This window comes from Phaethon aethereus, assembly GCF_964289735.1.
Source record: "Phaethon aethereus genome assembly, chromosome: 4".
NCBI classification, from domain to species: domain Eukaryota; kingdom Metazoa; phylum Chordata; class Aves; order Phaethontiformes; family Phaethontidae; genus Phaethon; species Phaethon aethereus.
The window spans coordinates 25,424,688-25,495,459 of NC_138578.1; the positions used below are offsets into that span (position 1 = coordinate 25,424,688).

The 70,772-nt window shown below is 43.3% G+C and overlaps 4 protein-coding genes across 10 annotated transcripts; 3 read left to right on the forward strand and 1 right to left on the reverse strand.

Annotated features, from left to right (window-relative positions):
* Window positions 1-2,444: 2,444 nt before the first annotated feature.
* On the forward strand, window positions 2,445-24,621 carry INTS10 (integrator complex subunit 10; the record flags this gene model as incomplete). Of its 7 annotated transcripts, none has more annotated exons than XM_081998825.1 (18): window positions 2,445-2,573; window positions 3,669-3,736; window positions 3,993-4,096; window positions 5,106-5,245; window positions 6,125-6,206; window positions 6,510-6,650; window positions 7,049-7,220; window positions 7,665-7,834; window positions 11,100-11,233; window positions 12,011-12,167; window positions 12,826-12,908; window positions 14,847-14,999; window positions 16,120-16,228; window positions 16,607-16,686; window positions 17,140-17,302; window positions 18,374-18,467; window positions 22,421-22,498; window positions 24,465-24,621. In XM_081998825.1, the coding sequence occupies 18 exons, from the start codon at window positions 2,445-2,447 to the stop codon at window positions 24,619-24,621; spliced, it is 2,214 nt and encodes a 737-aa protein (XP_081854951.1). The 7 variants fall into 7 exon arrangements, with proteins under 7 accessions (XP_081854951.1, XP_081854952.1, XP_081854953.1 ...); XM_081998826.1 differs by having other exon boundaries at window positions 12,014-12,167; XM_081998827.1 differs by having other exon boundaries at window positions 7,668-7,834.
* Window positions 24,622-26,033: 1,412 nt separating this feature from the next.
* Window positions 26,034-37,674, reverse strand: HGSNAT (heparan-alpha-glucosaminide N-acetyltransferase; the record flags this gene model as incomplete). The annotated part of the gene is made up of 17 exons (XM_081999264.1): window positions 26,034-26,215; window positions 27,246-27,358; window positions 27,498-27,568; window positions 27,685-27,762; window positions 28,966-29,052; window positions 29,233-29,359; window positions 29,951-30,072; window positions 30,770-30,885; window positions 31,262-31,422; window positions 32,323-32,353; window positions 32,855-32,931; window positions 33,402-33,508; window positions 34,593-34,662; window positions 35,320-35,389; window positions 36,361-36,482; window positions 36,990-37,129; window positions 37,429-37,674. The coding sequence occupies 17 exons, from the start codon at window positions 37,672-37,674 to the stop codon at window positions 26,034-26,036; spliced, it is 1,920 nt and encodes a 639-aa protein (XP_081855390.1).
* A 379-nt stretch (window positions 37,675-38,053) lies between these two features.
* POMK (protein O-mannose kinase) lies at window positions 38,054-39,655 on the forward strand (the record flags this gene model as incomplete). Its single annotated transcript, XM_081999536.1, has 2 exons — window positions 38,054-38,341; window positions 38,882-39,655. 2 exons carry the CDS (start codon window positions 38,054-38,056, stop codon window positions 39,653-39,655), a joined length of 1,062 nt encoding a protein of 353 aa, XP_081855662.1.
* An 8,702-nt stretch (window positions 39,656-48,357) lies between these two features.
* SMIM19 (small integral membrane protein 19) lies at window positions 48,358-50,387 on the forward strand. The gene is made up of 3 exons (XM_081999783.1): window positions 48,358-48,554; window positions 48,694-48,818; window positions 49,973-50,387. The coding sequence occupies exons 1-3, from the start codon at window positions 48,391-48,393 to the stop codon at window positions 50,041-50,043; spliced, it is 360 nt and encodes a 119-aa protein (XP_081855909.1). The 5' UTR covers window positions 48,358-48,390; the 3' UTR covers window positions 50,044-50,387.
* The last annotated feature ends 20,385 nt before the right edge of the window (window positions 50,388-70,772 follow it).

Here is a 70,772-nt window from a genome sequence, read left to right on the forward strand (position 1 = left end):
TGTGTTATCTCTGTTACTCAGAGGCCTTCCTCAAGAAATGAGACAATCTTCCCAGGGAAAAATCAACCTTCATAGCATCAGATGACTAAACTGCCTTGAGGTCAACACTGCCTATTTCCTGCTAAAAAGGTTACAAAGCCTCTTCCTGATAAACAAGGCCCTTGTAGGCATTTCAGCTGGGTCCTGAATTACTGCAGGAAGGAGGCTGTGTGCACTTCTAGTTGGCTGGCTAAAACGTTGAGACCTTCAGCATGCCCTGCACTGTGGAAATAAAAACAGCACAATCTGTGCAAGAACTCAGGAAAGCCACTTTAGGTGGAGAGGAAACTTCAGACCCCAACATAACTAGCCCAGCCCTACCACCACCTACAGGCTTGGGTCCTGGGATGGGAGACGAGTATGCAGTGCCATTGGCACACCAGTGGTTCAGGTTTAGTACAGTAACAGCTCTAAACAGAGCACATTGATAACTCTGATAAAACCTATAGTTTATGCTACCAGTGCCTTCAAATACTACTTCTGTCTCATCTGATAGAGACTCAGTACCCATATTCTCAAAAACCACAGTGTTCCCCTTCCTCTCATCCACAAATAAAACACAAGTGGTGTCTCCCACTCTCTCACAGACATGACTTGCCCCAATCTCCTGCAATTCTTCTGATCCTGTTACCTGTCCTGTATCTATGAGATCATCACAGAGCAAACAGTTTTACTTCCTAAGTCCAGGGGTTGGGCACCCTTAATGCAAGTGCCCTGTTAGGTCTATCAGCAGTCTCCCAAGCCTGAGGGGTGGCTCCTACCTTCATCTATGTCCCCTTCAGACTTCTTGCCCGGTGTTAAGTTACACTGTTTGTATGATGAAAAACTTGGACTCTCATCTCCTCCTTGCCTGGAGGGGCTGAGGAGCCTGGCAAACAGGTGTAGCTTTAGGAATAAATGAAGAAGCAAGGATTTGACAAATCTCTGCAAGAGGCAGCAGAGTACTTCATTTGAAAAAAATATTATTCATAGCTTTAAGTGAAATAAAAAAACCCAAAGTGTCCAGCTAACACAGTCATCAAAAAAAAAAAAGTATTCCTAATTCACTGGAAGTATTCCCCTTTCCCCAGTGGATTAAGTACAGCTACATCTTGCTTTCAGGACACCTTGTGAAACTGGTTCAAAAACTGCCATCTCTCTGCATAGCTGGTGTCTTAGGGGTGATTCTGCACCAGAAATTTTGCAGGGGATTCCTCACACATCCATTTCTCTTCAAAAGCAACGTCTGATAACCCACTGCCATCCACTTCACTCTTGTAGCATCCTGATCCTGGCCTCACAAACAGCATATGGGGAGCGACAACCAGCCCATCAGTCCTTGCTGGGTAGTTTCTGAAGAGACTGAATACACAACCTTGCTACCATGTTCAGCCCCACAAGGCAAAATTCTTAACTTTTTTTTATATAACTCAAAATTGGATATATGCATCCGCACAAGGACAAAAGGAAGAGGATAGACCTACACACCACCTAGTGATCAACATTACTGTATTTGCAGGGGATTGCAGGGCTGGGAAGTCATTTCTAAAGATCTGTACCATCCTACAGCAGTTTGTAGATTTGATAGAGGGGCAGGAGAAGGAAAGGCATCTGTTTTACGAGGGACAGCTGACTTTCTGCTGTGGCTTTGTCACCTCTCTGAATAGTAAATTAATCACATACTTTGTGCGCTTTCAAATTACAACTGACCAGTGTATGGCAAGAGCTCAGAGGAAAGGGGCAATGAACAGGATCCTGTTCCAGCCAGCATGCACTGCTGGCTATTGACAGATAGAGTCAACCACTTTCAGTTAGGCACTTGTGCAATAGTTTTTACTACCATCACTTGTCATGGATCCCTAATTAGGATTTGTTAGTACAGCAGCAAGACATCAAAACAGGCTATAGAATTACAGTTCAAAGTTAGTCTGGACTCAAACCCCTCCCTCACAAGGCAGAACCTTTGCAAGAACATCGCTGACAATTTTGGGAGCCTTGGGCTACACGAAATCGCCGTAGTCCTCCCTGCCCATACAAGTCCCCCTAACCTCCAAACTTCCGCCTCCACAGGCCCCGTTCAGCCTACCTCCCCCCTCGCCCCGCCAAGTCCTTGCAACCCCTCAACACTCCGGGCCCCTCACTAGCTCCAGCCCAGCAGCCACCACAGAAAAGACACATCCCGAGACCGAGAAAGCGGCAGAAGGGAGGGAGACGGAGCAACGACGGCACGGCGGAGCCGCCCCGCCAGCACGTGGAGACCGTCTCCGCCGAGGGCCGACAGCTCTCCTGCCCGCTTCCAAAATGGAGACAGGCGCGCACCGCCCCCCGCCGCGCGCCGACAGGGCGGGGCGGAGGAACGGGAGAACCGCCCCGGGGCAAGGGGGCGCATGCGCGCCGCCCGGCGGCCGGGACAGGCAGGGCGCAAGATGTCGGCGCAGGGGGATTGCGAGTTCCTGGTGAAGCGGGCCCGCGAGCTGGTGCCGGGGGACCTGTGGGCGGCCAAGGCCTGGCTCATCACGGCGCGGAGCCTCTACCCCGCCGACTTCAACATACAGGTAAACGCCGCCGCTGCCGCACCGGCGCAATATAAAGGCGCGGCGCGCCGCTCCCCCACACGGCCTTGCGGCCGGCACTGCCTGACTGACTGGCGCTTCGGCCGATGGGGGCGGAGGGGCGGGGCGGCCGGTTGCTGTGGTGACGGGGACCCGGCAGTGCCTGCAACGACGCCGTTTCGTCCGTTACCCACCGTGGCGGCAGCGGCAGGGCTCTGCCCGTCGCTGCGGAGAAGGGAGGCTCTCCTGGCAGGGGCCGGGCCCAGCACCCATGGCAGGGGCCAAACGTAGCGCCCTGATAGGCTTCCGGGCCTAGCACTCAGCTAGAGACCTGGCCCAGCATCCCCAGAGATGTTCGACCCAGCACCCATGACAGGGACCGGACTCGGCACCCCTATTTTGCAGCCGAACACTTCCGCAGACTTTCTTCGTCGCGTTTCACTCCCCCCTGAATGCACAGGGCGTCTGCTGGGAAACGCAGAGCCATGCGGGGGCAGTGCTGCAGGTGCCCAGCCTCTCACTGTGGTGTCTGGTGGTTAAAAATAAAGTGGTGAGCTTGTAACTGCTCGCTGTGTTTACCTGCAATAAAGTCGGCTCCTATGAATGCTTTGTGAAAGAGGTGGAAGTGTTGGGTTTTTAATAACTGAGGGGAAGGTCCCTTTATGCTTCATTCTACAGATGCTGAAACATTTGGGTTTGCTATTGCAAAAAAAATAGTCGTTTCTAATAAAGGTGTAAAGTACCTCTCTTGCCCATGGCTTTTGTAATAGCTTGGCGTTTTGCATTGCATCTGACTGGAAATAAACGCTGGTCAAAGAACTCTTTGAATTCTAACTAAAGATCTTTATTTGTATAAAAATAAAGCCAGCATGTTAGTAATGGAGTACTTACATTATCATACAGATGTTTATGCCTAGTTTAATGTGTGATTCGATAGTCTAAACTCAGCTACAAATTCCTACAGCAATGTTTGAATCCTTTCATTTTCTGTTATTCAGACTGCTGTGGCAAGTTGGGGACAGTTTTTTAGAGTGGAAGGACTAATCTGATTCATAAATGTATTCAGGAAAGCTAATATTCTGTTCTCCCATCTTGCAGTATGAGATGTACACTATTGAGAGGAATGCTGAAAGGACAGCATCTGCAGGCAGGCTGCTCTACGACATGTAAGTAATCAGAGCTGTAACTCTACAGTTATGCCAGATGCTTGTTTCCATAAATGTCAGAGTTTCCAAAAATATAATGTGAGTGTTCTTGGAAATCCATGTGGATAAATGAAGCTGAAAAGATCTTATTAATTAAAAATAAACTGTAAAAAGGAAGGTTTTATTTTCCATTTGCCCATGCACATTCTTTCATAGGAAGGTTTTGTATTGGAAGCGGATTCTGAGATCACTGTATATTCCTCAAACTTTATTACAGGTTTGTGAATTTTCCAGACCAACCTGCTGTATGGAGGGAGATTAGCGTTATTACATCAGCGCTAAGGAATGACTCGCAGGACAAGCAGACACAATTTTTAAGAGGTAAGGATTCTATTCAACGAATAGGGAGAGTCCTGAAGGAATTTCTGGTTATATATCTAGCATGGCAAGTAAATGTCAGTCTTTTAACTTTGCTTGTGGGCTGCAGATTTTTTTGCTCAGTTCAGCCTTAGAGACTTCATTCAGTGTGTTAGGCTTAGGAAACACAAAGGGACATGAGAAGCTGATTCCAATTGCTTTGTCTCTGATATGGGTAGACTAAGTCTGCCAGAAAAACAAGAACTTAGAAAAGAGATTGCATAGGAAATAAGTGGAATGGGACTTAGGAATCATTGTCCCACTGATTGCAGAGAACAATGAATGATCATAAAAATGGGGTGAATTTTCGTACATATGAAGTGAGGGTTATGAAAATGAACAGTAATCAGAAGGGCTTGGCATTCACTGCTGGCAACCACAGGCAGCTTTGAAAGCAGGATTTACACCTGACAAATTATAATCTGCTGTTTGAATATGTGCTTCAGAAGTTCTAAGGATAAGCAGTGTGTAACTCTGCATACAGGCTATTCCAGTTAAGGAAACATTTGCTTTTTCATGGGGTGTGTTTTATTTTTCAGAGAGGATACATAAAACTTACAGAGAGAATATGTTGGTTTCTTCTTAGTATCTCATTGGAAGTTTAAATTGAAAAAAAAACTTTTAAATGAAACAATTATAGAAGTGGAATGCAAGTAAAAAAATAAATTAACATTCTTGAAAAAGCATCTTAAAATGTCAAGTATTTAAGTATTGGGATTTTCAGTATTCCACTCATTAGCAGTCTTACTTGTTAATTCAAGTTCTGTGCACCTGAATAAACACAGATAAATATTCATACGGTCTTCTCTGAAAGAAACAGCCTTTTTTTTCCCAGACATAAATATTAAAAGTAGAAAAAAGTGAAAGGAGATTTCTTTCATTCTTCATGGCAAGGTGATGTTGACTAGTCTTTTACCCTTTGTCAGTCACAATTCAGACATAGCAAGTTAAACATTTTAATTTTTTTTTTAAGGATTATTTGAAACCCTTCCTGGTCGGGTCCAGTGTGAAATGTTACTGAAGGCCACAGAGCAGTGTTTTAACACATTAGAAAGGGCAGAAATGCTACTACTACTTCTGCGACGTTTCCCAGAGACTGTGGTGCAACATGGGGTAAGAGAAGAGAAGCTCATAGTAACTATTCAGGATATCGGCATTCTGTTTCTTGAGATTTTGATGAAATGTATTTTCCTTTGCCTAGTGGGAGGGTGAGTCTTTAATTCATGTTTACTTGTGGCTAATAGTTCAGATTGCTGTATCTTGAGGTTACCACCAGGAAAGAATTGGGCAGAAAAGAAATGGAAGCAAATAAAATAATTTTTTGTTTTGTAAATGCAAAGAATATTACATGCTTTTTGAAAAAGCAGAATAGCACAAAAAAGAGTGTCAAGGAATTTTATAGTCTAAGAAACAATATTGCATCAGCTTTTTGTCAGTAAACTCTCATTGAGTGCAGAGTGCTTTGAGGTTATGACTAGACTAACAAGCAGTGTGTTTGCTTTGACTTAGGAAACTACAGCAGGAGTGCTTTAAATGATGACCTACTTTATTTAAAGACAGTTTAAGTATAGTGTAAAAATAGTTCAAAGACTATAAAACCTGGTCGTTCTGAGACTGACTTACACTAACATTTTCTAGCTTGTACTAGCATCAGGCAGAATGCACAGTCAGTTACTACAGCTCAGGTGACAAGCTGCAGCTTCAAGGCCTGGTACCTCCATCGCTTTCACCTGTCTGTGCATATCTTTACTCATACAGTCGCATGCACAATTTTTCTCTTGGTCTTGTTTTGCTATCTTCTGGCATTGCTTTTCACCTGTTGTTAGGTAGGGATAGTTTAACTATATATTTTGAGATGAGCACGTGCAGTTGCCATATAGTGAACTGCTACTCATGCATCCACTGCATTATTGTTCAACTCCATTGAATTGTGGTTCAAAAAGTTTCTTGAACCACTAGTCCAGTGTTTGATTTTCACCTCTGCTTACACAGGTAGGCCTTGGAGAAACATTATTAGATGCTGAAAGTATTGAAGACCAAGAATCCCCAGTGAATTGTTTTAGAAAATTATTTGGTAAGAAAATATTATTGTTCTTGTTTTATTATACAACTTTTTAGTATGGCAAGATTCTGAGTTCAATAAACTATTTTCAAGATATTAAGATTAGAAAACTGCTTAAGTGAGAAGAGGCTGAGGCCATATTAGACCAGGCTGACCATATGGTAGAAATTGGTATTACAGTCATTCGTGTGGTATGTCGTATATGGTCAGTTGGAGATGGAGGCTTACATTGCTGATTGAGAAACCTTACTTAGGATAAATAGAACAAAAAAACCCACAAACCCAAGGCATTTTTTGGTTTGTTTTCTATTTTAGTGTGTGATGTTCTTCCTCTAATAATTAACAACCCTGATGTTCGACTTCCTGCCAGCTTGTTATATAAATATCTGAATAAAGCAGCAGAATTTTATATTAACTATGTAACTAGATCTACACAGACAGAAAGCCAATATCAAGGTAAGAATATTTTTACAAAATTAACCTTTCTTAGAATGTATTTCAGTATTACTGAAGTGACGTCTATAAATGAAGAATGCATTACTTTTCTGTGATGTATCCCATAGACAAGGTTTAATAGTAGTATTTGATGTTTCTTAGTTCTTTGATAACAAAATACCTCATGATGCTTCAACATATGTACTAAGAGGTAGGACAAAATGTCCAAGATCTCCTTATCCAGCCTATAATCTCTCTTGTATGTGGAGGCAGAAGTGCCTACTGCTCCCTGTTAGCCTTCTCAGTAAAGAATGGTTACCCTGAAAGCTCTGATGTACATTTTTACATTACCTCCTTATTGAAAATAAATCAGTTGGTTTGATTTCTTTACAAAGAGAAAAATGTGCTGGTTTTCCTAGGTTCACAAGATTCCTCTGATATTATGTCTCCAAGCAAGCGTAGCTCTCAGAAATACGTAATAGATGGCCTCACAGAGAAATCATCCCAGATTACAGATCCTTGGGAGAGGCTATTTAAAATATTGTCTGTGGTGGGAATGAGGTGTGAATGGCAAATGGATAAGGGAAGAAGGTGAGAAATGTGTACTTTTTTGGGTATTTCTTCTTAAAGAGAGTTTGGCTTTTTAATTCTTAAGGAGAGGGGTTGAAGAAGGATTTTAACATGAGGACATTCTGTGTAAATCGGTACAGTTTTTCTTTCAAGACTGTACAATATAAAGCAAAAATGTGGATCCAGGGAACACTTTCAAATTAGTCTCTAAAGTAAATTTTTTCTGATGAAAGTCGTGCATAAGAGCTATAGTACTGGGGGATATCCTTCCCTTGGTGCCTCAGCAAAGACAAACGTGGCAGATGTTTAGTGAAGTTTCACTGGCGTGCATTCCCAGCCTTCAGCGACTTGCAGCTGGGGGATTTCCTCAGTCAAAACATTAAGTTTTTCATATTCACCATGCATTCTTTCCTTTAGTTTTGGAGTCTGTGTAACTTCATGAATCTTTTTGTCTCTCTTCCTCAGAAGTTTTGGTGACATGTTGCATCGAATGAAAGACCTCTGCAGATACATCAGTAACTTTGATAGTGAAGCACACGCTAAATATAAGAATCAAGTAGTGTATTCCACAATGTTGGTCTTCTTTAAAAATGCATTCCAGTATGTCAGCAACATCCAGCCATCGCTCTTTCAAGGTTAGTTTCTAGTGTTTCAACTTTTGTAAAGAGTTCTTTGTGATTTCATTGCTAATGTCTGAAAGATCTTCTCTCATTAGTCTTTGAAACTATCATATTACAGTGTGACATGGGTCTTTTTAAAAATTCTCCCAAGCCATTAGTCTTACCAGCAGAAGTAGCTCATGACAACTGCTGTAGTGGATCAGACCAAAGATCAGTCTAACTTAGCATCGTGGTTTCAGCCTTGGTCGGCAGCAGTTAGTTGTCTAGAAAAGAGAACAGTAACAGACCAGATGTTATGAGAAACATTGCTAGGGTTAATTCCGGCTCTTCCATCAGCATTGTGTTTGTTTCATTTTCTCCTCTGATTCTGTTTCTTTGAAGCTGACATTTTCCTGGCTTCCTTCAATCAAAAGATTGTACAAAAAGCTTCCACAAAATAAGTGAAGATATTTTTACATTGGGAACACACAACAAATTTATAATTAAATAAAAACTGAATAGGAAAAGATTTCCTGAAATTGACAAGCTTCCAACTTGGCTTTCTTTCTATAGTTTAAGCATAATCTTTAAGGTGTGCTTTGGACATTAATCCTTATTTGTAATTAGTTTGTAAATTGAACATTTAAGAATTTTAATTTTGTGTGTAGTTCATCACAGTTTTCTGCGTGGAGCAAATGATTGTTTGAGCAATGAAACATTCAATACAAATGATGGGTTTTAAACAACTTTACAGAAAGTTGGGTAATCAGTTGAACAATATCAGTAGACAGCTACGCTCAGAAGAAAAATGACATGACAGCTTGAATGCAAAGAACATTTTAACCAATACAGGGACTAATTTATTTGATTTTTTTGTTCTATCCAGAGGAAAGAAGAGTTATGGTGGGGTGGTGAGATACTTTAGCTATGCATATAGTTTTAGCTGCTTGATTCTGCATTGAGGAAGAAAGGAAGAAAAGCACTGGTGAAAATGTTCCGTTCTAAGTTGCACAACTGAGTATGTTAAAGCTCACAGTTTCAGACTGAACCACGAAAAAAAGAAAGTATACTGAGATAGCAGAGCGCATTCCCTTCAGTGCAGCATTTCTGGTACCCTCTGTCATTTCCTGACATCAGGAAAATATTTCCAAGACATCTTTTACTCATTTCTGCTTTGGCATTAAAGTGCAGTGGTATTCAATGCCTTTCATATTCTTTCTATCATTACGATTTTTCCTCCTTCTCTTTAGAGGGCTCATTGTAGAAATGTAGAATCCTATGTATTTTGGAAACTTAGTGGTGGGGAAAAAAGGTGTCTCCTCCTTAACTGAGTAGCTCTGAGCTTTGATCTGTGACTTTCTTCTCATGTGCATGGACTTGAAAGAAACGTCTTGAGACAAAACTCTTCAATGCATTTCTCTTACATAATTCCTATCTGTCTTGCTGGGGACTTGAGAAATGAATGAGGCAATTCACACCTTTCATAACTTTCAGGCTGCCTGCAGGCTTGGCAGGAGTTTCTATTTGGGCTGATGCTTTTAGGGGTTTATTTATAACACCCTGTGCTAGAAATCAATTAAAAACTCTGTAAGCTTAGATTCTAGAGCTCAGTGAGACAGAAGAACACGACATTGCTCTTTGGATGGCTGTGTAACTTTCAGTAATGTAAGAGAAAGTTTGCAGCCCAAGTCAAGGGTGAGGTTAGGTTTTCGGGTTTTTTTAGGACCGGAGGTTTTGGCATAAAGGGTACAGTGCACTTGCCTGCTACTGAGAAGAGAACATTTCTTTGGAAAGCAAAGCACTTAACTGGTACTCATTCAAATCAGTATGAGTAAAAGAAAACCCCACTCTTTTCTTCTCAGGTTTTAGAAGTAGGCAGCTCTTGAAATTCTAGTGATAAAACTCTTCCAGCATCCCAGTTGTGGTACTTTCGTATCTGTTTCTCATGGATGCTATTTTCTATATTATGACTTGGCTCTATTTTCAGTTTACACAGGTTAGATTCCAACACGTTGGAATACATGATGGTACAGGAGAGATGGTGGTTTCAGTGTGTTGTAGCCTTTGTGTGTGGGACATTTCAGTGGTGGTATTTAGTTTGAACCTAGTCAAAGGAGGTAACATCATTTGTTAACCCTGCCACATTGGTTGTTTCCTGTAACATTAACTTATGTCATAGTGGACTCCTTACACATCACTTTTGAGTAGATGGGAAAAGATTAATATAGGTTCATTTATGTCAGGAGATGAAATGGATTGTCCTTACACTATGCTCTCAAATTAGTTCTTTGCAATTGTGAATGAGGCCTTAGCCTCATAACTTTCTGCACATAGAAACGGAAGAAATGCACGTACTGAAAATACTTGTCTGCGCTACTGTCTTGTCTGGTGGAGATTTCAAAAAGGAAAAACGGATCAATGGATTTCCCCTTTCCTTTATATTTTTCTTTGCCTGAGCTTTGCACGTCTATATACAACTTGATTGTGCAAAAGGAGAAATGTTTTCAGAAGGAAAGCTTTCTCAGTAGCGGCCATGTACCAATGTTTTTTGAGATTAAGAAGTGTTGTTCTTATTTTATATCTAGTGAAACTTAAGCACTGAGGTCTGAAATAACAGGTACCAGATCCCACCGTTCTGTGATAACAGTGGAAGTAGAAATTATGTCTTCTGTGCTTCAAAATGAGGCTTCTCTAGAGGCTTTGGGGAGTGATGATGGGCTCTGGCAGTCAGTTAAAGGTTTAATTCTGTACACTGAAATCAGTGGGGGCAAAGCTGAGACTGAGTGATCCTACTAGGGAAATCTTGTGACAAAATACACTCACTCCTTTGAGGCATCAGTGCCTGTCAGCAAATTGCTCTGGTTTCTTATGAGAATGTTTTGAGAATATTGCTGTGCTTTGCTGTGTTTGTGGCTGTTCACTTCAGAGCCATTTGTTCTGTTCACCCTTTAAATAGATGTACTTCTGTAAAAGCAAATATGCTTGATGAGAGAGCACCTGCTGACGGAGTATATCTTGTGACTGTTCTATGAGAAAAGGATTCAAACATATTCTGAAGCTCTCGAGCAAACTGTTGTGATGTCTGGTAAATGCATTCTGACCTTTACTGTAAGGCTGCTTTGAGAAAACCATAGTTTACCAGCATAGTTTAAGCTTATCCAACTTAAGTGAATTAATTTCAGATTGTTTTCTCTAGCATTATAATCATTACTTGTGAAGGAAACAAAACCAGCTTGATGTAGGCATGAGACCTTTGAGATCAGTTTAGAGCAACCCTGAATTAATTTATCTTTAAATCCAGGTCCAAATGCTCCAAATCAAGTGCCACTGGTTCTTCTTGAGGATGTGACCAACATCTATGGTGATACAGATATTGATCGTAACAAACACATACACAAAAAGAGGAAACTTGCTGAAGGAAGAGAAAAAACAATGGTAACTTTTCTAGACTTCTTTGTTCATAACAAGAATGGCATTGGTACTGGAATTTAGACAATAGTGGTTTTGACACAGATGTAATAGACATATTTTTAGAGCTACCCTGGAATAACTGTTTATGACCACAATTTGTAAACATATTTTTTTGGCTAAAGCCAGCAAGAATGAAAGAATTTTTATAGCAATTGCTGTAGACATGTATGTGCTGATGGGATACTTTAGCTTGAAGGAGTTCAGCAGAGACTGCAGAAGCTGTTAAAAATGGTAGCTATAGCAGTCAGATGTTCTACAGCTAAACCTCCAATTACTTGACTTTTCATGAGTGGAACTGTGAATGTGTCTATTTCTTTAATAGTAGGAAACCACTATTTTATACAATTTCTATGCTGGTAGAAGTACGCATTTACACAAGAATTACATTTCCTTTGCATTATGCCACTGTAAGCTTAAACTGAGTGATAAAGTGTAAAGTATGTATGTATTTTAACAGATAATCTGGCTGCGGTTCAGTGGTGGTACGCTGCGTTTAACAGAATGAATTCTTTTGGAATACTGTTTATCACACTATACCACTGAGTTTCTTGGTAGCAAAACAGGTTGTTCTAATACTAAAACAAGCTAAGTGAAAAGTCAGTTGAAGGCACCTAAACTAGGACCTTGGCATCTCTAGTACAGAATTGTTTTCTTGTCTTCAGTGAAACTTATGACTTTAGAGTCTTTCGAATTAAGTATAAAGGAAGAAGTGAACCTTTTTGTTTTATACTGACTTCTAAGCAGAGCTCAGATGATGAGGATCCTTCTGGGAAGGCGCGAAGTCGCCATATTACAGTAAACAAGGCAGATCTTGCAAACTCTATTGAAGTATTAGAGAGTTTTAAACTGGCAAGAGAGAGCTGGGAGCTGCTCTATTCTCTGGAGTCACTCGACAAAGGTAAGGCTAACTGGAGGCAGAGTTGCATTTGGGCTTCACTGCTGTGCATAGAAGTCATTTTACTATTGTTAAAACAGAATTCCTGTCATTGTGGATCCTTAAAATTGAATTTACTTTGTGCCCTGAGTATTTTTGATGGAGTTCCAATAAGAAGCTTTATCAGTTGTTGCATTTATGAATATTTTGTTTCTGGATTTCGTTTCATTCTTCAGGCATCATTGCTTATTCACCCCCACTTCTCTTGGAAGCAGCTTTTACTAAAGGAGCAGCTGGCTAGTAGTAGTGCTGATAATACTTGGTGAGGATGTGCTGCTAATCGCTGCTTTCGTTCATGCTTAGGAAGATGTGTCTTTACTGTGTCTCTCCCTTTCTGATAATATCTGGTGTGATAATCTTGAAAACAAATTTCTCATTTAAAAAGCAGACAAATAGTACCACCTGCCTGCTTTTAGATTTGTTGGACACTGTGAAGTATAATCAAAATATGATTGTATAGGAGGAAAGTATCCTATATTTGAAAGACTTCACACTCTTACTGTTTTGTTTTTTTAATCTTTAAATTCAGCTTTTTTTTTTCCTATATAATTGATTTTTAACCCAAAGCTGTGAAATGCTTCATTTTCTCTTTTACTTTTTTCTTCTCTGACCACCTATGAAGAGTTCACCAGAATTTGTTTGTCATGGAAGACAGACACCTGGCTTTGGTTAAGAATCTTTCTTACAGACATGATCATCTACCAGGTAAAAAAATGAAGTAAAAACTAGTAAAAGTGATACCACATTGCTCTTCCTTCTAGTGAATAGCTGTTCCGATTAGCCAGTTTGACTGCTTTAAGTGTCTGCTGGATGCCAGATGCCCACCAAAGCTGCTCTATCACTCCCCCTCCTCAGCTGGACAGGGGAGAGAAAATGTAATGAGAACCTTATGGGTCAACATAAGGACAGGGAGAGATCACTCACCAATTACCGTCACAGGCAAAACAGACTCGACTTGGGCAAATTAATTTCATTTATTGCCAATCAAAATCAGAGTAGGATATGAGAACTAAAACTAAATCTTAAACACACTTTCCCTGCACCCCTCCCTTCTTCCCAGGCTCAACTTTGCTCCCAATTTTTTTACCTTCTTCCCCCTCGAGCAGCACAGGGGGATGGAGAATGGGGGTTGTGGTCAGTTCATCTCACGTTGTTTCTGTCACTTCTTCCTCCTCAGGGCGAGGACTCCTCACACTTTTCCCCTGTTCCAGTGTGGGGTCCCTCCCACAGGAGACAGTCCTCCACGAACTTCAACATGAGTCCTTCCCACAGGCTGCAGTTCTTCATGAACTGCTCTAGCCTGGGACCCTTCCATGGGGTGCAGTCCTTCAGGCACAGACTGCTCCAGTGTGGGACCCCCATGGGGTCACAAGTCCTGCCAGTAAACCTGCTCCAGCATGGGCTCCTCTTTCCACAGGTGCTGCCAGGAGCCTGCTCCAGTGTGGGCTTCCCACAGGGCTACAGCCTCCTTTGGGCATCCCCCTGCTCCAGCGTGGGGTCCTCCCTGGGCTGCAGGTGGATATCTGCTCCACCGTGGAGCTTCATGGGCTGCAGGGGCACAGCTTGCCTCACCATGTTCTTCACCATGGGCCGCAGGGGAATCTCTGCGCTGGCACCTGGAGCACCTCCTCCCCCTCCTTCTGCACTGACCTTTGTGTCTGCAGAGTTGTTTCATATGTTCTTACTCCTCTCTCTGGCTGCAATTGCTGATGCTTTTTTTTCCCCCCTCCTTCTTAAATACATCATCCCAGAGGCGCCACCACCGTTGCTGATGGGCTTGGGCTTGGCCACCAGCAGGTCCATCTTGGAACCGGCTGGCATTGGCTCTGTCAGACACAGGGGAAGCTTCTAGCAGCTTCTCACAGAAGCCACTCCCATAGGCCACCCCCCACCCCAGTACCAAAACCTTGCCACACAAACCCACTACACCTTTAAAGTATGACCCTTTTGTCGATGGATACCGTTCTTGCCATAAGCTAGGTACCCTACTTGGGATATTCCTGTCCCAATAGCTCTTTGTTGAGTCCAGCTAGTTTTGGCATGTGGAGAGACCTTTACATTGGTGTTTTGACCAGTGGATATCAACAGTGGTATGGAAGAAAAGTGCATTTTATTTGTCTGTCAGTGCATTATATTGGAACACAATCAGAGAGAGGAATTTTCAAATAGCAGAAGATCATACTGTCTCAGTTAAAATTTATCATTCTCAGAAATTAGTCTGACTGTACTCATTCCAAATACCATCTGCAGAACAAAGCTTGTTCTTTTATATTTTTCCTTTGGAGGTCTTTTATTTTTGCCTGTACTTGTACCTGAACAAGAGCTATTTCAAACTTTCTTAGTCTAAATAAGGTAATGATTAACCTAAAGAGCATGATTTTTTTTTTCAGTTATAAATGCAATTTTGTAAACAGGCTTTTAAAGCAGAATTCTGTTTGTCCTCTCACTGCCTTGCAAGTGATCGTTGCACACTCCTGTGCACAGCACATCACTGGAGAGTGTTCTGCTAGATTAAAATTTTGAAGCCCTGTTACTTGGACATGCTCTGTTTTGAAAGCTTTCTGTAAGAGAATTTTAATTTCTACCTTTCTACCCATTGTATACAGAAGACACTAACACTGTCTTTTTATATCTTTTTTAAAGGGGCAGTACAAAAAAGCAATTAGCAGCCTACATCATTTGGCAGCTCTTCAGGGCTCTCATTCTCCACAGCAAATTACAGGACAAGGATCACTAGAAAATCAGAGAGCGCTAATCCAGTTAGCAACATGCCACTTTGCCCTTGGTGAATATCGGGTACGTGCTGCATTCCACACACTGGGTCCTTCATCTGGCCCTGTGGTTCCCATTTGTCTTCTTCTTTGAGTTTTCCCGTTAGCCTGCTTTCAGAAGGGTATCGAACATAAGCCAGGGTCTGCTGAAAAATCCATGCTTCACAGGGAGAAGAATTGCACTTCCTGGCACATTAACTGACTGTCCATTAGCATCTCTCTTATATAGTCCATTGGTAGCTATGATTTGGGGGATTTAGTTATGATTTTCCATAGCTACAAGTATTTGCATTGTCTGTAAATGTAACAAATTTGAATTCCTTTACTGAAACAGTTTCAAATATTGAGGAAAAATTCTTAGATATAGGCTTCATGTGGCAGGGGAAAGAAAAGGTTTATAGAAAAAAAACTTCTGTGATCATCTTAGAAAAGAATTAGTTATCAACTGACAGGATAAGAGACTCCAGAACAATATTGTCTGGCCTGACCTCTAAACTTGCTTTACCTTTGCAATACATATTTTGTGGTTTTAATATTACAGGAGTGCATGGTGGTCTAAGGTCAGTCAGTGTCAGCGCTCATAGTAAAGGCTGAGTCTCTTACGATCTAATGTCAGCCTAGTACTACAGGACGAGTCTTTTTGTCCCTTCCAGTTTACTAATTTTTCACTGGAAATGTGGTAATACATCCTTACAGACCTCTTACTGTCTGTAGGAAATAGTGTTAAAAATTCATTGCGTTTCTGTCATGCTGTCAGATTGCCATTTTCCTTTCTATTTTTACCATGGACAGAACAAGCTTTTAAAAGCTATTCTAAGAATTCATTTGAAAACTTAATCCTTCAAAATAAAATAGTTTTTGATTGCAGTTGTATTGATCCTACACTCTTGAAATGAAGAATGCTAATACCTATTTTTTTCACAATTAAAATTACTTATGTAGGCTCTCAGAGATTGTTTAATAACAGCTATGTCTTTTTGCTCAGCCAAACTATGTTACACAGTAAGTCCACTCAAGTTCTAGCAGGAAATTTTGTGATTGTTTTCTTCTTTGCAGTGTCTGAAATTTTTAACCATTATTAACATATCTGTATTTAAGAACTTTAATTTAGACTTAGCATTATTGTGTCTCTCTTCTTTTTATAGCAAACATGTGAAAAAGTGCTTGACCTCATGTGCTGTATTTTACTTCCAATACAAGAAGGAGGTAAAGTACAAGAGGAGCAACCTAAAGTAAAGTCTAAATTCAGGAAAGGTATGGTGTTGCTACTACCCTAAACTCAGTATCATCTCAATTTTAGTTCATGCGTTTCAGTTGAGTATGTAATTCTTCACTTTTTTTATTACAAAAAGGGAAGAAGTTCTTTATCCCCTATTGTTTTTGTGAGTGGTTTTCCTACTGGTACCTATTAAAGTCTTTTGGTGACAAAGTCCTACCACAGGAAAAGAGAAATGAAAAAATTTTAAAATATGTAACTTCACATTTTGAATCATTCATAATTTACCTTCAAAGTTTTTCTTCCTACCTGAGATTTGGCAATTATAGATTTGTTTTGTTCCATTCTAATTTCTTTCAAACTTAGACAATCACGAGACCCCCTAAAGAAGTGTATGATAAACTGTTCTGTTGCAGGGTCTGATTTGAAGCTTTGGCCATGTACCAGCAGAGCTATCATGCCTTACTGCCTTCATCTATTGTTAGCTTGTTTCAAGGTAAGCTACAGTCAAGGCTTCAAATTCTCTTGTGTCTCTAAGGCCTAGTTTACATATCTGGGGTCCTGAAGCTGCATGGCCTAATCTCAGTGGTGTGACTAGGTGTTGAAGGCCTGTGCCTCAAGTGCTTCTCACCTAAATGGAGGCTCTTTTGGGGCGGGGGGAAGGACCATTGATGGAGGAGGGTCTGTTCTCTCCTTTTTCTCTTCATTTGTTTTAGTTTGGGGCAGAGGAGATAGAATTAATCTCAAACTATTTTGGTCTGTATTCAGACTTCCCTTATAGGTCAGCGGAGAGAATTTGGTATTTTGGCTGGAAATTTCTAACCTATTTTAAAGACACTCCTGAAGAACTTCCTTTGTATTTGCACAGATGTAGGTGAGATGAACTCCATATATTTATAAAAGCGACATGTGGTTCCTGATTGTCTCAATGTCAATTTTTTCCCTGAAGCTCAGAGCTTTCACAGACAGCAGAGATGATATGGCGCTGGGCCACGTAGTTGTTTTGCTTCAGCATGAGTGGCCAAGGGGTGAGAACTTGTTCCTGAAAGCCATCAACAAAATCTGCCAACAAGGAAACTTCCAGTATGAGAATTTTTTCAACTATGTCACGAGTATCCTTTCTCTAACCAAGAATGTCTTTCACGTCCAAAACTATGTGCAGGGGTGTTGAAAAAGCTGTTAAGATAGTTTCAGCAGCAGCTCTCTGTAAATCATATTCTGCATTTATTTCCATACCATGCAAGCCTCTTATAATAGAGGGCAGTGCACAATGTACTATAAATATGCCTCCTGTCACCTGTTCTGGCACTTGATAGTACCCTTAAGTACATTGCAATTGCACTTCCATTCAGAAAAACAGTAGCAGCTTAGGCTGCTCCTGCAAGCGATAGCAGTCTTTTCAGTAAGATCTGTAGGGCATTATACTACAAGTTGTTAACAAAAATTATAAAGCTGTACCTATGCTCCAAAGAGTTGAATTTATTAAATGCTTTGTGTGGGTAAGATCTTTGGGTTGAGTAAGATAATGAGCTGTGTCAAAGTTCATGCAAAGCATGTCTGCTTTCCATATTCAGATATCTGACCGATGCTTGGATCAGCATACACACACGTGGACAGTTTAGTGTTTAACCTAAATAGACATCCAGCCATGGTCCCCAGGAAGCAAGGGGTCTAACTCCTATCTGAGACAACTAAAAAAGCTCTGGTGTTAAAAGAAGGGGAGGGGGGGGGGGGGGGGGGAGAAGAAAAGCTAAACAGGGGACCAAAATAGAAAACTAAAACGGGTGGTATATGCCACCCTGGTGGCATTTCCTTCAGTCCCAGCCTCAATATGCACTGCTTTGATAACCTGCAATGCAGGAAAAGGAAGTAAAAACAACCAGGGAGTTTGCTCAGAGACATGAGCTTTCTTTACCTCTGTCTGACTGTACATATGAAGAAATGAAGAAAGAAAAGAAATTGACTTGATGTGTGTATTTTGCATTTTAAAAAGCCATTTCTCATGAATTTGTGGAGGATTAGGAATATGTGCTGTAATCTTCTTTATCACTTTTAAGAAAGAGATACTTCAGTAGCTGTTCATTTTGACTGTCCTTTCAGCAATGTGGCTTCTGATATGAGGGATAAGAAGGAATGTTCTCTTACCATTTTTTGCCTACTCACGTCTTTAACGTTTTCTTCAGATATTGATATGTTGGAGGAATTTGCTTATTTAAGAACACAGGAAGGAGGGAAAATTCATCTGGAACTGCTGCCAAATCAAGCAATGTTGATCAAGTAAGGATAAAAAAGTATTTACTGTTTTCTTTGCAAAAAAAAAAGGGAGTATGTTCTGGTTGTCTTTGCTTTCATGTAATCTTCTGACTAGTAGGTTTGTCATGTCTTTGAGTTTAAATATAAGGAGTTGGCTAAGGAGTACAAACAAGGACATGAGTTTCTTTTTCTGACTCTCCGGCTGATCTGTGAATTCTTTTGGGGGTTCTTCAACTTTAAACTCCTACAGAACTTTAAGTGTGGCATTTGCTTTAGAATTATTCGTATTAAAGTGATTACAGTATTGCTCTCTCAACCAGACACTTGCACTTTGCAGGAATTCTTTAAATAATTAGGCATGAGTGCAAGGTGTTCTTAATAATTTTGCTGAACAGTAATGCTGCACAGAAGGCACTATTTGTTGTAAACAAAGTTGTGAAGGACCACTGATTGATGGAAAACTTAACTATAAAACATAAATTACACTCCAGGTAAACTCTAATAACCTTTTTGTCGGAACTAGCAGGTCATCTCTTGCTATGCACTGAACAAGCTTATTCTGCTTAGCTTATTATGAGATGCTGAAGGATATTAATAATTTGGATTAACTTCCTAGGTGTTCTTAGTTTTGAGTCAAGACTGAACAAGTATCTGCTGCAGGGTTTTAGTGGCAGAATGTTTTGGAATATCCTGGTTGTTTATAAGAACTTGTGATATTTTGCTTTATAAGAGGGGAACTGCTAAAGTTTGTTGAAATTCCAGTTTGGGTCAGTATATTCTGGCTATTCACTAACCAGAAATGGGATAAAGTTTTCAAAAATTGGGAGCCTAACATTAGACAACTGGGTCCAAATTTGGAATAGTAAATAGATTTTCCAGAGTTCTAGGTAACCAACACAAAAATGAGATACTAGGTGTAACTAAATAAATTAAAAAGAAGAAATACAAATGCTTAATTATGTGACAGAGAATTTTCTCTTTTAAGCTGTAGGTTTTCAAACTCTTACCCTTGGTAGGTCTTACTGCTGTAACCAGCTGTATGAAAACAAGAATCAGGGTATGCTCCACTACATACAATGTTAAGTAATAAGCTTTGTCAGCAAGAAGGCTTAGCACTGAAGACTATGCCTGGTAACTTCTTAGCTGCTGTTTCAAGTGACTTGTAATAGTTCACTACTATTTCTCTGCGTCACAGCTTTTATTTTGATTGGCATGGTAGCTGTTACTTACTGTTCTGACCCCACCATTCAGGCAGTAGGTAGCGAGTAGTGTTTCTAGCAAGACAGAAATCTCTCTTTGACCTCCTTTTGACCAGTGTTATGTTTCCTGAATGATGGAAATGCTTGTAGGAGAGAGGTTTGTTTCTTTGTGCTTATTGAGCCAAGATGGTCAAATATCCCGCCCATCTGGAAAAGCCGTGTAGGTCAGGAATCACTTCATCAGAGAACTGATGGGAGGGAGAGTTCAGAGTGTAGTCCACTAATTGGAGATGATGTTTATTGCACTGGTATCCCAGATATTTTTTTAGCTGGACTGGCTGTGAGGCTCAGAGATGGTGTCACCCAACTGTGTTGACCTCAGCAGCACTGGTTAGCTTGCAGCCTTCCCCAGCTAGGGTTTTAGATAAAGTGTGCCAGCACAGCCCTGCTTCCAGGGACAATGGCTAGTAGGCTCAAAACTTGCAGACTGGCTTTCATCTTTCAAAACGAACACCAGTTCTGGTTGTACGAGGTGCTGCACCATCCTCCCAGTAATTAGCAGAGGCAGCTCAGCTATTGTCAATCATGCAGAGGAAGACTGCGAGTTTGCCACAACAGCCCAAAGACAAAGCAGTTGCTCCTTTGCTTGATCTTTCCTCAGCATAAATGTACATAGCAATCCTGCATCCTAATTGATGGGAAATGTATTACAGATATCACATGTTTTTTAGAAGGACAGCTTTTTGTTTCATGACTTACAGGACATTTTCTCCCCAGGTCAATTCCCCATTCTTCTTCCAATACTTTTCCTCAGTACCTCATACTTTATAGGAAATTATATTGCATTTTTCTGAACCTGGGAAAGCAAACTACAATGTAGTTTTCAAAAGATGAAACAAGATCTTGGTAGCCTGCAGACTTATAGTCGGGTCCTGCGAAATATATATACAGCTTGTAAGCTTTCCCTTTGCTGTACCCATTGTGGGAATATGAAGGTCCATGGTTTTGGTTTTAACTGGTGATATAGCCAGATCATTCTATTTGCGTTGTCAGCAAAGACTTCTACGATGAGCTCTGAATTCAACCGCTAAGTGCTTTTGAACTCCATTCTAGACAAGCCAAGTTTCATAGTTGTACTGATTATACGTGTCAGTAGTGACAGTGTTAGCTAATGAGGTTGAAGAGGAAGAAAACAATATGCAAGAAATGACTGATTAATACCGTGCTCATCTTTTTGATAAATCTTACTCTATTAGTCTAATCTTGGCCTACCAAGTTACATAAACTTGAGGTGGGTGCTCTTGCGTGTTCTGCTGCTACTCACATTCCCATCACATCTCCCCCTGGGGACAGAGAAGGAGCAGCTCAGTTGGTCTGAAGTGAAACAAAGTACCTTGACAGTGTAATTTTTATTCTGATTATGCACTTGGGTATGTTTAGTTCTGACTGCAGATCTTGCAAACAGTAATGAAGACACAGTTGTGCAGAATGCCTTTTGCAGACATCTGCTACTTTGGGACCAATAACATCTTGCTGTTCCTTTGCATTTTCTGTTCCCCCTGTCCATTTTTGCAAGTACTGGACTCATTCATGCCAAGAACTCTTGAAAAATTACCTCATTTGATTGAATAATTCTTGTGAATATTTTATTTCAGATTATTGTAGCTGTATTGTAGAGTGTTTCTGTACTACTAAAATGTCCCGTCTTTATTTGACTTTTATAAGCATAGCTCTCCATTCGTGTTCATTAACAAACTAGAGATGCTAACCAAAATGCTCACCTGTGAGATCTGAAGGTAGGCACCTAACTTGATATTATAGGTATGTAAGTGCAAGTCTTGCTTCTCTGCTCCCTTCTCAGCAGCTATGGGGTGAATGATGCACTCAGTACTCAGGTGCCTAGTAAGATTTAGGTGACATTTTGAGGGACTTACATTAAGAAACGAGCTCTGTTCTCTATGTACCAAATGTCTCATTTCTCCTTAGGTGGGGCATTGGATTTGTTCTAGGCTGGACATGTGAGGTTATATCTTGTGTTATGGATACCACACAGAGATAAGGATTTAACTTCACAGAGAAGACAAACTGTCTTTCAGCTGAGACACCTTTTGGTAGCTAGTTCATGTGGCCCTGGTCATAAACGGGAGATTGCTCTGAGTGGGCATTTGTGCTCTGACATTGTGCTGTCCTTTAACAGCCATTTTTGTATGCAGTTTGAATTTGAAACAGTGAAAATTGTGGGCTGGTGAAAATATACTTAGGCAACCTGTAACACTGTCATGGACTCAATTTGGCTGATACCCGCTGTGCATGCACTTGGCTTGGGCTCAGCAGCAAATCCCTTAACTCCCAAGTTGTGGGCTCTCCTGGTTCTCTGATGCGCTCTTGCTGGGTCTGCAGGGAAGCTGTGGTATTTGCAGTGCTCCTCTGCTTAAATCTTTTCTGATTGACACACTTCCTGGGAAGAGCTACAACAGTTCATTGTAGTACAACTGTGAATTGTTTTTGCACCTACTACTGTCCTTTCTCCCAGTGTAACTGTCCAAAAATATGTGTATATATTTAGACCACAGTTGCAGAACAGCCTTGCAATGAAACCTGGGGATATTTGCATGCTTGATGCTGTTAGGGTCCTGCACCCCTTCGGCTGCTCGGTGGTCATACTGCTATGTGGTCTCACCCTAGCTCTTTGTTGCTCCTTTTTCTGGAGAGTTGTTTTGCACCGGGGGGGAGTTGGTGTGTGGGTGTTTGAATGCTACTATTTGCTGTTTTTTAAAGGACTTCTAGCCCTCCCATGGGGTTACTGCAGCAGGATTTCATACCTGTGCTACAGCCCAGCATACAGACTGCTGACAGGTACCAAGTGGAAAAACCCCGCTCATAGTGTGCTGTGTTTTGTCAACATGTTTTACTGCCCATGGTTTTCAGCAATTTGTTACTCAATATTTATCTTTTTTTTTTTTTCCTCCATTTGTGCCTACATTGCCTGGCAAACCATGTTGTTCTATTATAACATTTATTTTTCTTTTTCCCATAAGTTGCCAGTATCCATGTCCCTTCAATTTAATAATCACTGTTGAATTTAAACAAAAATGTAGAAATCCCCCAAAATGATACCAATGCTCAGTCACATATTAGCAAGAGTATAAGCCTTTCTTTTCAAGATACTGGTTACTGGATCCGTTTGTAGCTACTTTTCTTCATTTCAGTTATTCTGAATTCTGTTTTTTTGTTTTCCAACTGTTACATGACATTTTCAAAAGCACTGATGGCTTTCTCAGTAGCTGTAGGTTGTATATTCTCCTTTAGGTTGTAACTGACTGTAGCACTTGGCTGCCAGCAGTGTTTAAGACAGTAAAAGATGGAAAACAGGGCTCATCCCACAACCTCTGAAAATGCTGGGGGTATTTTCAATGCAGTTTTGCTTCACTCAGCCTAGCTCATCAATGAATTGCCCAGTAGTCTCCAGGCTAGTCTCTTCTTTGCCTTTTCCATGTGTTACAGAGGTCTCTGCTGTTTTGGCAGAGAAATCTCTTCTCAAATGCTGGACTTGCTGATTTAAGTGAAGGTGGGGTGGTATTGCTGGTGAGGGCAATTCCCAGACTTTTCCCTTTCTCGTTTCCAGCATCTCTGGATTGGCATAGATGCCTTTACCCTTTATTTTTTGTTTCCTTTCTGTCTTCTAGTGTGCTTGCTGGGTTTGGTCCAGCTCTTCCCTTCTTACCTACGGCTCAGGACTTGTCTCACCGTTAGCATTATGCTTTTCTCTCTAATTTAATTTATGCTGCTCCTTTAGTAGTGCTAGGGCTCTCATTTCCGGGCATATCTTTTGCTTCCCTTCCCAGTTAGGGCTTGCAGGTAGATGTTGCAAAGCCTTGATCTTACTTATCCCATTGTGGACCAGTACAAGTAAAGTGTATTGCTTTGGTGCTGCAGAACGTTGCCTTAAGGACAAGAGTTAGGTATCAAGTGCTGCAGGCCAGTGTGCGGACAAAGAACTGTTCATCAAAATGGCCTTTAACAGGGCAATATCCCAAGACTTACCCCAGACAGCACCACTTTAGCTTGCTCAGTAGCTGGACCTTTGTTCTGTTTGAAAACAAGTCCTGAACTTCTGCTCAGAATAAACATAATCCCTGCCTCGTGTCTGGTATCTCCAGAACAGCTACTTGTGCAGTCTACTGACGCAGACTCACAGCCTGGCTTGAGCTGGGCTTTGTGTTGGCCTGTGAAGTAAGTGTTCACTGCGCCTTTCATTCGTCAAAGAGTTACCAGTGCCCACATGATGATATAGGTCCTTCCTGCACTTTCCTACTGGTACAAGATACCCTCTGCCCTTTATGGTGGCAGCCATCTGTCCCCTTCCTCCAGAAGACACAGGTTAATCTTTTCACTCTGGTTTCAACCCCAACCATTTGTAGAAGTGATTACATGGAGGAAGTGGCCTGGGCAGCAAAGGTAGAGAGAAGAAAAAAAAAAATTCCCTTCCCCAAGCAAGGAGAACTCTGTACATGCTAGGTTAAGCAAACAGATTTTCCTGTTAGCCAGAACAGCAACATTTCCCCCCTGACCCCAACAGTCATACTCAAAGCAGTAAGAACATAGACTTTTGTGGAACTTCTAACTGTTGAAAGATGCGTAAGCTACTAAACACGTGATTTTTAAAAAGTAGCACAGCACGGGCTATTTGTATCTCTTTATATAAACTCAGGTATGGACAGTAGATGTATAGTAACTGACATGCAGCACCTTTTAAATTACTGCAGTGCACCAAATAACCGTTATTTGATTTTGTTTGTCTGTCTCTCCTTCATGGCTTAAGGCATCATACAGTTACCCGGGGTATAACTAAAGGAGTGAAAGAAGATTTCCGCCTGGCCATGGAGCGCCAGGTCTCACGCTGTGGGGAAAACCTCATGGTGGTCTTGCATAGGTTCTGCATTAATGAGAAAATACTGCTGCTTCAGACTCTTGCTTGAATGGACTGGATCATGATGCAATGTCTCTTAGGGAGAGAGGGGAAGTCTCTTAATTGTATGAACAGCAGTGGAAAATCACTTGTCCAGAGAGTCAAAGAAGTTCCCTAGGAGTTACAGATTCTGCAGTACACAAATACTACACAGTGTTTGTTCACCGCTTAATTTTCTTATGTGGGTAGATCAAACTTTATAAATAAAACTTTGTTTAAGAAGTCTTCAGTAATGTCCTGTTTGTTTGGAGGTTTTTTTCTGTAGCATTATACTAAGGTGTGTGTCTTAGTTCTTTTCATTTTTATATATACACAGAGAACATGGCAGGGTATTTCAGGCTTTTTATTAGCACTAGGTTGGAAATCACAGCATGAGTGAATTTTCTGAGATTCCAAAAACGATTATCTTACATTGAATTGGTCTGCTGTCTCTTCCTTTTTGGCTGAATTCTACCTGTATTGCTAGTTTTCAGATTCAGGACCCTTACATAAATCCATTTATGAAGAGGAATGCTTTGATCGAACTTGTGTAATCATTTGGATATTACCAAAAGTCAGTAGGATCTGGCCTTTCTGTACTCTTAGAGTGCAGAATGTGAAACTCAGACCTCATCTATGCTAGAGGTATGTAACACAAAGGGCCAGAATGTGTACAGATGGGCTGCTAAACCTGTAGCAGCAGCATGCTGATTAATAAGCCAGTAGAAGAGATCTTCGGCAGCAGGCTTCAGCAGGATCCTAAACTTAAGGTTTTGATCCAAGACCACATTGGAAGAACACAGTGAAGAACGATCAGCTGAGTCGCCATTTCCCGCAGCACACTAGCACAGAGGTGCCACTGAGCTTTCCCAGTCACCACACTGCCGACTCAAGTGTGGGGCTGAAGGTGCTGCCAGTGCTTCCAAGTCAAAAAGCTGGCCGAGTTACATGTGTGCCAGTAGCCAGTGGCGCAGGCACGTGGCAGGTGCCGAGGATATATACAAACCCCAGACCACGTGAGTTAGGGGGTGTCTTGTCAGATGCAATGACTGTTACCACAGTCCCATTCTGATAACCCCTTGCAGTCACCACCCAGATCCCTTTCAGTTCCTTTCATAAGCACCATCAGGCTGTCTTTGACTGCCTAACTGTTGCAATATGTTCAGTTTCTCTAGATGAAGGAGGGAGATCAGTTAAATATTTACAAAATACAGAAAAGGGAAAGAGAGCAACTGCAGCAGACTAGTAAATTTTTGCTAAACAGGAAAATACTGTCCCTTAAGTCTCATAAAAGTCTTGATGACAGCTTCCATGGCACTGTAAACTTGAACTAGTATCCCTTTTTAGTAATACAGCCTAGCACCAGTGGCAATGTTTCAGGCTAGTCCACCTTATGCACTTGCCCCATCAGAATCTAGGCCCACTACACCTTGACCACCTCCATCAGATTTTCCAGAATATCCTTCTCCTGTAAAGTAAATACGATATTATAACCCAAAGAGTTGTCGCAATGAGGTTTTGAGTCAGATGCTCTGCGTGGGATTGACTGTCTTGCATCTTCCACTTAAAAGGGAAATAGTTTTCAAACACTTCGTGTCCAATGTAGACCAGGATTGAGTTCATTCCTGAAAGTAAGCACAGGTCATACCATCTGAAAGAGCAGGTATGAGCTTGCTTCAGAGTAAGCAGGCAGGGGCATGCCTGGCTTATGAAACAGAGTGGCACCAAGACAACAGCAGCTAATCATGACAGCTCATGTTACTTGCCCCAAAGATGCTACACAGGTCTGTTTTCAAATACAGTCTGAGGGGTTCTCTCCCTCAAAACGTTTATAGAGAAGAAATACAGACAACCTCTATGCTAAATTGAAAATGCAACCAAATCAGTATCCTGCAATTTTACTGACAAGAAGAACAATCACAGTTATTGTCTTCAGCACGGCCAAGGGCCAACCTATTTGGTCAGATCTGTTGCCTTTGCAAACAAATGCTGACTGCCTTCAAAGCTCTGGGATTTCTGGTAGGAGATATGATACCACGCTGTCACCCTACTCATCTTCCTGTCCAGACACCAGACACCAAAGCTGCTGAAAGGTTTCCTCTGCTGTGGGTTTGCATTCTGTACTCAGACGTTTGTTAAGAGCCCAGTGTGGTTAAAACCTCAGTGGGATGCTTTGGGAGACAGGCTTATCTAAAAACACAGAGACAGAACCTACACAGCTGCCCAGGGGATTTCATCTTCCACATCTTCAGAAGTGGTATTGCTCTGTTGACAAGCCTCTGAGTTTCCCATTAGGTTACCCAAGTCTCAGCAGTCCTTTCCAAGACCAACTACGAACCAGCTGTGGTATTTTGCTTGGTACTAGGCAGCTGTTCCCTGGGACCTTAGCTTGAGACCAAACTGAGAACAGTCATTGGGCAATAGCAGCTTCCACCCCTCATTTGAAAACTTGATAGTCCCTCCTAAATATCTTGTCTTGACTGTCCCAGTTCTACATGAAGATTCAGCTCAAGTTAATCATTCTGGCATCCTTCAGGTTACCTCATTCTAAATTCCAGCTCTTTTAAAAATGAAGGAAGCACAGAAAACCTAAAAGGCTAGTATCAGTGCAGAAAGAATTGGAAGCAATATGTTTTTGGCTGTGATTTTACTGACCTGGGTAAAAAAATGGAGCACCTGACCACAGTCTCTTGACATCCACCAGGTAATATATCAGCAATAAGAGGATGAAGGCAAAGCAGCTCATGGTTGTCACATATGATACTGACCTACACACATTTTCAGTAGAAAGATTATTTAGAGAACTATGTGATACACACAGATCTCAGTATAAGAAAGGTAAAACATTCTCCAAGGTAAAATAGTACTTTAACAAAATCATACTAAAAGTTGTATCTCTCTGCTTACCATAAGTTCTTGTTTATGGGTATAAACCCTTCTTCTTTAGAGCATTTTGTCAAGATTGCAGAAATAATTCCCTGAAACAGAAAGTTTCTAAAGTTTATATATCCACTGCAACATATTTCAGAAATACTACGTTTGCATTGCATAAAAATACACGTCTATTAAAGAGCTACATAACTACCTGACTTACCATTACTATGCTCCATATGACGAACCGACTCATAATTTGTTTGTGCTGGTCTTTGTAGAACAAGATAATTTTTCCTGCCTAATATAAAAGGAGTACAAAAAATTAATTAATGCCCATAAATGTAACTACATTTCAAGAGCCAGATATATTTGCCAGCAGCTACCTGTGCTAAGACAGAGAACACAAATAGAATTTATATCAACTAAGTGGCTGAAAGGCTCAGAATGGGAACTCTTTGCAAAGAATGGACACAGATGGGGAAAATACATAAATGCAACCCACTCGGCAGCAGAGGTGCACCTTTTCTCCCTTCCCTGCTTATGTTAACACTAAGGAAGGGGACAAGCAACTTCGTTAGGTTAACCCAACGTGACTCAAGCTCCCTCCCCCTCACCAAGGACTGCACAAAGGACCACCACCACGTTGACTCCCCAGCCAGCGCCAACAGCTTCTCCACAGCGCCACGTCACATCCTGGCCTGCTCAGAGCATGCGCTCCTTTTCACGCACCACTAAGAAATGTGTCCTGATAACTCAGTCCTCAGTGTCACAATTCTGTTCCAAGCTCTGCCCCACAGAGATTCCCAATATTACTACCCAGTGTTTACATACAGTAACATTCCTTTCCCAGCACAAGAGCTTCAGTTTGGTTGACAGCTGCTGCACAGAGAGAAAGGTCAGCAATGACTAACTAGAACTGCATCAAAAAGCATCACAATACCCTATTTTAAACACGGTGGTGAGCTGTGAGCTCTTGATGTTGGTAACACTAATGTGTACTGCCACCTCTCTTGTGTCTGGAAAGGTGAGCACACCCATAGCACCTATGCAAGATGGCTAACACTGCATGTCAAGCAGAAAATTAGCAATGGGGAACATGTTACAGCTGCAGCCTTTGAAACGGTATGTTTACAATGAAGCTTTGAAGTCTATGCATCTCTTGGCTCCATTTTCTAACATGCAGAGCCAGCCTAATCCCAGCATAAGCCAGACCTTCAATCAAGCAAAGGAAGTTTCCAGGTGGATATTTTGCAAACTTCTTGTGTCCATCCCTTACAAAAACTGAGAAAAAGTCTTGGTTTATCTAATGCAAGCTACTGCCAGGTCAGATTCTACTTGTCTGATGCTCACCTCAGGCTAAGTCAGCCTGAAAGCATTGCTCGGGAAAAGGTTTTGTTAGAACCAGTCTCAGCCTTAAATAAAGAAACCAAGTTGCCTCCTCACTTCCAAAATACCTTCACATCTTCCCATTATAGCACACAGCCAGAAGGAAAAGAGGTACCTGCAGTCCCAGAAATGCCATAAAAATGGTATTTATGGTCCCCAGGATCCCTTCGGGATCATATGGCATCGTTGTTTGGTAAATCACCTTAGAGAGAAAACAGTTGTTACAGGGCACCTGAGCAACCAACCTCCTTTCTCCTCCATCCCCTTGCATATATGTCCTGGCTTTGGCTAAACCATGACAATGTATTATTCCCAAGCCCCTCCTGACAGCTGTGTTCAGCACTCGCCTGCAGCTTCATACTGCAAACCAAAAGTTACTTACACTTGAGGAGGGATGCTGATATATATGGTTTTCTCCAAGAAGCAAACGATCAATGTAACCAGCTGCTCCTCCAGTGCAGTTGGGATAGTTTCCAAAGTCTCCAATGCCCCCAGGACCCAGATAGCCCCTAGGACAGAAGCAAACAGGTTATGGCACAAAGTGTTGGTACACTCCACTTGCACTGGTCCACTGGCCCAGCACACTAAATGCTCGCCCTTTTCCCTGGCCAGAGGCACACACTGAAACACAGGTCCTACATGATAGCTGGCTGGTGGCCACCCTGTTTTGATCACCGCAATGTCATGAGCAGCTGGGTCGTGAGGGGCAGGCAGTATCAGGAGCCTAAAGCAATGCTTCAGTTCAGCCCTGGCTACCCAGCCAGCTGCTCCATGTGCTCGGATGGTGCTGACCCTTTAAAGGGACAAAGACAGAGACAGGGATGACATTGTGATGATCATATATCGCTGTACGCAGACCTCAGGGAGATTTTAATCCTCTTCTTTACATAGAAATGAACAATGATGTCACCTTTATAACACCTGATACTTTAGTACCAAAGTAAAGTTTTTTTCATGTGTTGAATGCTCCCCTTAACCCTGCTGGCCTAAAAGCTCTCCTTTTCATTCTTTCCCTATGGCTAATAAAATGCATGTTCTACTCAGTAGAAGAAAAACAATCTGCTGCCCCCCTAGAAAGTAGTCTGAGTGCACAGTCTTACCTGGGACAACCTGGCACTGGTAACAAAAAGGTCAGGCAGAGCCAAATCGCTTCTAACATCAGAATGAAAATCCACTGGGGCCAGTAGGGGAGAATATCCTGCAGAGCAGGACATGGTGTCTCCTGCATGAGACAGAGGGAGGGGGGTATTAGCTGACAAGTAAAAACCATGCCCTTGGGGACATCCTGTACTTGCTGGCAGGCAGCCCCCCCAGATGCAAGAGGGAGTTGTTGTTGTTACAAAACTGGGTTCTACCAACAGACCTTTCATCTTCACAAATGATTTCCAGACACTTAGTTGCTTGGGGGAGGGGGAGAAACAAACCAGAACAAAAGCCCACAATGTTTTTCAGCTTGGAAAATGTCAAAAGGAATTTTGATTCATGAGTAGAACAAAAGCCTTTTGGGAAAATAGACTCCAGAAAGGCCAAAAAGCAATATTACTTTCCCCTGCTGTGAAAAAACACTGCCAAAATTAACCGGACAAAGCACAGGCCACAGGACTCAGCACAGAGATGCCTGTCCCTGGGGTCTCTTGGTGGTGGAAAGTCATCAGAAGTGCCTGGGAATGCCTGCTTCTAAGCACTATCTGAATGGATCGGTAAAATCCTCAAATACAGCAAAGCTGGATGGGATAAAATGCAGACTGGGACACTGAAGGGTGCGTGTTCCCCAAAATTTTTGCTAGGTCACACTGCACTACACATCAGGTAAGATGCTACCTGTTTTCTCATTATTTCTCATGTGTTCTTTGTACCCAAACAACAGCAAAAGCTCCCAAGCCCTTCTGTATCACTTGTCATCTCCCCACATAACTCACCAAGGTCCCACTCTCAGCTCCAGCTTTTGTAAACAGGAGTTCGAGAGCAGCAACCACCAGGTATGTGAATCCTAGCCTCTGGAGCACCCCAGGAATACGCAGATTATCCCAGGACACTGGAAAACATGCAAGCAATGCAGAAAAGGAGCAGACATGGGCTCTTCTGTAAATACGAAAGCTGCCCTTCTCCAGGGAGAGCCGAGACCCACTGCACCTGCAGGTACAAGGGACACCTCCACTCTGCCACCCCACTTTCTGCAAACCATAACCCTGGGGAAGTCACCACTAAGGTGATAAACAGTGGTCAGCGCAGGGCTCAAACAGAGAGAACTGTGTCAGTGCAGAACTGACTGGTGCTCTACAGGATACCATCAAACTGCCCCCATGCAACTGGTCAGTACAGCAAGGCTGACACTGTTTTCTCAACCGCCCAGCCAAGGAGGCAGGAACAACAGTTGCAGAAATACAAGGAAGAGAGCAAGTTCCACTCACATGGTCCAAGGCAGTAATTGGGATTCACAACTATGATTCCCAGCAGGATTAGCAGAAAACTCCTCCAGAGGATTTTCCCAAGCACCTTCTGCTTGGAACTTCCCCACCTCAGCATGGAGCTCAGTGACAATGATATCGATGTCCCCATGATGAACACAAACCTGGAGACCAGAGCAGAGGGGAAATGGAGCTGACAGATGCCTCATCACATATATGCATAACAGCAATCACTAAAGCTAACAGAGTAGCCTGCACTGGCCCAACAGAAATGCATGGATTGAGTGAAGTTGGACAACTTCATTTCCTCTGATGGATAGGAATTCTCAGACAACTGAGCTTGCACTATGGGACCTTTCCACCTCTTTCAGTGGCCAGCTGAGGCAATAAAGTTCAGGGAAGTAACTGCATTCTGGTCTTTTTACAGCAATACATATGCCACCATAAAATTCCATTACCCAAAATTAAATTAGCATCTTCAGAGCAGTAAAACACAAGCTGCAAATCTATCATTCAAATTCAGAACTGACCCGCTCCTCCCCTCTAGACTAGGTTCACAGTCAAAGTCCAGCTCCCACCTCCAAGGATAATCACAACCAGTGTATTTTAGAAAAGAATGCTAACAGCAGATGGGGTAGTTGCTTCCCCAAAGACCATTCTTTGGTCATAGAGAGATTAGCTTAATCCAAAATTCCCTTGGCTATTTTATCTCTGGATATGCATTAGTCTAGCTTTGAAACTTGCCAGATTGACTGCCTTCAACACAGTAGTGTGGCAATGAGCTCCTCAGGGATACTGTACTTCCACCAGCAGGGTAACTCTGGGCCTCCCACTGGCATTGTGTGGGGGGAGGAAGAAGGATGTGAGACAGCCACAAGCCCTTAGCTCTTCTCCTGGTTCATAAGGATGATGCTGTTATCTGGAGGGGCAGATTCCTATCAACCTTTTAACACAAATTCACCCCTCCAAATACATTTCCACATGGAGGCATGGTGCATTTAATATTCTCCTTGCAACCCTTAACATAATCACTGGACACAAGAATATTCTTCAGGAAGACTTACCATGGAAACACCAGATCTGCCACTGTTAATCCTACAGAGAAATGGAAGGAACATATTATTTAGCTCGAACTCTCCCTAAATTTTAACAACATTATTGTTGAGTTTCCAGAGAAATTGCAGGCTGCTTGCAATTGTTTGATGCCCCAAAATCGAAAACATTATAAAGAAAACTTGCAAAGAGCTAATCATCTTGATTCACTGCTTTTACCATTCTTCAAAAATAGGGCAGAACTGATGGCTGTGTCTTGGAAAAGACTTCAGGGATAGGATCCTTGCTGTTCTCCACTAGGTCAGCACAATGCCTGACCCCTTCACCATCAGCTTGTCTGTCAAGGCATTATGTTTGTACAGCATCGAGCACCATCAGCTTGACTGTGGTCATTAAACAAGAAAAGTTTAAGATATGAACCTGTGTCCAAAAATGAAGTTTATACACAGAGTGTAATCTGAAACCATCCCATCAATGTGTGATAAGCAGGACTATAGACTGCCGCAGTTAAAACCCAGATTAACTGTCTCAATTGTACTTTACCATTCCAACTCTCATGTTTGAAGAACCAGTATTTTCCTCCTCCATAGTTAACAAACACCATAATTATAAGAGAGAGTCTAAAAAGACAACAACAAAAACACACACAAAGTATCACATGTCAATGAAATATGTATATATGAACACACCTCAATGTTTACCTCCATTAAAACATTTCTAACTGTGAGATCTGATTTATTTTATTTTTAAAGCAAGATTATGTACAAGGTTTCCAGCTTTGCCAACCAGGAAGCAGTGTTTCAAAGACCATGGGTGGCGCTGAACCAAAGCTAGCTCCTTCACATAGCATTTTTGCACTGAACATATCTTGTTCTTTTCCACCCTCTGCCACAACTTTAATGTTTCCTCAAACTAGATCAACTGCAAAGTGTTTCAGAAAATCCGAGAATTAAAACCCTAATTATCTTCCAAGTAAAACAGACCCCTTGAACTGTCCATCTGCTGTATATTTCCATACACTGTCAAACCACCATTGGAAAAACCTCATTCCCCTTAGAAGAGCTGCTTTTCAGCAAGGTCTTATGCTCACCCTCTGAACGTGTCCAGGGAACGCAGCCGCTGCCGAGAAGCTGTGCTCCACAAATGCAGGGTGGGATCACTGCTAATGGAGTCTGTTGTGTTCGGGGACCCGAGCTCCTTTGGGAACAAACCAGACACACGAAGGGCAAGTCAGCAGCTGCATCAGCTGCCTAGAGAACAGAGGTCAGCCAACTACAAACTCTGACATACTGTGTTTGTTCTCCCCATCTTCCTCTTCCTTTTGCTTCCCCACTTGCTACTTCTAACCCCTTCATGGCTCTACCATATTGCAATAATATTTCCAGCTGCTCCACACTCCACCTTTGACCAGGGTGGAAACAACAATGCAGTGAAAAGAGCTGTGTTTGAAACTCATGAGAGCTGGGTCCAGGCCAAATCAGCCACAGACTTGCCATCCCTGCGAGTGCTGCTTTACAACAGAGCTGAGCAGATCCAGTTGCTGACTCTCAAAGAAGATCCATCCCATTGGCACTTGTCTGACACCACAGAGAAACTGTTTAGAGAGCTAAGCCAGCAGAAAATAAATCCTTTTAAATGCAGGAGTGGCTTCTTTCCAATAGAATTCCCCAAATCCCTCTGATCAGCCCCAGCATAAAGAAGCAGACATCGCAGTAACACAGCTATGGAGATGAACAACTACAAGAATTGCTGCAGAGTTCTGCTCCCAAGTCTTTTGATTCTAGACAGGTCTGGACCTCCTAGATGTGAAGCCCAGACTACAATGATCTATCTATATTCTAATACAAAACATGGCTTACACAGAAATGCAAACTCTAGGGCTGACAGAGAAATCTTGATGGTAGATCCTGCTAAAATTCCTACTGTGCTGGAAGCAGCCATGAAAGCTGGCATTTCTTCCCTTCACTTACATTGTCTATGTCAGAAGGGGACAGTATTTTCACCAACACATTTGCTTCAAGGGAACTAAAGAGGACACACACAAAGCTGTATGTTCAAGACTTGCAACAGCTCTACTGGGAATCCACTAAACTTGCATGGAAGCCCAGTCTAGCACTCTCCATTGACATAAAACTGCCTGTCTGACAAGATTTTCCAAAGGGGAACATGCACAAGGGGAAGATGATTAGCAATAAACAAGTCCCCAGATGTCCGGATAGCGTGTGTTCCTCAGAGATAAAAACACTACAGAATGTGAATTAAAGATACTGTGGTCACTCACAGAATTAATCAGACGATCAGTTTCTCTGGGGTTCAGTTTCTTGTAAACCCAGTTTCTGACTGGATCAATTCTGAAAATTAGTAGCAGTTTAAAACACAGAACAAAACAAGACGTACTTTATAGCCAATTTCATCTTAATATCAACTATTTAGCAGCATAAATAAAAAGTTGGTCAGTCCCTATTTCTGTTTTCCCCGCTCACATACGTACCACTGAGATTCAACCAGTACCTAAGACCTCAGTTAAGTCCAGCTATGGAATTACACTGCCATAAGCTCAGCTTTGGGGGCTTTATTCTCCGCTTGTTTACAGGCAGGGGTGGCTCATGTCATTCAGTACACAGGATGGAAGGCTGCATATGCTACACATGCTTAGGTCCCACTGACTTCTACCACTGATTCAGGGATAGACCCAGGAACAAGTCACGACAGGGTGAGGCAGGGTGTGCACAAGCTTACAGCAGACATCACCTGCTCCACAGTAACTACTCCACGCGCAAGATAAAAAAGGCTGCAAGATAAACCTCAAGGGAAATCTTACCGCTCTGTATTTATTATCATATGGACAGCTACCACAGCTTAACTTGTAGATGGCAACCCGATAACAGGATCTGATACACAAGCAGGGCTACAGTGGGACTCTGAACCACTACCACACTATGACGCGTGTTTTTAAACTGGCAGCCCCACTTCACGTGCGGGGAGCTATTACAATATTGTTCACTTACTTCATAAAAAGGCGCCCGACAATCAGCATAGCAAGGATGCCCATGTAAACCAGGAAAGCAAAGAGAATAGCTACATGAAAGACAGAAGAACACAACTCTATAAATGATCTAACAAAACCATTCAGCAGCCTGGGCTTGGCCAAGTGTAACACAAACACGACAAAAAGCCCGACCCACCAATCATCACACCACCTTCTCCATGCAATACATACCCCCAGCTTGAGTCCCAGAGAAAAAAACAACCACAACATAACAAAAACCCAAAGCAACCCAAAACAAAAGCAAGCTAGTTTCAAAGTGTAGCTCAGTGACTGCACATCTTGGCATAAAAAAGGTAAAATAAAACTGCACTGCATCACAAGGCAATGTTGAGGAAAGTCGATGTGCTATACGTTCTGAAGGAGAAACTAGAGATTTAGAAACAGCCTCAACATGAAGATGACAGGGGAGAGGGTAATACACCAAGTTTGCAAGCGTGGAGAATTTTTCTTTACAGCTAGAAAACTGGAAGGACTGAAGAATAACCTAATGTAAAAGAAAGGAATGGAAGAGACGTAGATGAGAGTTAGAAACAGCCCTGGAAAAGAGATGAACAAAAAAGCAAGACTTGAGGTTTAAAATTAAAAGTGCAGTAACACACAACAATCCAAATACTGTATGAATTGTTTCCCATTTTGTGATAGAAGCAAGACAGAGGGAAGGAGACGGAAGACTCTGTGTACATACATAAACATGCAGGGAAACAGGAACTAACTACAAAAATACCTCCCTCCAGACACATACCCACTGATTTTTCTGGGCTATCCCTGCTGCAGAAAGGTTGTGGTCATACAGTATATCACGTGAAGAGGCCTGATCCTGGTCAGGGCCTCAAGATGGGTGTATAAAACGTAAGGAGGTAAGATGCTGAGAGAGAAGAGGAGCAAGCCCATGACACATCTTCAGCACAGCATGAGTGGCTGCACAGGCTTTTTAGGAAGCTGGTTCTGCTGGGAGACATGCAAGTTGTAGAATGAAAGGGGAAAACAGAGCATTACATACGGAGGTAGCTGTTGATAGGGCCTTCATTGATGACTAGGTCACAAGAAACAGTTTTGGTGCTTGTACTTAGGGTCTTTACCACAAGGGAATAATTGCCAAACTCTCCAAAATGATACTGAATCCTGCAAAGGATAAAGGAAACGAAACTTGCTGAGCCATCACCGCTATGTGCGGGTACCACAGCAGCATTTGGGGTGCTGTAAGCCTGAATGCGTGTAGGAAAGGCAAGCTGAAAACGTGGCCTAACAGTGATCCAGCAAGGCGCTGCCTGGCTCTGCCTTTGCCAAGCACTACCCTTCCTTAGCCCAACACTGATGCTTTACCACACATGCACTGCCTACTACATCACCTGTCTTCTTGAACTACAGCCTCTCTGCAAGAGAAACCAGCCGCTTGCACATGCTGGCTCAATGCATACCATTTCGGCTCCTGCTTGCGCCTAGATCCTTTCAGCACAATTACAACGTATGTCACACTTACAGCAGTGGGGGGAAGACTGAACTCTAGGTCTAAACAGTCAGGAAAAAGGAGGTGACGAGCAGGCAGTAAGTAGGCACCCGGCTTCAAAAAAACAACCCCAAAATATAGGATAGAGCTATTCAGGTGTTCTCTGGGGCCGCGCCACGTACTTGCAGAGCTCTCTGTCACCCGTGGAGCCGCTGAGCGAAAGGGTGAGCGGATGCTGGGTATCGACCGTTACCACCACTGTGCCCAGTTTTCTCAGGCTCCCGTTGCTTGGTGGAACGAAGGCCAGGAACTGGTACGAGCACTATGGAGGAAAAGGGTAAAGGGAGCTCATTAGTGCCAAAGGAGAGCGAAAGGGGGTCCCGTTCTGCACAGCAGCAAAGACAAGGGAAGATGCCCAAGGGCTGGAGCAGCTTCCGCCGCGCTGCGGGGCCTCCCGGCGTGCGGCTCGGCGGTAAAACCGAAGCCAAACAACCAAACGAAGCTACGGGGGGACGCCAGAGAAGCCAAGCAGCTCCGCCGAGGGCCGGGGCAGGGCTGTCAAAGCGGAGGCGGGGGGTGACACACACACACACACACACACGGCACAGCCCCTCCGCTCACCTGGTAGCAGGCGCCGGAGAGGGCGGCGAGGCGGAGGCCCTGCGCGGGCAGCTCGTTGCGGACAAGCAGCAACGCCTGGTCCATCCGCCCCAGGGGGCGCCGCTCCGCCGCCGCCCCCCCGCGGGGCCCGCGCCTGCTCCCCTCCGGCAGGCCCTCCCCGTGCGGCTGCGTGAGGCCGGGCGCCATCAGCAGGGCGCCCAGCGCCGCCGCCACCGCCGCTGCCGTCAGCCCCGCCGCCGCCGCCATGTCGCCGCGCCCCGCCCCGGGGCGGTGCCGGTGCCGCCGCCGCCACCGCCCTGCGCGGCCGCGGCGGGGCCGGGAAGCGCCGTCTGTCCTCCCCTCCCCCGCCGCGGCTGCTGTTTCCTGGGGTCAGGCCCGTGGCCGGGCCCGCCTGTTTCGAGAGCCAGGAGGATGAAGAGTGAGGCGAGCGTCGAGCTTGAAACCGCTTTTAACGCAGGCCGTTGCCACGCGTGGCACTTCTCGTAGGCTGCAGGCTCAGGTCTGCAGTGTCTGCGAGGCCATCATGTAGCCTGCAGTGAAGAAGCCCCACCGGCGTGCATCCCTGGGCTGGGAAGAGGGTCCTGCTTAGTGCCCATCTCTCATGGAGAATGCAGAAGACACGGCCATGGAAAAGAAGCCACACTTTGTTAGGAGGGAGTTTCCTCCCAGGGAGGTGTCGTCCGTCTCGTTGGCGTTACTGCTTGTGGCTGTCCTCCTCCTTAATGCCCTTCTCTACCTGTACCTCAACAAGTTTTACATCTCTTCGGGACGGGCTGAAATGGACCCTGGCCTCTGCTCTTTCGGGTACTTCAAATTGGGAGCCGTGAAGAATTGTTCCCCGTGGCTCTCCTGCGAAGCCATAAACAGGGAAGTCAGGAAACTCAAGTGTGTTGGTGAAGGCGCTGTGAAAAAGGTGAGTTTGCTTTTCCTCCCTTCTCCCCTGTGGATAAAGAGCTTTCACTGTTTGCTGGCTCATTAATGCCCCCACTGCTGTTATAATTATCCTTGCAGCAGCTAATTACTGCAGACATCCGGGGCATATGGCTACTGATAAGGTGCACAGAACAGGTAGGAAAGCGTGACCAGAGCCCTGGGCCACCTCCCTGACACTGAATGACACCCAGCTACACAAGCGAGATCACAGAGATCAGTGAAGCACTTGTGGAGTGTGGTACAATCATGGCAGAGTAAGAGTGGCTGGTGGGGTGGTATTAGATTATTTAATTCATCTGCATTGCCCGTTCCAAAGAAAACTTAGGAAATCGTGATGTAATTACGATGTCAGTAAGGGCTTGCTGTGACAGTTACATGGCCCTACCTAAAGGCTTGACTGTGCTTGGTGACTGTAATTTGCAGTTGTGACTAAGCAGTCACTTCGAAGTCAGCAGCAGCTGGTAGCAGTCCGTCAAAGGCGGCTCTCCATGTGTCTTACCTCTTTCCTGTGTCTTCTCAGGTCTTCCTTTCCGAGTGGAAGGAAAACAAAGTCGTCCTTTCACAGCTCACCAACTCAGAGCTGAAGGAGGACTTTCTTCACGGACTGAAGATGCTGAAAGCACTTCAAAGCAAGCACGTTGTCCGGCTGGTTGGCTACTGTGAGCAGCAGTTCACAATCCTCACCGAGTACCATCCTCTGGGCTCCCTGAGGGGCCTGAATGAAACTCTCCACATGCCCAAGTACAAGGGCATGAACACCTGGCATCGCAGGTTGATGCTTGCTATAGACTACGTGAGCATCATCCGGTACCTGCACAGCAGCCCTCTGGGCACCCTAGTGATGTGTGACTCGAATGACCTGGACAAGGTCCTCTCTCAGTATGTCCTAACAAGTGACTTTCACGTCCTGGTGAATGATTTGGACGCTTTGCCTCTTGTGAACAGGAGTGCCGGCAGGCTGGTGAAGTGTGGTCATCGGGAGCTCCGGGGCAATTTTGTAGCTCCTGAGCAGCGCTGGCCCTATGGAGAAGCAGTTCCATTTGAGGATGACCTCATGCCCCCCTATGACGAGAAAACAGACATCTGGAAAATCCCAGATGTCTCCAATTTTTTCTTGGGTCACGTTGAAGGAAGTGACATTGTGCGACTGCATTTGTTTGACATCCATGCAGCATGTAAGAAGGAGGACCCAGCTGAAAGACCTTCTGCCCAGGAGGTCTTAGACACCTACAGGAAAGTTTTAACTCTGCTTATTCGGGAGGCGGCCATGCCTGGTACTAGGGAAATGTTATAGTGAATCATGAGACAAACAACGTTCTGAAGTTGATGTCCTTCCTATTTATTTAACAGAATAACAGAATCATTAAGGTTGGAAAAGACCTTTAAGATCATCAAGTCCAACTGTCAACCCAACACGACCATGTCCACTAAACCATATCCTGAAGTGCCATGTCTACATGTTTTTTGAATACTTCCAGTGATGGTGACTCCACCACCTCCCTGGGCAGCCTGTTCCAATGTTTCATCACCCTCTCAGTAAATAAATGTTTCCTAATATCCCGTGTAAACCTCCCCTAGTGCAACTTGCGGCCATTTCCTCTCGTTCTATCACTATTTAGCTTGTCTGAAGGGCAAAATCTCTGTCCCCAAAACTGAGAGGGTAAGACCAACTAAACTTTTTACCTTTTGATTTTAAAAAAAAAAAATCCACCCAATGCTGGAGCTTTGCAAGCTTCCCACTGGCATGTTTAATCTATCATTGGAAGAGGAGGAGGGAAAGAAATGAAGTTGTGTGGGTACGGGGGCAGATTTGTTCCTCAAGAAATAATACATTTTGTTTTGCAACATTTACACAAAAACTCTTGTCAAAAGAATTATAGAAAAGGAGTTATAAAAATATATTGTCCCACTTAAAACTGTTTGTTGGAGGACTGGAGAGCAAAGAACATGGTATGTCCCCGGCAAGCTCTGTGCTGATTCCTGTGGCTTTGGCCTGTGTCTTGTCTACAAAGTCCTCACCCACTTCCCCATGGAGTAAAAGCAGTGGGTGAACTCTGATGCCAAAGCTCCGACAGCGGCCTCTCCATGCTGGATGGCAAATAGGTTGTTTTTGGAGCTGTATGGCCATTGCTCTGTGGGCCCCATATCCCACACCAGCAAGCATGTGGCCACTTTGTTAAGCAAGCGGATGATGCAGATCCCAAAGAGACTGCTTACAGACATGTGCTTTTGGTTTTCAAGCCTTTGCCCTGTAACATTCTCACATGGGCTCTTTGGAGATGATGCTGTAAAACAGGAGTCTGCTCTTTTTTAATCCACAGATATCCTGAGCACTTTGGAAGAGAGCTGAAGGGTATCTTCTTTTCATTCACTTATCCTTGCTGATTGTCATCATGACACAATGGAATCGGGGAGAACAAGGAAATGAAAGAGAATGTGACTTCCTTCTACAGCAATGAGTGTTTAAAGAGAGCTTTGGAAAATAAAAGCCCTATATTCAGAGCATACAACTCGGTGAAAAAACACGAATAGTATGAATGAGACACATGGATTCTACCATTACACACCTGAGGACTTTCTGTTCTGCAGACTAGGTCTTTGAAAGACCTAAGGGCGTGAGAGGATTTTCATGTTTTGACTTGAGAGGTGATTTGTAAGCAGAGAAGTACATGGTCCTTTCTGCTGATGAATTTGCTTCTGTTCTTTGCTGTGCTGATACTCCTCTTCACGTACATAATGTTCAAACGCACATGTTCTATTGCTACCAAAATTTTATTATAAATGGAAAAACTTCCCTGCAAATTACTAAAATCGTACCTGATTTCATACAATTCCAGCAGGAGCCCTTTAAAGGCTGCTCATTATGGCTTTCCTTTCCCTCTGGGCAGTCTGTTTTCTTAGCTGATTTTTGCCATTTTTCACTTGTACAGTCCTTGCTTGCAGCTTTCCTGCTCAGGTTGTCAGGAAGCAAAGCTCAGAAGTCAGAGTCTCTAAAAAAGAACAATGCTTTTGGATGCTTTGTGTTTGTTTTGGACTTTGACTCAAGACACCCTAAAGAAGCCCAGGGAAAAAGAATGCTCTCTCTGTTGTAACTGTATCATCCTGCCCATGAACTCTGGTTAGAGTTCTACAGTTCCAGCATGAATCCAGGATGTGCAGCAGTTGGAAAAGCATCCTGCTACAGCTCCTCAAAGCCAGGGATCAAGCTTTGGAGGGCCAAGAGTCAAATCTTTCGCATGTGCCCCCAGCAATAACTTGTTACCTCTTGTTAGCTGTCATGTGTACGTGAAAGAAAAATCAGCATCTGATGGCTGTGAAGTAAACATACGAAGTGTTTTTTATGAGGGTAGCAAGGACAGACAAGAAGAACCTGACAAGCTTCTTATGCTGGTCTTTCTTGGTTAAGACAAGCTTCTGCTTGGATTCTTGCTCTGTTCTGCACTGTTGCACCTTGCAAACAGACATACTAATTTCACGGAGTGAAAAACAAATGAGCACAAATGCTGCTTCTGAATAATTAGCTTGCCATGGAGATGTCTCTCTCTGTTCCTGGGTGAAATAGGTACAATTTTTTTTTAAGAAAAGATGTCTCCCTAAATATTCACCCTGAGCACTGGGTCTTCCGCATGTCCTTTCCCCATTCCCTCTCCTTCAGCTTATGTGTTGTCCAGCATTGTATTTCATCAGGAATAAAATACATTTGTTCTGGATACAGCATTATGGAGCTTCGAAGTTTCTTCTTTGGCATGTTGTTTCTGTCTGTGAGGAAACACTAGATGGCAGCATGAAGGTCAGCTTACTGTTAGTTATCGGCGGTTGCACTCTCTTGTGCCCAAACATAGCCAGGATCTCGCCTTGGAGCCAGTATTTTGCCAGCAAACTTCTATAGACCCCTAAAAGATTTCATTGTGTTTGCATTAGCGAGTCTGTAGTAACAAGACAGATAGATATAAGGGCTGTCAGAAGAGCCACGCATGCCAGTTGAAAGGGCTACCTCCCCTTTAACTTGCTCATGGCATTTGTGAGTTTTACCATCCCTTTTAATCTCAACCTGGTGTAACCTCAACCAGGTTTGAGTGTCACCTCCTTCCAGTCTTTCAGTAAAATCAGAGGAGTTTGCAGCCTCTCCATCTTTCTGTTCTTCCCCACTAACCCTTTTCAAAATCTCAAGACTGCATGAATCCCATCCTTCCCGCACTTCCAGCTTCTTTTCCCGTGAAGAGGAAAGACCTCACAGAGGGGGAAAGAGGCAGGACAGCCCTACATGCAGTTGCCTCTCCTCTTTCCAATTTTCTCTGCTGGCCATTCCAGTTTTCACCACCAATGACAGCCTTGGATAAACATTTGGGGACTTCGCTGCCTGAGTATAAGCAGCTCTTATATGTCTGGTGGAAAACATCAAAGGATGAAGAGCAGGAAGAGGCCTGTTCACAGCTGGAAGCCTGCAAGCCCCTTGCTCCTCATCTACTCCCCAGATAGCTCTAGGCCAGTGGACATGACCTCCCCTGCCAAAACCACTACCACAGATCTGCCCAACCTCGACAACAGCTGCTGGTTCTCATCTCAAGCTGAAATCAAGGGTCCCACATTCCCTGTCCTTTCCCATAAAAGACGCTTCTCCTGGGATGATTATTGCCATGTTTCCTATTGTATCCTGGTTCCTCCATCCCAAAAGTCCAGCCAAAGAAGCTGCATAAAGATGCGGGCCACACAAGGAGAAAGACTGTTACTGATGTTCATCTCCTGCAGAAAACTTCAGAGGCAGTTCCCCAAAACACCCTAGGTGGCCAGTGTCAAGGCAGATATGATCCCAGTGGGCACAGGGCTTTTGTTTGCTGCCATCACCAAGATGAAGGCCTTGGGTCTGGCCCCTTGCCCAGGGACAGGACAACACTTTTGCTGAGGTCAGTGATCTGCACCACCTTGCCTTTCCTTTTTGGGCAATGTCTCCTCTGCCATTCCTGCAGCAGTCCCACAGCACATCCTGCACACCCCATCCGATCAACCTGACAAAGAACCAAAGCAGAGACTGGCTCCCACACTCAAGAAATAGCATCTGGTTCCCAGACTGAACCTCCCTGGAAGGAGTGGAGGAGACAGGGAGACCTAAGACATGCCAGCTGAGCCTGCTGACAGTCTGGCTGTGGGTGCCAACTGTGTCAAGGCACCTGGACCCACTTCTGGTATGGTATGCACTGCCCTTGGTCTGATGCTGTTGCCAAAACAAATTCCCAGTGGATTTCCCAATAAAGTTTAGCCCTTACCAGGTAGGTTTGTACCACAGAATACAGAATGACAACAGCCTGTCCCAGAGCAGAGTCCCAGATTCAGTTCAAACCCACTGCTCCTTTCTTGCTCCTCAGAGTCATCCAAAGAAGAGCACTGTCAAGGTTAGGCTCTTTTCTGCTCCAGACTGCCTGCTGGCTGCAGGCTTCTAGGTGGCTTGAGTCTGCTGTAGCATGTTTCCCTTTGTGTACCATGGGTTTCAGATTACGTCCTAAAAGCAGTTGAATAACACTAAATCCTGTACAAGTGAGCAGCCTTTATGGCAACTCATCTGTATGTTCAACACCATCAGATGTAAAAAATATTGCATACATATCCACAGCAGCTGCTATGGAGGTCTGGGTAAATGCTGAGGAAATAAAATGCACACAACCTATTTAATTTAAAAAGTTTTTTTTTCTTTTTTTTGAAGGATATCTTTAAAGTCTGTGTTACTCTGTATTTAACAGAGTGGTAACTATTAAGTGTATCAGAAGTTTAGAATACCACACAAACTTTTTGAAAGTCTATCACAAGCTCTAAAACAATATTTTCCTTTGGTGCCACATAAACAAAGCATCAGATCATTCTCTTTGTGAAACAGAGGCAATGCTGTTTGCCAAACATAATTTGTGAGATATTTGGCAGAATTTGCAACTGTAAACCGATTCTATCATTATGACTGTAATGTCTTACCAACAGTCAGGAGACCCTGGGAACAACAAAAAAGTGGTTCTCAAGTTCTTCTAGCATGATATAATGCGTGTATTTGTAGAGTTCATCCAAATAAATTATATGCTAGATGGTACTTTTAAAAAAGAAAAAGGATTTTTATGGTTTTATTTTAATTGAAATACTGTATACTTGAGATGACCACATGATTTGCAATAATTGTCAGTCTGTGTTCTGAATTCTATAATCCAGTATTTATCAGGATTAAATGGTGAATATATTTACATTACAGTGATATTTATGTCTCAGCAATTTCTGATTCTGTTTAGCTCTGGGTAACTCAAAATCCATTAAAAATTACATATTTATATACAGAGACACACAGAGATTCTTTGGCCATAATTTTCAAAAGAACAAGCTTACTGTTAGATTCCAGCCTTCATATTTTGGAAAGTAACTGGATTTTCAAAACTGATAATATTCAGCAGCTTTCAGTCAAATTTATAGTAGTTGCTGGATGCTAAGGACTTTTGGAAAGCAAATTATTTCCTTGTAGAGCTGGAAGACTCTTTTCAGCAATTCTCTTGATAAATCTATGGGATTGAAGTGTGTGTTTTTATCAAGTGCACACTAGATTTCTTTGTGGAATGAACAAAGTTCCCACTTTTGAAAAACTTCCAAATTTTTTTTTTTTTATTAAATCATATAGCTATGTGTTTTTCTCCCCAAGAGCTGGTTCCTATGAGGGATTGAGCCTGACCCATAGCTGAAACTCCCCAGGCATATTTGCTACTGTGTAATGCTAGAAATTTAGCCACTAAGCTTGGGTCTCCATTAGCTATGTTTTGCCAGAATACCTTATGCCAATGACATATATTAGTATTATATATTATTTGTTTGGTGCCCACATGCTTTGGTCACAAGCCAGGATCCTGGAGGCCAGATGCTATACAGGCATAGCAAAAAATGACAGTCCTTTCCCTACAAGCAGCTTTAATATAATATAATAAATTTAATTTAACATAATAAAGGACATTGAGTTGCTGGAGTGTGTCCAGAGAAGGGCAATGAAGCTGGTGAGGGGGCTGGAGAACAAGTCTTATAAGGAGTGGCTGAGGGAACTGGGGTTGTTCAGTCTGGAGAAGAGGAGGCTGAGGGGAGACCTCATCGCTCTCTACAACTACCTGAAAGGGGGCTGTGATGAGGTGGGTGTTGGTCTCTTCTCCCAAGTAACTAGTGATAGGACAAGAGGAAATGGCCTCAAGTTGCACCAGGGGAGGTTTAGACTGGATATTAGGAAAAAAATTCTTTACTGAAAGAGTGGTCAAACATTGGAACAGGCTGCCCAGGGAGGTGGTGGAGTCACCACCACTGGAAGTGTTCAAAAAACGTGTAGATGTGACACTTCGGGACATGGTTTAGTGGGCATGGTGGTGTTGGGTTGATGGTTGGACTTGATGACTTTAGAGGTCTTTTTCAACCTCAATGATTCTATGATTCTATAAGAAAATAGAAAACAACTGCTGTCCTCATGCATTAACAGCATACACAAGCATTGGTTATCCCATCCCACCTCATTCAAGCTACAAATAAATATGCTACAGAATCTACATGGACAGGTCACAACATTTCTTGCACATGTAATGACAACTGCAAGGCCTGGCTGCTCTGACCAAATTCAACAGCAGCCTGCATTCTCATTTCAGGAGCCTAAGACTGAAACAAAAGCCCAAGCTATAAAAGGAAACAACAGTGTACCAGGACAAGCTAACCTAGGCTTAAGAGTCAAACAACTTTGGTATTTGAACCAGATTCCTAAAGGAAGTCACACAGAAGGCCTGCACTCCCAGAACTCCTATTGCTACAGGCCAGCAAGTGGGAGATCACCCCTTTTTCTCAGGTTTGCAAGGTTGTCACGCTCACCTCAGTGCTAAACTTTGTGCTCCTCAATCTAACCCTGTCCTACCCATTACTTAACACTTGCTAACTTCAGAAGGGTACATGGAGGAAGAAAATCTCTCTCTGCCTGTCCTATAGGTTAGAGGTGGGTGGATTATCTGAGCCTTAAACTGAGCATTTAATTAAATCAAACAAATCAGGCACCTGTTGAGTGAGGCAGAGGCTGTTCCTGTGTGCTAAAGGCTGAAGAGAAAACCTCCAACTCTGAAGTCATGCTTTGTGGATGTGGGCCTTGGTTTCCTCTGGACGGGAAACTGGGTGCGGAGTCCTGGGGCATTCCAGCCCCTTCACAGGTTGTCCAGAGGAGAGCTGCAGGATTAATACAAAAAGTGCCTTTAGATACAGCTTACGTAGTATAGCTTCTCTCTACTCTGCATGAGAGAGCCTGATCTCAACTGAGGTCTAGAAGTAGTAGTGAAATATAAAAAGCACACAAGTTACTTTGGTTTATACTTTCCACTTTTCCTCCACAGACATGTAATGCTTTCTTGTCAGGGCTGTTAGCAGAAAAGTTCAACATACTAAAAAAGCAAACAAAAAGCCTCAACTTCACAAGAACCCATGCTTAATTAACTGTCTTGTGTCATGTTGCATAAGTGATAGGCTCTTCTTTTTTTTTCTCTTAGTGGTTTCCACAGTTCTGTACATGGGTGCCATCCCTATTTAGTGACCTAGAATTATGTCTAATTACTGTTCTGCTCTTCTTTCCCACACCATGTGGGGCAAGGAACTTTTCTCATGATAACAGTGCCTTAGCTTTTTATTTTTTTGTACTGTTGTTTTCACTCATATCCTTTTATGCCCTGATCTGAGGTGTCTTAAAAAGAATCTGTTCCATGGCATGGAAAGAGAATGATTTAGCACAGCTTGCACGAAGATAAAGTGCAAAAACTCCAAAGGATGGAGTTTTCCTAGGCTGGCTGGACATCTGCAAAGCGAGTGTCATCCAAGTGAGGTGTATAGACTCCCTCTACTCAGTAAGGGGTCAGGGCACGTCCTGGGCACAGGAAGATTCATTCTTAATGTTTGACATAGGTTAGATAAATCATGCCTTAAAAATACTTGGCTTTTCCCCTTAGTGTCTTATAAAGGGTGAAGGCAAATAACGGCAACAGAAGCACATACCCCGAAAGCAAGGGGAGATGAACCATATGCATAAAGTCTGCATTGTAATAGTGCTAGCATCTGGAGGAAGAGTTGGTTATCAGGGCCCAGAGTGGATAGAAAGAAGCAGGAGGAGAGGATAAAGGACAGCACACCTAATTTACCATGCAGCTCAAACATGCCACACCAGGCAGTACAAAAAAACCGCAACAGTATGTATGTATATCTGTATGTTAGAACATCGCTGTGTAGTTAATCTGCATCTCATTAAGTAATTCAGACAACTTTTCAAGTTTCTAACCGAAACACTTGCTCTGCTCCACCTTTTCTGACGAAGCATAATCCTAGAATTGTGCATTTTTGGCATCAGGCAAATATGGAGCATAGGAGTAAGCTATGTTGCTCCAGCAGATGAGTATCCAAAAGCCCCCATTTTGGCAGGAAAAAAAAAAAGGCAGGATTTTTCAGAAAGTGCTGTTTCTATTTTGACAACCTAAATTGTCAAACGTAGTCCCTACGTGAAAAGTGAAAGCTGGTGACAATCTGAACCTCTTTTTCTCTCAACACCACGCACTGCTGAGCTACATCCCACACGATTCCCCCGGCCCAGAGCGAGCACCAGCACAGGTGGGTGAAGGTGCTTTTGATTCCACGCCTGCCAGGCTCGCAGAGCTGCTGCACTCACACCTCCTCCGGCCCTCTACCCGCCCGCGCGTTTCCCCTCAGACTGGCACCGTGAAAGCAAAGAGACTGTTATGTCCCCTGTGCCTGCGTCCCCGGGGAGAAAGACTGTCACCTCCGTACGTCCCCTCCCCCAGGAACTGGCACCTAGAGGGAAATAAAAGTGAGGAGGCTGCGGGCAGTGGCGCGAAGACCCCGCTAAGGACAGCCCGAAATGGCGGCACGTAGGCTGAGGCGCGGCGCCGCACGCCGGCGCCGACGGCTCGCCTGACGCCACTTCCTGCCGCCCGCCCGCTCACAGCCACGGGGCCGCCCCTAACGGCTGGCCCCCAACGGCAGTTGTCCCCCATGGCGGCGGCGGCCGGGGGGGCAGGCGGCGGCGGTGGCGGCTCGGCGGCGCTGGGCGACAGCGCCTCCATCGACTACTCGGTGCACGAGGCGTGGAACGAGGCCACCAACGTCTACCTGCTGGTGGTGCTGGCCAGCCTCGCCCTCCTCGTCTACGCGCGGCGGTGAGGGGGGGCCGCGGCGGGCGGGGGGAGCCGCGGCGGAAGGAGCGAGGGCTCCCGCCGGGAAGCGGCCGCGCCGGCCCCACGTGTAGCCGTGCTGGCGGGGCCGGGCCGCTCACCGCGTTGCTCCCCCTCCCCGCAGGAACAAGAGGAGGATCATGCGCATCTTCACTCTGCCCCCAGCCGCTGAGACGCCGCCCGAGCCCAACTTCTATGACAGCATGAAGAAGATCCGCCTGCGGCAGCAGCTGGAGATGTACTCCATCGGTAAGTCAGCGTACCCTGGGCCCGGGGGTTACTGGGGACGGCTCCTGCGAGGTGGCCTCGAGCCCGCCCGTCCTCGTGCGGTGGGGACGCCGGGGCGGAGCCCCGGTCCTGCGGCACCAGGCGAGCAGGGGTCCTGCAGGAGCGCCGGCCGTAGGGCTGAGGCGTGGCGAGGTGCGGAGTGAGGGAGCGGCCGTGCCATTCTCTTCTGGCTGTCAAAACGAGCCCGATGTTGAAGTTAAGAAGAGCTGGGAATGCCTGAGTATTGTCAAAACGTGGGTGGATTTGTAAAAGTTGAGAGGACTGTGTGTGGAATCACGAGTAATTCAACTTCATAAACTGAAAATAAACGAGAATTTTACTATACCAACAAGTGTTGCCTGTCCCATCTTAATGGTGAAGGTCAGGACAGAGGTAGGCAAGAGCCCCATGCCTCTGGTATTCCAGAGGTCCAGTTCAGAGAAGAACCTGTATTTGCTTCACATCTGCCATACATGCACACCTAGAGGGAGTATGGGCAAGAAATACTTAATGAGTTGCGACCACCTTTTAAATGTCAAGGTTCTTAAACCAGGCCATTGCATTCTGTAGGAACAAAAAAGGATGTGCTTCCTACAGAGGAATGCCTGCTGGCATTCGTTGTTGGTGTTTGTTCCACCGCACACAACTCTTTGATCTCCCTTTGCCTTGCTAACCAGATTAATTTTGAAGTCAATGTAGTTGTTAGCTTGTGGCTTATATACTGTAGAGGAGATGAGTGATGCGGAGATCAACCCTGTGACTAACAAGTCGTTCAGATCATCTGTAATAGTACTTCTGAAGCCATAGTCTTTAATTTTGGGTTTGTTTTTTGTTTTTTTTTTTTAAATGAAAGGACCTGAATGGAATCATAGTTCTCTGCCATTAATTTACTGACATTTTGCTATGACCCTACCCTTTCCAAGGCCATATGCTAAAGGACTAGTTCCAGGTGGTGACTGAAACTTCCCCTTTTGTGGCTAAGCAGTGAAATTACATTCGCTAATCTGAAGTCTATTTCTTGATTGTTATCATAGTTACTATGTGTGTATATATAGATACATATACATGCGCACAGTATATATACATGTATATAATAAATAGTATGATTGGTGTTGATTAGCATTTCTGTTTTTCAGCAAGGAAGTATGAACAGCAGCAGCAGCAGCCACCAAAACAGACTGAAAGTGTACAGCTCTCAGTGGAATGAAGTCCACAGTTGTAGGCACTCAGGTTGTATTTCCAGCGCTGATGATAAGAGTCAGTGTGAAGCTGTTTTCAATGCCTCTTAATTGATACATAGCTGAAGGCCAGGGGGAAAGGAAGGAGACTCTCCTAAAAACTTTGTTCTCAGTAGCTTTTCTCTGAGCCCCATGAAGTAAACAGGGTGCCTACTAAAACATTCAGCGTGACAGCGCCCAACACAGGGCTGACCTGCTCAGAGAAACCTCTAAGGGTAGAGAAGGGTGGTCTTACCAGTGTTTTAAATTATTTCTCTGCTGGCACCTTGGAAATCAGCTCTTACTTTCTCTGGTAATGGCACCCTAGAGAAAGCAAGGCAGTACCTATCTGCCTGGAAACCTTTTTGTTCTGTGATCGTGCATTGTTGAATTTGCTGAATGCGTTCAGTGAAGGTGAATGAAGATACTGCGGCCTTACTGCCCAGCGAAGGTGAACAGCTTTGAGAGCCTGGAGCATTGCTGGCAGTAGCACGGAAAGATTCTGCTCTCGTGGGTTTATACGGAGGTTGCATACGCAATAGTGTGAACCTTTCCTGGAGAAACTTTGAGAACTGAGAAGTACACAGAGAACTGCATGTCTAGAAGACACTTAAAGGAAATACTGTAATGTTAATAGCAAAGATGGTTAGCTTAATTTAGTCAAATTGCTTTAAAGAATGGGATTGTCTATAAAAATTTGGGTAAATGGAAAGATCACAGTTTATCCAGAAGAGACATCACACCTCAGTTACTTTTTTCTTTCTAAGTAAATCACAAAATCAGTTAATTTAAAGAATACTGCAGAAATTACTTCTTAATAAAAGCATCTATTAACGGAAACTACTTGGAGCTGTATGATCCTGTAATTTGTAATGTGACATGACTTGAGTAGGCCAAGTGGTGAACAGAATGCTAACGAACAGTGGGGAGCTGAAAGTGTATGCTCCAAGTGGGTTTTTTTCAAGTTTGCACTAAAAGATACTAAGTCTGGGACCAGCGGTAAACAGCGCTGCAGTTCCATCTTCTTTATTAGATTGAAATTATCTGTACGTTGGAATCTGTAGGGACAGCGCAACGTGACCTGGGCTGCACGGACTGCGGCAGGAGGTGGCTAAGCTGGCGTGCCTGGTGAGAAGGGCTCGTTTGGGTGAAGCCTTGCCACCCGAGTCGGTGGCCCCTGTTGACGCCTTCCCCGCCTGTCACCGAGGGAAACGCAAGCGGAGCTCAGCGGGGCCGAGGGCCGGCGGGAGGAAAGCACCGTTCCCACGCGGCGACCCCCACGCCGCCCGGCCTCCTCCCGCCGCTGCCTCCCTTAGAGGCCCCTCGGTGCCTTTTCCTTCCTGCGGTTACTCGGGCCGTATGACATCCCAGCTCCGCACCACTTCCCCGTTACGCAGCGGTATTTACACGGGCCACAGACCCACCTCCAGCCGAGCTGCATGCCCGGCGGAGGCCCTCTCCCCGCGTCCCTATCCGCCCCCGGAAGCGGCACCCTTCCCTCCCCCGCGTCGACCTCACTTCCTGCCGCCGCTTCCGCCTCCGGGCCGCGCCGGCTGCCGCTGCCGCCGCCGTTGCTGCTCGGAGGCCGGAGGGCGCCCGCCGGGCGGTGAGTGGGGCCGCGGCGGGGCAGGCGCGCAGGGGCGCCCCTCCTCTCGCCCCTCCCCTCGCCCCGTCCGCGCTGAGGGGAGGGGGGCGCCTCACCGGCGGCGCGCGGGGGACCGTTGGCGGGGGACCGTTGAGAGGCGGGAAGGGGCCGCCTGAGGAGAAAGCGCGGGCGGGGAGGGGGTGGCCGGCTCCGGCTCGAGGCCCGGGGGGCAGGCTGCGTGCCGCCGCGCCGGGTGGGCTTTCCCCTCCATCTTCTGTGGGAGAGCTGTCCGCGTCCTGTGGCCGGTTTCGCCCCGCGGGCGCCGGCAGCGTTGTCCCGGCGCGGGGCTCATGGCTGTACCGAGAGCTCAGCCCTCCTTCGCACCAGCCCTGCCCACCCGAGCGGTCAGCGAGGGAAAAGGCAGCGCGGGGACGGGTCCTTTCTAAATGGCGCATCTTCTGTAACGCTCGCCAGGGCTACTGTCTGCAACAGCCACCCGATGCGGCTCCGTACGCTTCAATAAAGCAGCATGTCAAAGTGAACCCATTCTTTCCATTACTAAACCCAACCGTCTTACTGTCTGTAGCTAATAATTTTACAATTTTCCTCTCAGCTGAGGTGGAAGCACCATGAAGCGCTTAGAAATCTTGAGTGGCTTGCAGCTCGGCTTGTATTCATGGACCTGAGGTAGTGGCACAAGTATCTCACAAACTTACTTGTCTAGACAAAACATTTTTAAGGAGAAGCAACAAAACCAAAAGCTTTTCCAGGGTGTGTACCTTTTGCATTTGCTAGGGCATTATAACAATGCTGCTTGAGCCATGAGCGAAGGGCCGGTAGTGGTTTATTTTCGTGACTTAAGTGCAGATATTGAAGCTCTGTCCCAGCAAAACTATACCCTGTTTTCTTGCGGTTTTTATATTTCAGTTTTACAGTACAAGTATGCTTTGGGATGGAAGGTGCGGTTGGCTTTTGAAATTTTACCTCAAATTTCTGCATTGGTTTTTAGCCGTTAATGCACGATACTACGTGTAGGAAAAAAGTGCTTTATTTAATTTGTAGCAAAAAATTGGTGCCTAAAAGCAAAGGCACATAGGTCAGAGACAATAGGGTGGTGGGGTTTTTTTGGTGTCTGTTCGTCGTAGTCAGGTTTGTAAGCATGTGCAGGAACGGATTCTCAAATTCTCATGGAACTTTGTTCATGCTGAATTATTAGATGTCTTGGAGGGGGAAAGCTTGTGACCTTTAAAAGAATTGTGCCAAAGTTATCTTTAGTTGCATTTGTTTTTGAGAATGCTGTACAGAGGCAAAGCTTTCTAGCTTACCCAATACTGTTTAAAAAGCTATTATGATGTGTAGACTTAGTGGTGTCTGATCACACAAAACACGTGAGGGAAGGCTTTCAAAGCAGTTAAAACTTTGCATCTATAAGGTACCGCAAAAAAAGCTTTAACAAGTTGGTCTCCATTATAACTCAGACGTTTTTGAGAATTTGACCGCTTTGTTGCGTCCATGGGAGCTGCTGAACAGTCGGATCTTTGTAAATGCAGTCTTCAGATGGAGTTACAACCATGACTCTGTAATCTTACGTGGAAACAAACTATAATCTTCCATTAAGTGCTGGAAAAGTTATCTCTCTCCTCCTAACTAAAATGTGGCTGGCTAGGTTTTATGCTCAGTGCTGCACAGAAGATCAAAGCTTTTTGGATAGAGCTTTATAAATTCTGTGACAGGGCTCAAGAGTGTCTTAAATATTTCTAAGCTATTACTGTGGCTGTGTTTAAAGCTGAAGGCATTGTAAACTCTGTGGGCCTTGTAGTGAAAATATCTGCCCCTGTGCCGTGCGCATTTTGAGTTTCAGTCCAGTGCTACATGACCGAATAGTATGAATTTGCATGTGCCAGCTGAGCCCAGATCAGAACATAGCCTGTAGCAGCTGCTGTGGTGCCTTAGAGCCATAAGAGTTATGAATTTCAGCAGCGTGATGCTCGGGTGGTGCTATACCTGCTCTCAAAGTTGGCTTCCAAAACTGCCCGATCCATCGAGAAGACCTACAGAGGAAGCCTTTGCTGTACCACTTGTACTGCTGATGCCAATAGAAGCTCTGAAAATGGGGAAAAGATGCCAGTGCCTTCGTCCGAGGACAGCTCGCGGGAAGCTTCTTCAGCGCAATGCAAAACTGTTAATTGAGAATATTCTAACCTATGATGAATCTTTATGTGATTTGCATTTTGCATATATGATTAAGCAGCATTGGCCAAAAGCCTGGTGACAGCACAGGGCTCTGGAATGCCTCCCTGTTGCCTGGGCAGTTTATTCACGTTAGCTTACTTCCGTGAGCATAATCGCTCCTTTTAAAGTCCTCCTGAACTCAGGAGTGCCGCTGCTATTGAGCAAGCTGAAATTATACACGCTGCAGAGAGAAAGGTGGGTATGTTGCAATGTAACCTCTCTTTTGGAGGAATTGAAAAGATTTTGCCCCAGCCCTAATTTCTACATTAAAGAGATTGAAAATTGTCACTACGTGCCACCTTCAACGGGGAAGAAGCACCTTGTTGGAAAACGTGTTATTAACTCTGTGATGTTTTTGGCCTGTTACGCCTAAAGAGCAATAGTGTTAGGAGGAGGCTTGCTGACAAAGCGCGCTCTTCAAGTCATGGTTCTTTATGCTCCAAATCGGAAGTAGTGATCAAAAGGCATTCCCTTTCCCCTCTGAACACCTAAACCGTGTTTTAGTCACAGCGAGGAACCTGGGTGATGTCACCTAGTTTATTAACGTAGTCACTCAAACAAAAAGGCAACGCTTGATCTTGTCCTCGAGACAGAGCTGCCGCTGAAGAGCAGAAGGTTTCAGTGCCTCGGGCCCCTGCGAATGGCGGTAAGATCCTTTACTTTGCAGCCTCGTTTCTGTTGTGGTGTAAGAGTTAAGGGCTAAGAACAAGCTTCTTGTAGTCTAACAAGCTCCATCAGAAATTAGTGTCGCCTGGGTTGGTGGGACTCCCTACTGGCTAAGGGACAGATATTGAGCATGACCAGAGAGATTTACTGCTGTCGCAGCACCCCAAGGCCAGCGCAAATGTCCATGAGAAATCTGACATTGGGGAGTGGAAATCAGTGCTACTTCTTCCATAACAGAAGACAAGAAGACAAGAGGGGAAAAAAATGTGTTAAGAGCAAAAGGCTCAGGATTTTTTTAGGCAGGAAAAATCCTACCTTAATAACTATTTTTCCAACCCTCTGATGAAAAAAAGGCTGATAAAACTTCTCAGTGCTTGGTTGTCTTCACGAAATCTGTGTTTACAAGGAAAAGGCTAAGGGTCTTTTTAAGAATGAAGGTGCTTTGCCTGATTTTTGCAAGGAATGTCTAAGCTTTGGGTGTTACTTTAATAAAAATAATTCCTCATCTTTCTATGGAATATCTAAACTCTGGGCGTTACTTTAATAAAAATAATTTCAAACTCCAAGATTAACAGAATTGCTAAAAGGAGTTAGTTCTCAATGAGAAAAACAATAAACTCAATTTGGAATTTCTGAACCAAGCCCTCGAAGGCAATTTGTGGCAAAACTCCAGAAAAAGAAAAAAAAAAATTTCTCATTTTTATAAAATAGCTGCATATTTTCTTCCTCAATTATAGGTAGGAGCTGCTTTGAAAAGTGATTCTCCCCTTGCAAAGGCCTAGGAAGGAGATGTTTTAGGACAACTGGGTTTAATTTTAATCTAACAGTAAAATGAATTCAGAATCCTAAAAGGGCTGCTTAGATTAGGGATTTGCTGAAATTGGAGTCCGAGGAGATGCTTTACATTTGCACATTTGAAGAAAAACTTAGATCCTGAGCTTGCAAAGGAGTAGTCCCCTTCAGCTTCTGTCAGGCTGTCAGACTTGCTGGAACTGGTTTTAGACATCCATGATGTATAAAAGGCACGCGTAGATCTCTAGCTTGCTCCTGAGAAAGACCATGGTTTGGGCAAGATTATAGAAATGTGTCTTTTTTGTAATGGAATAGAATGAGTATTTTGAAAAGACTCGGCCGGCAGGAGGGCTGTATTACTTTCCAGAATATCCTCTGGATCATCCTGAAAACATAGTTTGTAATATGCTCTTGACTGACAGCGTAGGGTGTGGAGCATAAATTCCTGAGCAGGAAAGATGTATGTTGGTTGTGCAATGGGAGACTCCATGTGATCTCGTTATTTATGGCGCTTCTCTCAGATGTCTTTCTGGGACTGCAACAGCTGCTGTGAACTTTACCCAGCACAGACTACTCGATGTGTTTGAACGACTCTATTTTGCCGTTGCTCAGATTGTGGTGTATGCTCCAATGAGCAATATTAGAACCAACTTCTCTGACACCGGTTGAGAATTCTAGCAGCCAAAAATACCTTCGTTGAGTCCGTTAAAAGATTTCATTGCCCAAATTCTGGTTTTGTCTGTGAAAAACAGAAAATACCACATCTTTTTTACTTCATATTCAGTAATGACCCAAGAGCAGTGAAAGCATTGCCTCCAAGATTACTTTTGCCACTGCTGATGGGAGAGTTGTTCTATATCATTACTGTCTTCTCTTTCAACCTCAGCAAATCCTGAAGTGCCAAAGGCAAACCACTCAATGGCTGATCAGAGGTCCTGGAGATGCTGGTACGGCAGTGCTCTGAAACTTGTGGCTTGGACCGCTTTTTTAGCGTTGCCAACGAGCATTGTAGAAGCACTCAGTTCAGTATGTCATCTTTACGCATGTGAGACTGAAGAACGGGAAAGCATTTATGGCCTCTTAGAAAGAAAGTATTAAGATCATCACTCTGGAACAGAGTTTTTAAGACTGCTGCCTAGCTATTAAACAGCATGGGGAGGTCATTGAGAAGTATGCAATGGGACAATTAAACTGCCATTGTAAAACTTGTGATTTTATTGACTCTAATCAGTAGATGATACTCAAATAGAGAAAAAAGTTGCATGTGGTTGTATTACTCAGTGAACTAAAAGTTGGCAACGTGACGCCTGTTACCAGTTCTGTTAGTGCTGTTTTGATCATTAAAGAGATCCATTTGTTTATGGACCGTAGGCTGGGACAGGAGTTTTCTTTTGACCAGTTACTTGCCTGAAGATCTTTCTAAAGTGGGATGAAATGGTCTAATTTTCTTTTTGGTTGAGGCAAAGAAGTATTCTCTTGCAATAATTAACTAGTTCCAAGCCCGTAATCAAAACACTTGTGGTAAAACAGTGATGGCTATGAGTGTGGTTCTCACAGATGCTGTAAAAACTCTGTCATCTCCTTGGCGGGTGCATCTTCCCATGAGATATCAGCCAGACCTACTCTTTCTCTGCTAAAGACTTTGGGATTAAGAACCTGTAGCCTGGAGTCCAAAGTTTTAGCTCCAGAGGCTGGGAGAAGAATATGCAGCCCAAATAGTTACTGAAAGCAGGACTATGTTTTGAGGAGACAAGAGGATCCAGAACCTCAAGTTTGCTTTAAGAGTCTTCCTTGTCTGCTGCTTGCATACATCATTATATTTTTTTTTTTTCACCAAACTTTTGTTGAATGAAGGTGTGGCTTTATACCTTGATGCCTCTTGCAAGTGTTGTGTGAGCAGAAACAGCAGTGACTAATCACACTGGACCTTTAGCAAGTACTTGGCATAATAATCATCATGAATGTGTCATGAGCTCATCTGTAAGTAACAACATAGGCTAAAGTTACTGCACAGAGGAACCTGCAGCCCACAGGAACAGCCAAGAGCAAAATGGGATTGGTTTTGCTTGGTTGGACACTGTTGTTCTTTATTCAGGCATGGAGATGGGAGAGGAATTCTTTGCTCAGAGGGAGAGGTTCCTATGTGACCTTGAAAAGCCCAGCATGGTATGATTCTTATCTATTCTTTTATAACTAAATTTATCTGAACCTCAGGGGGGTTCAAAGAGCACAACACAGGGTAAAACTGTTTATACTGGTGGCAGCTCTGGAGTGGAAAACATGAGAAAAGTAAGCTTGCAACACCTGGAAGAGGGTAGGGCCTGGTGAAATTCTAGTGGAGTTGCCAGTTTGAAGCAGATCCCAGAAACTTAAGGTATAGAAATGCTGCTGGATAACTGATAGAAGTTGCTAAGTTGTTGCCTTAAAGGCCCTTGGATTATGTTCCCACTCTGTAACGGAGCACAGAATGGCATGGGAGCTTATGGTGCAAGCTGGGCTGGAGCCCTTGGAAAGGGAAGAGAGCTGGTTAATATCTGTGCTAGTTCCCATAGTGCAAGAACAAAGGCATGTTTAAATGAACTTGGAAATCAGTACATTTGAAACTTGGCATAATTATACCACGTGGTATTACTGAGGCCAAAAGTTTAGTCGGATTCCAAGCAGACCTGGACATTTATACATATAATGACAGTGACCAGAGTTGCAGTAAATAGGATTAAAAATAAATTAAGCTATAAACCTTCATGTTAATTGATGAGGTAAGGAAGGAATTTCCCCTTTGGGTGAATTGCATCATTGTTCACTACCTGAGCTGTTCCACCTTTTGAAGCATCTGGTCCCGATCACAGGAGGCAGGATTCTCAAACAGGTGGACCAGCAACCTGACCTGTCATGGCAGTGCTTAGCTTACCCTGCCTGGGTAGGATCTTGTTGAAATGGTTTGAGAAACGTATTTTTTTGTTAGGGTTTTCTGAGGCCACCTGTACTGCAGTGTATGTCTACTTTATCAGTTTCTCATTGGCGAAAGAGGACAACTGTTGACCAAGTGCCTTTAAGGAATCCTGAGAAGTGCCTGCTAACACATCAGCAGTAGCCCACGTAAAGGTGGAAGCTGTGATGGGTACGTAAGGCATTGCGCTATTGCTCCGTAGATTAAAAAGTAGCTCTGTGAGCAGCTGAACTACAGAAGATGAGAGTTTCCTGCAGCTTTCTCGGTTTTGGTGGCACTGTGGTACCTTAAACATCTTCCCTTCTTTCTTTCCATTACACAGCAGTACCATTAACATCCCTGATTTTCCCAATGGCACAGTGCCTAAGCAGCCTCTCACCGCCTCGTAGTTCTTGAGTATATTTAATCAAAACATGATGTCTCCCGGGTGTTTGTGAACCAGGCACATTGCTCAGGGGGCTGCGTCAGTTATTTATTCTGCAAACCTGTTCTAGATATTGAGCACCTGTGAAATCCCTATCCTCTTCCATCAGATTAGGTTGAAATTGGCCTTATAATTTGTATGTTTCTGTGCACGGGGCAGTTGGTGTGGTAATGTAACCATTATTTCCTTGGGAAACAAGGAAAAACATCAGTCTTCCAAGCAAGTTGTGGAATGCTTTTTCTCTCAAAGCAATTAGGTGCATGAGCAGTTACACCAAATAATTGAGGCATGTGTGCCTTTAAAACGTGGACTGTTTAATCATAAGATTCTCCCCAAGGTATAAGGGAAAGGCTTCCTTGCCAAAATACTTGTAATGGAGTTAACAGTCTAGGAAGTTTCTGTGTTTTGTTACTGAGATACAAAATTCTTCTGCTGATGTTGGCTGCTATGAAGATCAAAGTTAGAAGTACCAGCTTGCCAGTAAATTGTCTCTTCAAAAGAAAACTGAAAATTCCTTGGTTGTTTCAGGTGACAGCCAGTGTCAGACCTTTTTGACAATTACTAATCTTTTTCCGCAGTTCTCTTTCTGCATGCAACAGTGAGCAGCCTGGATGTCTTGTAATCTGTATGGTGCATATGCTGAGTGTAGACATCTGATTAACGAGTGAGAATGTCAATAATAAATGGAATTACTTGTCCAAAGTTAATTTCTTGTGCTCAGAGAGAAGAGTATGGAGTTATGATAATTATGGAACAGTGAAATTGTGTTTTCTGTTTCTTGTATACAGTGATCATCATGTTAAAAGATTAAGGATCACTGTGGAATAAAATAGTTGGATGATATGTGGGCATATTCTGGATGTCCTGCTGATGGGACATGTGTGGCTGCCTCAGCTATTGTGCTCTGTAAACTCTTGAAACCTGTGTTAGTTGCCTTTCCTGAGCAGGCATGATCACTGAGGCACAGGCTTTCAGGACCATTTGCCTCTAAGCACTATTGAGGGTAAGGACTTCTTCAAAAGCTCAGAATTGAGGGAATATGTATTTTTCTTTGACATATAATCCCTGCAAAGCAAATACATTTCTGTCCAGTTACTTAACAACTATTGTTTCTGCAGTACCCAGAGCATTATCAGAGTGTTTCTTGCTTTGACTGTCCAAGGCTCGGTTACCTTCTGTACTGCAACGTGCAAGAACCAGAGCCAAGACTTTTTGTGCTCGGATGGGACTCTGTCCTGACAGCTGTCCCTTGTTTCTAGTGTACGAGAGCCGAAACAGCATGTTGTTTTGCTGGCAGGAGTTGGCGAAGGACTGTGCTGTCTTTCTGAGTGAAGTGTGCCCCATGTATGGAGCATTCTGCTGTCAAGTGCTTTTGCAGAAGAAATGAGGATTTCAGATGGGAGGCGGAATTCTGAGAATTTGAGATGGTTGCTGATAAGACGTAGGATCTGCTCTGTCTCTGCTAAGAAGAGATTTTGATGCTAATGTCTATTTAAAGATGGCCTTAAAGGCCTATCTCTCCCTAAAAGGGAGAGATAAAATTGCTTTCATGCTTCTGTGTCACTGAGAGCTGGCTGGCAGAGTAGTTTTGGTGCTTGCTTATCTGCCCTGAAGGTTTCATGGTTTCATGACTGGAGAGGCTGCAGAAATTGTTTCTCCGGCACCCTCTTCTTCAGTGTTTGGGCAAAATTGTGAGGTGGGCAAATGGTTTGGGCTGCTTGTTTGGACACAAGATGACTGTGTCTCCATTTTGCAGATGAGTCATCCCTCCGCCTTTTTGTTGTTAGGTTCTGAACACTGCTGCTGTTGGCTTTGGGTCTGCTTGATCCCAAGTTTTGGATGGAAGAAACAGGCAAGTGCCCTCCACCCCAAACATGACTTTATGACATGATTTTGCAGACAAAGACACATTGAAAATACCTGGGGCCTTTGTCACCTTGTAGTTAAACTGTTGAAGTGTCTTCTCTGGTATCTGATAAGTGAGTAAAAACACAAATGTACTGTGGAAGTTGCACAGACTAAGGAGCAGTGGGGAAAGTAGCGGAGAGGCTTACGCCTTCATTTTTCATCTCAATTGTGGGCTAGAGCTCTACTTACTTGGACAAACAGGTCCTGGGTAAAGATAACTTGCATTGTTTTCAGTAGCGGGTAAGTTAGTAGATGGCTCAGCAGTTTCTTTTAGTTGAGCTGGCTGCCGCAGACTAGTTCTGCAAGCTTGGCACCCAGTGATGTTTTCCACATAAGGCTAGCTGGTACAGGATTTCTTCTGCTCGTCATGTCAGGAATGGAGGTGCAGATTGGGAGGTTTCATTGGTTACACCAATTTTGGCACATGATCTTTACTTATCTAGTTTGGCAAAACTTTGCTTTTGTGAAAGGAACTCTTATTTCCTAAAAGGAACTTGAATGAGAGTTGGGATTTTATTAAAGACACAGAGGCATATTATTATTCATCTTTCCTTGCTTCATCCCTGTGATGTTTCCTGTTTTGCTTCTTGAGATACAGGTGTCATGATGAGGAGCTTCTCAGAAACAGAAGTGGATGATGAGTGGAGATGAAGAAATCATACATTTAAGAAGTTGGCTCAAGTTTCCGTTACAGGCATGGAAAGTTTCTGAGACCAAGCCATGCGAGAAGAACATGAGTAAAGAAGAGGGAGATGTAGACCCAGACTTTCTAGAAGGGATTGCAGGATTTGAGAGGACACTGCACAAACGTCACGTAGTTTGCTTGCTTATTCATTTACCTGCGCCCCTGGATTGTAATACTGTGCATATGTGTTTGGAAGTTGAAAAATCTCCTCACATCTGTGTCTTTAATACAATCGTGGCTTCAAGCTTGTTTTAGGAAGAGCAGAACATGGCTGTAGTTTTTATTTGTGGTTTAGATAGCCGCTGCTTTGTACTTGAAATCAATTTTGGTTTTTGTAGAAACGTACCTTGAATATGGAGATCAGACCATGACTGTTACAAAATAGGAAATCAGGGGTTTTGCTTGCATTTAATAAACAGCCTTTGCATAAAAAGTGAGACAGGTGCATAGGTAAAAAGAAAAGACAGTGCTAGCCCTCTAATTTATGTAACCTTATAATGTATTGTTCTTATGCTGTCCTTAGGCAGATGTCAGAATCAAATATTAATCAGTTCAATCTTTTTTACTTGACTGTTGGTCACAAAAATATTCCAGATTGATAAGATTTCTTGGCAGGGCTGTGGGGTTTTAAGTGCAGGTTACTTAGTATTGAGTTAGGGGGAAGCTTTTTTAGAAAGGTAGTTTTTTGAACATCTTGGCTGTTAACGTGAAATATCTCCAAGGAAATACTACCTATTGCAGTCCAGCAAGTTATGATGCTGTGAAGAGGCTTAATTGTAGTAAGTCTCTGATATAGAGTTACTAAGACTTTGACATACATGTATCTAAAATTTTGAAATTATATGCAATTTCCTCTATTGGACAGTGTTGCTGGTAGAGGCAAAGAACATCTTTATTTTTCTTATGAACTCTTATCTGGTGTTTTATCCTTAATAAAAAGCTATGGTTATTTTTGCATACTGACTGAATATTTGGCCTTTAAGAGTATATAATTAGCTGGAAGAGTAAAAGCAGTTGTTAAAGGACTGTTTTTCTAATGAAAATAGTTTGAAATCATATCATTTTAGTTTCTTCCGAATAGATGTGATTAGTGTGTTGGAAATAGTTTTACAGTGGATATAAAGGGAACAGTTGAGAGACCGTGGCTGAGAATGTGTCCAGCTACTTTTGTAGCTAACACATTTTTTCAGTCTGTTGACTTAGATATTTCCATGTAATTGAACACCTAAATTACAATTGGATACAAAAAAACTATTTGCACTTAGTAATATTTATATTTTAAAATAGGTTTTATTGTACTAATTGATAAGTAAATTGCAATGACTGTGAGAAAATCCTGGCCTATATTATTGCTTTGATAGAAATTTGGGTATGGGATAGTATTGTCTGTATCATATAAAAATGTTTTCATGGATTTTTAGCTGCTGAAACTGAAATCAATAAACTTTAGTTACTGTTGTTCACTGGAACAAGTAAATCTGCACATTTCTCTTTTCTTCGTATTGCCTCTGCCTCTACGTTCACCTAGTGTTTCTGCCAGCATTGCTGCTTCCATGGTATTTGCCGCCTTTAGATCAACCTGTGAGGCACTCTTGGTGTGGGTTTTTGCATGTTCTTGTGGAAGACTTTCTTGATGCAGAACTGTGCCTCTGAGTTTGTGCAATTTATGTTTTCTGAATATAAACCCTAGAGAATCTCAGGGAAAATAAAATCCTAGGATTCGCAGAGTAGCCAGTAGGTCAGTTCATAAATTTTTTGCATATTTTAAATATATTTGTCAGTAACTGATGATTGTAGATACTGATATCTTGTAGATACAGAATAATCTTCTGTACACCTGAATTCCATGTTAGATTAGTGATACCAGTATATCACAGATTGAATGTACATTAGTGAACAGTATGGTCTATATTCTGGATTACTTTGGAGAATGGAAAATAATTCTTGCTTGGTTGAGAAATTTTTAAAACTGGAAAGGATTATGTTTATCTTAAAACTCTGGTACTTGGATTTGAAAGAAACCAACTTGTAATATAGCTCAAATTTATTGTAATCTGTTTAGTTATTTGTATTAAATGAAGTGATTCAAAGGTGTACATGTCTGCTAAAGATTTAAAGCAAAATCAAATTACGGGACACAATTGGTTAAACATTTGGAGACAGTTTTGATTGAAATATTAAGCTCATTTTGGGAGTAATGCTTCAGAGCAACTGTTTTCTTTACATCATTTTATTAATTGGATTTAATTCAATATATGGCTAATTCAAGGCTGAGGAACTGATTGACAGTTGAAAAAATGGCATAATTAATTTTCCCTTTTTAATTTATGTGTAGAAGAGATGGAAGAGGAAGTGACTTCTATGACTTCTGAAGGTCTCAGTGACCAGAAACAGTTGTTTATTAATTATGGATTCCTTGTTCACTCCTTTAAAGGATTTTTTTTTTTCCTGAGTATTCAATGTTCTTTACATGATGATCTACTTGCTTATTTGTTTTACGGATCACAGTGAGTGATTTTTTCCTTATCAGTATGACAGAGGTAGACTGTGGTCCCTTCCAGGTCTTGCCAGAAATGTGCTTCACATGTGCTTCCCTACTCCAGAGGACTCTCTTCACATGGTGTGGTTGTCATACCTGACTGCCGTAGACTTAATTAAAAAAATTTTTTTTAGGTTCTTTTCTCCTTTTTTTCTTGATATTTTTCCAATACTTCAGCTCTCTGGGAATTTGCACCCTGTCTTAGAGTGGTGTGGCTCTTCTCTCAGTGCTTGTGTGGAGCGAAGAGGCCTGTGTCAGCACTGTGCCATTCCCATGCTCGGGTAGGTTATTTTCTGCAAGGGAAATGCATAGGTCTAGAGAAGTCCTCGTTCAAGCCATGGTGGGCGTAGCACCATCCTGGCATGGCTAGCTCTGGTTCTCACCCTTCTTCAGAAAGGCAGGGAAGAGGGAGGGTTCCTTGTGGAATCCCCTTTGCTATTCCTGACTTCTCATCACCATTCATATTATCTTTCTTCCTCTGGACAACCGTCAGGGTGCTGTAATGCATCACTATCACCAGCACAGCTTAGCTATAAACACCTTTTTACAGGTATGAAGCACACTAGCCACTGATGCGGTTTGCTAGTGCCACGTACTCCAAGAAGTATCTTCTGCTACCTTCATGACTTTCTCTTCTCTTTATAGCCTCTGCGTCAGCAAGCAGAGAATTCGGCTGTTCAAGCTCTTGCTGCAGATGAATATGCTCGTCAGTTCACTGGATGCAACGTGTGTCCTGTTATCCTGCCCCTACCTTTAGGAAGAGTCTTTGTGCTCCACCTGGATGTAGACACTGGACTGTTGAAGCACAAACACTAATGTTACCAGGGTTTGCACCCAGGCTAGAAAAAGCCCAGATAAAACATGGAGCTATCTCTCCATGAGCAGTAACTGTAACTTGTCTGAGGGAGAGAGTTCTTGATAACAAGATCCCTGATCAAGCCACTATATTAAGCTGGTTTGTATGTCCACTTTCCTATGATTTTCAGCACTAATTCTCGCACAGGAGAAGTATTGGAGAATGACATTTTCCTTTTCTAGAGGGTAAAGCCTAGCTTTTCTTGACCTGTTTGACAGGACCGCATGCCCTTAGTAAGTTATCTTGGAGGTGTTCGCTGAGCCAAGTACCCAACTATGGGACATTCTTTGGCATGTTGCATTGACGATGATTTAATTCCTAGCCAATGTGACAAGTTTATCAGCCACCTGTTTGCTCCAGCAGCATTGTCAGCCTACATTGAAGTAGCTGTCATGTTAACTCTGCCTTGTAGGTAGAACTCAAGGTTTTTGCTTCACCATCATGCTCCATATATCTCTAGCGGCAAAGGCTACAGGAGGTAGATGTGGACCATTACATGGACTCTGAAGATCAGAGATCAGCAGCTGTTGGACTTTGCGGGAGGAAACAGGCCCATTAGTTGGCAGGTGCCATTCTTTGCATGGTCTCTAGACAGTATTGGGCACGGTCACCAGCCTCCTGGCGTAATATTTGGCTCCTATTCCTATGAAATGAAGCCAAGGTCACAGCTTACATTACTGTTTCCATCTTTATAGCCTTATTACTGCAATGCTAGTAGGAGGAAAAAAGCAGAATTTCCACTGCCACAGTTTATTGGCCTCACCAACTTCCACTTACTCCCATAAACCCGCTCAGCACCTCTGTGTGTCATCGTCCCTCCTCTCTTTGGTTATACCCCCGGTTCTTTCCTCCTTTTAGGCATTCAGCTAGCTCATTTCAGCAGTGCTTGGTCTTCTGTCCTACTGGCCACACTGATTTTGGAGGTTGTCAGTGAGAGCCAGCCAGTGTGGTTTGGCATGTTGATAGCTACTCTCTGACTCCAGCTCCCTTTGAAGGGAGAGTCGTTGGACTCGGGGGAGCCCCAGCCATCTCCTCTGGCTCAGTGGGAAAAGGCTCCACAGCGGTTATTCTCTGAAACCCAAACTGAAATGGAAATGGCAGGCGATCTGGGGCTTGAGGTGTCAGGTTTCCTTTATCTGAAAAATTCATGTTGCTGACTTTTGGCAACTACACTCTGGCTTCTTACCAAGGGGATCTTTGCATAAGCCTTTGAATTTGCAAAAGGCGTATTTTTGGATTGCCACAGAGGTGTTTCACGGGCAGTTTCTGTGTTCGGTATAAAGTCAGTATAGGTCCGCTAGTAATTCAGGATAATGCTTCTTGAGTTGTCAGCAGTAGCCAGGGCTTTTAGAAATACTTTGCCCATGCTGATTTCTTTCTTTGGGGCTGGGATGGGGAAATGATGGATTAAGCTCAGAGAGGCTCAGAGCAGCAGTTCACCCCTTTACTTGGGTTTAGAATGGATGTAGTACGCTCAGCCTCTGGTGAATCAGCCAGAGTTGTGGGCGATACAAGTCCGGTTCCCGATATTAACTGGGGCAGTGCTTGAATCAGTGTTGGCCAATGCCTTGCTCCTTCAGAATCCATTTGCTGCCTTTGAACTCCTCCTGGCTCGGCACGGGCTTGTACTGCGGCAGGCGTTGGAGCCAGCCTGGCTCTCCCAGGCCACACAACACCCAGAGCCTGTGTCATCCTCTGTGCCAGCCTTGGCCTCCAGCAATTCCAGTTGTGGGTTCCTCCTTTTCATTTTCCCAAGGCTTGCTCACTCAGTGGTGTGATCTCAAGTAGAGTCATGCTCTGTAACATGGCAGGTCCCTCTGCATGCCTATGCAAGCACCGCCAGTACACCTCGACCATCGGGAATGGTTGTCTCCTAGGTAAGGTGGGATGTCCTCTTTGAAAGCCCAGGGGCTCGCTGGAAAAAGAGGTTTGGATGACAGTGTGACAGAATTCAGAGCCATCGAGAAAGCCCCTCCAAATGATTTGCTTTCTCAGAGCAGAGGATTTGCTCCATCCCTGAATGTTAAGTGACTTTTTAATTTTTGTGTCTTGGTAGACACATAATATGGTTATTAGACTTTCCAAAGAGTCCCCGAGATGTTTTTTCTTGCAGTGAAGCACAGATGCATCTCTTTCTGTTCAGAGATTATCCTGATAGATAACAGAATGTGTTGGAGCTTGCTAGCCAATATGCAAAAGGAGATGTCCTTTTGTGGGTAGGAGCAAGCTCTTTCCAGCTAGAACTGTGTTTGTAGCTATCTGCAGAGCAGATATTCAGAGTTTTGTTGGTATTCGTCGGGCACACTGGAGTTATCGAAGCACCCAGAAATAGTGCTGTGTTCGATGGGGCTCTGTTAAATCTCCGTTAGCCTCAAGGACCTCAGGGCTTTCCGGGTAATGATTAGCGTGTGGTGTCCTTCTTCAAGTCCTCCATGAAGTAGATGGTCACAGCAGCCTTCAAAATAAGAAAGAAGTGTATTGCAAGAGCTGGATTTCTTTGAGATACCTGTGCAGTCATCTGCCACCCATTTTCATTCCTCCTCATTAATTTTATATTCTTGGTTTTGTAGATTGAGGGGAAATAAGCATCCCCAGGCAGGGTCAGGGGCATAATACTGATAAGGGAAACAGAAAGTCCCCAGTTCCAGCTGTTTATGGCTCCCAATTTTAGAGTACTAACAGGTGTGTGAAAGTCTGAAAGCTCCTGTTGCTGGTCAGTAACTTTATTAAGTTGGCACAACGTAACTGGAAGAACGTCCTGCAGCTTTCGAATGTTTTTATTGTATTTCCATTTCTGACCAAATGCAGTTTACAGGTATTCAGGTTCCAATTCTGACAGGTTTTTATATTCGAAAATGATAATCATCCCCCGTTATTTTCTACTCAAAATGTATGTATTTTAAAATAAATATAATTGCTTAAATATGTAGTCTTCCCATCTGAATGGCAAAAAGGCCAGTGACATTTGATATAAAAGTTACATCAACTTGCAAATTAATGTTGTTCTAGTGGTTACTGGTAAATGAGAACCTGGGCATCTTTCAGTAAATAGCTGATGTGGAAATGCAAAACAAAGGGGGTTTAAAATTAATTACCTAAACCGGCATGTCCTGTTACATTATTTAAACCAGAACATAAATCTGCCTGGCATGGGTTTGGTGAATCAAACAGGGATCTCTCAATTGTGGATTTACCAGAATAAATTACAATTGAAAAAAAATTATGATATCTGATCAAGATTGTAATATATAATATTTATCATTTCTACAAATATTTGATTTGATGGGAACCAAACTGATGCTGCCATTGCCAAAAGCTGATCCTCATCATTTATTTTGTGGTCATATAAATTTTCCTTTGCCCACTTCTTTTGTGGTATCCTAAATTGTAACTCTCTTTAATGGTCAACCTCTCTTGGCTTGAATTTTCCCGTGCTTGAGGTCCACAATGCTGATCTAGCAGAACAAAAACTTTGAAGATATTTCCTTTTCTCTGTGCTGTTTATTATATCCTTTGCTTCACATGTAGACCGAGCTCTGAAGCTTAGGTCAACAAGAAACCACCACTGTGGTCAGGCTGGCTCATGGGAAGCGGCACTCAAATGGCTCCAGTTTGTTGTTCTCCTGGGTCCGAGATGATTCCCACAGGTCAGGCTGGCAGCTTCTGGCTTTTGAAATAGATGTAGATAACCTCCCAAATAACATGTCCTTTGGACAGTCTTTGTACCTGCATCTGCATGCTGGTGGTGGTTACTCTAGGCTGCGTAAATGGACTTTTAAGGAGGACTAGGGTGGGTTTAGCACTTCCTCAGACCGTTTGGGTTTGAACTTTACCAAGCCAGACATCAACTTGTCAGCTGTAAAGAGAACATGAAATAATATTTTGTGTTCTTTTTTCTTTTTTTACTTCGTAAAATTAAGTGAGTGCTCCCAAGAAAGTTTCTGTGTTTTTTCATTCACTTCCTTAAAACCTTGTAATCCAATCCTATAAATACAGGCTGACTTCATGTTTACAATTATGATCGCTCTCACTTGAATTAATTTATGCTACTTGTAAAAAAAAAAAGTATTAAGATGTGTTTAGATCTGCAGGAAAATATGAATGTTCTTCTTGTTAAAATATGTTGCATTTGTACATGAGGGAAAACCAGTGTGAAAGTATCAACCTCTCTCACTTTTCTAAAACTAGGGAGCCTGTTTGCCAGCTGTTACAGAAGGGAAAGACTTAGCAACCAGACTTAAAGAGATGCAGTTTTTCACAAAGTTAGCAGCTATATTGCAAGCTATATAGCAGTTGGGTATTGACCTTAAATAGAGTTAGCATTTCTTACAAAGAATCATGGCCTGATACTTATAATTCTTTTTTTTATGGGTTTTTTTTAATGTCATTTCTGCATTGCAAATTTCTAGCTGGAGTTTTGCCCTAATTCTTTGTAGAAGATGATGTAGGTTTACTAATCTATGTGAGTTTTCTTAAGAAATGTAAACCACTTTTCAGATTTACCAAATTATCCCTAAATATCATCTGCAGCTGAATTTAACCAATTTAGAAAACTTTTGCCTCCTTGTTAAGAAATATCCTTTATTCAAACTTGAAAAAAAAGATGAGGTAAGAATTATGTTTCCAAGTCTGTGTTTATGAATATAAATTGATGATTTGGTTTTCCTTAAATGTTCAGGATGCAGAAAATTTACTGATTTCAGTTTATTATGTTGGAATATGATGCCATGGCTTTGAGTGGCTCAGAATGGAGTAAAACCTAAAAGTTAAATTTAAAACATCATTTATTTATAAACCAGAAACACGTCCAAATAAATTTGTGTCTGTCAGATTTTTAAACTGTGACAATGCAGTTTGATTTACATTCCTTTTTGCTGAATAAAATGGCTTAATTGCATTATATAGTATTAAAACAAGTATTTTATATAAAGCTAAGCCGGGTGCTTATAGGCAAACATTATTTTTGCCTTGATATACATGCAAAAATGTTTCCTACTTAAAGGAAAGCGGTTGAAGGAATTTGGATTGGGTAATTTAGGTTGAACTGTTGAAAGCAAAGTTGCTTGCTTAGGCATCGATCCAGTCAAAACTCGTGCACATCTTTAACTTTCTGCAATCTGCATAGCCTGTGAGACCTCTGCTGATATGGATAAAGTAAAAAAGCATGTAACATCTTTCCTGAATTGGATGTACATACCCTACCGTCACATGCACTTGAATTAGCCGTGCATTTAAGTGTGCTTGCAAATAGAAGACCTGGGGCTCCTCAGACATTACCTGATTGCACCAAAATGCCCAGCTGGCGATCAAAAATGAGATTTCCTTTCTCGTCGATGCCTATGCTTGGGGGAGAAAAAAAAAAAAGGGAACGTTTTGTTGCTTTTAATATGAGCTTCATTGGATTGGTTTGTCTCACTAGTGCAGTCATGACGCAGTGTTGTGTTTTATCAGTGCCCACCCCCAGCAGAATTCTTTGCTTAAGAGGAGGCAGATTTTCACCTACTGAATAAGACTCTGGACTCGCATTGATGCTTCTCGGTGTTGTCTTGTGCCAGAGTGAATTTTGTCCCCGGACTGCCTGGTGTAAGTTATAGACCTCTTTCTACCCTCTGGAAGTTTGCATGTTCAGATGTGACTGTGCTGAATGATAGGATGTCTATTTTAGACTTCAGCCTGTATTTGCAATCAGGAGGGCAAGTTGCTGGAAGAACTTAGCTCCTTTTTCTTTCAAAACAACTTTTAAATACTGGGTGAGTTTTAAAGACTTCTGTGCATGGTTTTCTTTTATAAAATATGTTTTCCATAGCCATGAACACTTGTCTTCTCTGAATGCATCTTAAAAACTTGTAGTGCCAAATCATAAAAACCACTTGCTTGTTAGAAGGACTTTGTTCAGTCACCGAAGGATCGAATTGTCCTTCAGTTAAAGGTATTTATCAGCAAATGCACAAGGATTTCTTGATACTTCACCTATCTCACTTGTTTGTAGAATTGCTCCTTAAAGGTGACTACTGTCTGTGTGTTTAGTGAGTGTTTTCAGCAACAGAATCTCACGCTAAATATTTTACATGCATTTTTGACC

What these genes read in the sequence shown, in the direction of transcription:
- SMIM19 (XM_081999783.1), top strand. Translation starts at nt 48,391, where the DNA reads ATGGCGGCGGCGGCCGGGGGGGCAGGCGGCGGCGGTGGCGGCTCGGCG. An exon ending in CTCCTCGTCTACGCGCGGCG is followed by an intron (nt 48,555 to 48,693) that starts GTGAGGGGGGGC and finishes CCCTCCCCGCAG; the next exon opens with GAACAAGAGGAGGATCATGC. An exon ending in GCTGGAGATGTACTCCATCG is followed by an intron (nt 48,819 to 49,972) that starts GTAAGTCAGCGT and finishes TCTGTTTTTCAG; the next exon opens with CAAGGAAGTATGAACAGCAG.